The sequence below is a fragment of the Palaemon carinicauda genome, chromosome 1, assembly GCF_036898095.1.
Source record: "Palaemon carinicauda isolate YSFRI2023 chromosome 1, ASM3689809v2, whole genome shotgun sequence".
Lineage (NCBI taxonomy): Eukaryota > Metazoa > Arthropoda > Malacostraca > Decapoda > Palaemonidae > Palaemon > Palaemon carinicauda.
This window is the reverse complement of record NC_090725.1, coordinates 140,707,782-140,760,281: the sequence shown is the minus strand read 5'-3', so window position 1 is coordinate 140,760,281 and position 52,500 is coordinate 140,707,782. Positions and strand designations below refer to the sequence as shown.

The 52,500-nt window shown below is 34.8% G+C and overlaps 1 protein-coding gene across 1 annotated transcript; it reads right to left on the bottom strand.

Moving 5' to 3' along the window:
• Nucleotides 1-20,000: 20,000 nt before the first annotated feature.
• LOC137643290 (keratin, type I cytoskeletal 9-like) lies at nt 20,001-21,392 on the bottom strand. Its single transcript, XM_068376132.1, has one exon. It carries the CDS (start codon nt 20,971-20,973, stop codon nt 20,101-20,103), a length of 873 nt encoding a protein of 290 aa, XP_068232233.1. The 5' UTR covers nt 20,974-21,392; the 3' UTR covers nt 20,001-20,100.
• Between the last annotated feature and the right edge of the window lie 31,108 nt (nt 21,393-52,500).

Below are 52,500 nucleotides of genomic sequence, written 5' to 3'. Positions count from 1 at the left end.
CACTAGTATAAGGTAGGGTAATTTCATATATATTTTTATCTTATTAGATTAACGGCAATGCATCCCACCCAGTTCAATATAAGTTCAATAATATCGTGTTATGAAGATTTGGCTCCCGTGATTTCTTCTAGGAATAAGGGCACCTAATCGTGTTCTGCATCACTTAAAGCAATTGTGATGTCCTGCTTATAGGAATAGGTAGCCTATCTACCGCAATTCAGTGAGAAGTACATCGTTTGACATGTCTGCTTGGATGCAATTACTTGGATAGTATCCTTCCCCTGAAGGAGCACAGTGCAATATCTTCTCCATAAATCACGTTCAGTATAAAAGCACGTTTGTCAAGAGTTTGAACACGACAGATTGAATAAGGCGACGGTTAGTGTCATGAATAATATCTCAAGAAACAGAGATGAATAACACGATAGAATGTCTTATCAGAGGATTTATCGTCTAAGGTCACGCCAAAGAGGATTAAAGATAATCCTTATTAGGTGTGTAATTTCCCCTACGTAGTTTGAAACTTTGTTCTTTACCTTTTTTTCTCCTAAATAAATAAGAGGGTAATTTTTGACAAGAGCAATCTTTCAATTTTGTATACGATAACGTTTTTTTTCTGTTTTACTCACGGGAACTTTTTGAGATTTTTTCCCATAATTATTTCCAAAAATCTATAAAGAAATGTGTTAGATTAATCTAAAGCTATTGAAATGCAATACAGGGCTTTACTCTTCACCATAAAGCTCAAAAATAGTGAATGAGGATTTGTTATTTATACACAAAATAGTGTATGCGATCCGTTAAAAATTATGCTAAATAGTCAGATATATATGGACACACACACACACATATATATATGTATATATATATATATATATATATATATATATATATATATATATATATATATATATATATATATATATATATATATATATATATATATATATATAAAACCCTTCCCATCCCTCTCCCTTTCCCAACTACGGGCTGGTAATGACCGGACACACACACAAATACATACATATATATATATATATATATATATATATATATATATATATATATATATGTATATATATATATATATATATATATATATATATATATATATATATATATATATATATATATATATATATATATATATATATATATCCAGAAGTCAGCTGCATAATTCAGATTCAATAAAATAAGATTTGCATTCACGAGCCAAAGCTCATGTAAAGACTATAGCCTAATTCACGACTATGGAGATAACAATTTACATTAAGAACACACATAACTGGACTTACGTTTTGAGTTTCTAGCAGATTGTCTATCACAAAGAGCAACTTGAACCAACCGTCAACTCTGCCAAGAATAGCTTCCAGTTTCCAGGGTCCTTTGCTTATAAACCCTTTCTAGTCCTACTCACCTTGTATTATGTTTACTGTTTGTTTGCCAATATCTCCGAAAATTTTACTCCTTTGCTCAGAACGTGGCCTTGAATCAGTGTGTTTTGTTCGCCACTGGATTATCAGCAACTTCCATGGATTCTTTTAAGTATACTTGTTTATCAAGCAATTTTCCCCACCTGCTACACTCGTCATTTATCGTTTTGTTTATTGTAAGTAATAATGTCCTTCCAAATTTGGATAACCAGCTTTTGAGGAGGGATATCAAAAAATAAAAGTTGCTTTAAGAACCTATCTTCTCGCGTAGTTACCGCTGTAAATTTTAAGAAGTATACATTCATGAAATTTAAAGCAAATATTACCTTTTTCAAGTTACCCCAGATTTGTGTCTTATATGTTTAGTCGTTCTTATGCTCAAATATGTGAATACAATTTTTCATAATTAATTTTGATTGTATGGTTTCCTTATTGTTAAATGTAAAGCAATTCTGTAATGGTTTGTAGGTACTATAACCCTAAAACAATTAGGCATGTAGTATATTCTGAAGTAGTTTAATAATTTTTTGTCAAATTAAGAGTTTTTTAACATTAATAAGAGTTCCAGATGCATGTCTTAATTTGTTCTTGTTTCAGTATTTTAAGAGTAGTTATCATATTTAGATACTACCGCTAGAGAGTTATGGGGTCCTTTGACTGATCAGACAGTACTACTTAGGATCCTTCTCTCTGGTTACGGTTCTTTCCCTTTGCCTACACAGTTACCGAATAGTCTGGTCTATTCTTTACAAATTCTCCTCTGTCCTAATACACCTGACAACACTGAGATTGCCTAACAGTTCTTCTTCACCCAAGGGGTTAACTACTGCACTGTAATTGTTCAGTGGCTACTTTCCTCTTGGTAAGGGTAGAAGAGACTCTTCAGCTATGGTAAGCAGCTCCTCTAGAAGGACACTCCAAAATCAAACCATTGTTCTCTAGTCTTGGGTAGGGCCATAGCCTCTGTACCATGGTCTTCCATTGTCTTGAGTTAGAGTTCTCTTGCTTGAGGGTGGCTTTATGGTTAAATTCTGCTTGAAAAAAAAAGCCAACTTGACTAATTACATATTTCTTACCCTTATCCAAAGCTAAGGTTAATTTTCTAATGCAAAATATGTAGGCTTTGTTAGACTCCTATTTATCTTGACTTTCAATACTCTGGAACCCTGGAATGGTAGATTTTGTGTAGGAGGTAATGAAAGTAAAAATTCATATGATTACCTCAACTCTGAGTGGTATGGGAAATTCAGAATGCCTACAACAATAAATATGATTAATACAATATTAATGCAAGATTGAATGATTTGCTTGTCGTTCGATTAGCTATTAATTATGAGTAGTTTGCTGTAAGGATAAGGAAGTAAATACATGACAAATTCCTCTTCAGGTCAAAACACGAAGACATTCAGAAATTTGGTGTCCAGCATCCAAATCCATATAATGGTTAGCGGTCTTCTTGGACTTTAGCTTCGATTTTATGAGTAAAGCATCACTGAATGGGTAAGTGCTCTGGCTGACACTTCCAAGTATTAATGAAGTCATTGCCAAGCTATCAATTATCTTTAGTAAATAAATGTGCTCTTAGATCCTACTATAATGTCTTAATCAAACTGGAGATCGGAAAAATAGACTTATGATAACCTTGATATAATATCACCCTGGTCAAGGAAGTTTTAATGAGAAAGATTCCACACATATCACTAAATTTCATCATTGACATAAAACCCATTATAGCCGAGGGAAACTTGTTGGGCAGGAGTACACAACATCGCTTTGTCTATTTAGAAATGTAGCGACAGGTATTTAAAGTAGCTATTGGATGGATATGTCGACCCAGACCAATTAATATTAGGATTTTATTCATGTTAGTAAATTAACGGTATATTAAAAATTGATCTTCAGCTATTGGTTTTGGGAAAATTTGAGGCAAATGTTTAATTTTCCAAAAGAAAACTACATGAATATCGAGATCACAGTATAATTATGCTGCCTTTTTAAGATTCCCGTATATGTTAACCGTTTTAAGAGAGAGAAAAAAGTTATATAAATTTAGTTGGAATGTCAATCGGTTTATTTAATGACGTCATCGTTCTATAAACGTCAAAGCATACGCCAACTCCTCTGAAAGGCTCATGGAAATGAACTTTGAAGTATCTTCAGTTTATTTTATATTAGTAATGACTATTTGAAACTAATGACTCATAGATCGACTTCACATCCATATTTACTCACATCGAGACCCTGTGTTGGCCCATACTATCTGTCTGTAAATGGGGAAATAACTTGAAAGAATACAATTTTTAATCTTTTAAAGATTATATATGCTTAAGTGAGCGGATAGCGGATAAAATAATAAGAGACACTATTAGAATCAGATTTATGATCGTCTAATACACTTTAATGGAAGTCTTCACTTTCCATTTGTTATTTTAATTGGAAAAAACATGAGAATCCTACTTGAGGTGTGGAAACAAAAATTATGACAGAGAGAGAGAGAGAGAGAGAGAGAGAGAGAGAGAGAGAGAGAGAGAGAGAGAGAGATGCAATTTTTTCCTCAGCGATACAAAAGGTGGGCTCACACGTAACTATTTTTTTCAACAATTGCGGCAATTTCTTTAACAAAATCTCGTAGATTAGCAATGGATATAGACCTTGGAAATAAAAAAAAATTCCATCTTAGCATATTATTATCTGATGATAATGTGTGGTGTTTTGAAATTAGCAAAAGATGAAAAAAAAATATATGGAGTGGTCAGTTTGTCCGCAAACATTGCGAAGATAAATAGAGCTTCCAGATATCTAATTCTTTCGTCTATTGATAATGCCTTTTACATAATTAACAATTAAAAAATGTAGCCATCGAGTCAATGAAAATGTAAAAGTTTCTACCAGTACTTGATAAACGATAGTCTTACCTTTTGTTTGCTCCTAGGAACTTGCAGATTTTTCTCTTCCCAAGGATTTCCCAGAGTTCAGGATCAAATCCTTCTCCACCAGGTCTTCAAACAACATCTGCAATGTATTTGCACCTCTGCAAATAGGGTGCGACACCTCTTCCTCCTGCTCCCCCCTTTGCTAATAATAACAAATCCCAATTTTCTATGCAGTACATTCTAAGCATTTTGTCAAATCATTAATTTTCTTTTTCTACTGGGTATTTCATTTGGTCTTTGCTCTATTTCTTATATGAATAAAATATGGTTTATATCTACTGCGATATTTAACGTTTTACAGGTTGTTTGTCCATTCTTCTCCTTCTTCTTCTTCTTCTTCTTCTTCTTCTTCTTCTTCTTCTTCTTCTTCTTCATATTATTATTATTATTATTATTATTATTATTATTATTATTATTGATGTTGTTGTGGTTATCTAATCTACACCTATCTTCAAAAGAGACACGTTATGAAAAAATTCTTAGGCTATTATATTGTTTGCAAATAGTGATTTTGCTTTGTCATTAACTCAGGACACTGATGAGCTTCGAGTTACCACCCCTCCAATCTCTCTCTCTCTCTCTCTCTCTCTCTCTCTCTCTCTCTCTCTCTCTCTCTCTCTCTCTGGAAATTCAGGACAAATCTTTAACCTTCCATTCTGGTAAAAATCCCAACAAAAGAAGTTTCTGGAAAAGTGACAAGGGAGTTGTAGACGTTAGAGTCGAGGTCCCTGAATTCAGCATTGTAAGAAAATAAAAAAAAATCTTGCTTTCCTCATCTGACTGGAAGAACCCTCCAGCCAAATGTGTTCTGTGTTCTTTTGGTAAACTCCCGATATTAGGATTATTGCTTGAACACAATGCGACGCTATGCTGAGAGAGAAACTGAAAGTTAACCAAACTCTTCAACGATAACCTTAAATTCAAGGTTTCCAATGGGTTCTTTACTAAACAAATGCATTACAATATCAGTTAAAGACGAAAGTACACGCATGTGAAGTAATGGTATCATTACACAATAAGTTCCTTTAAAGAAGTGCAATGGCGCATTCATGAAATGTCTGCTCAATGAAATAGCGATTACGAGCGTGCTAGTTAACACAAATATTGACATCCCGAACAATGTCCCTCGCCTAGGAAAGGTGTAGCCTTGGGTCTTCCCAACCAACCAACGCTTTGAGAACTCCATTGTAAACAATATAAGTAGCCTTTTAGGTTGACGTCATAACGTTGGGTTGATGGAGGTTTGCAAGAAATTGATGCGCAAGTACGTACAAACTATAAGAGCATTCTATAACAAAGGGAGAAAATTTATGGGTTTATTTTTTAGTATTGGTCAAATTACACTTGTTAATGTCATCTTTAAGGTATAATTCCACTGAAAAATACTATCTATTAGAAAATGAATGGTCCGTTTCATTGGAACATTGGAAGGAGTAAAACATTTATTGCATATATATATATATATATATATATATATATATATATATATATATATATATATATATATATATATATATATATATATATATATACAACAACAAATGCAGCCGTTTGTAGTCCACTGCAGGACAAAGGCCTCAGACATGTCAATCTAGTCATGTCTGGGGTTTGGCCAGTTTTCGTCACCACGCTAGCCATTGTGGATTAGTCATCGTAGGAGATTTTCGTATGATCAATCGTTTATGGTCTTTCTATGCTAGTCCACGCCCGCAACTTCCTTTGTTCGTCGATCCATAATCTTCTCTTCCTTCCTCTGCTTCTTTTACAATCTCAAGGGCCCATTCTGTTATTCTTAATGTCCATCAATTGTCTGTCATTCTCATTATATGACCTGCCCATTCTATTTCTTTTTCTTTCAAGTTGTTAGAATATCCTCTACTTTAGTTTGCTCTCTTATCCAAGTTGCTCTTTTTTCTGTCTCTTGTGTTATTCCCAACATTATTCTTTTTATAGCTCTTTGAGTTGTAACTTACTTATGTTCTAAGGCTTTAGTAAGGCTCCAAGTTTCTGATGCAAAAGTTGATACTGGCAGAACCATCTGATTAAATACTGTTTTTTTTAGAGAAAGTGTCATTTTACATCTCATAATCTCATTTTGCTTATCAAAAGCTCTCAATCACATGGTTTTCCTTCTCTTAATTTTGGTCTCATGTCCTGGGGAAGCACTTGCTGTCTGTCCTAAGTATGTATATTCATTAACAATATTAAGAGGTTTGTCCATTACCCTTATTGGTTGTCTATCTGCATTTTCATTGAACATTATTTTAGTTTTACTCATATTCATTTTCAGTCCTACATTTCTACTTTCTTTATTTAAATCCTCTAACATCTCTTGAAATTCCTCCCATGATTTACTAAAGACAACTATGCAATCTGCCAATTTTTAATTAAGGTATTCTTCATTAATATTAATTTCTACATTTTCCTAACCTAAATTCTTAAAAGTTTCTTCTGAACTTTTTTAATGTAGCTTTAGGAGTGCTGTACTTCCTGTAGAGATATCTTCAAGTGTTCCAACATAAGATACTTCTATTCCTTGTTTTTTTAAAGACTTTCATTACTGCTGATGTTTTGACAATAAAAAGCTTTCTCATAGTTTATAAATGCCATACATAGTGATTTGTCATACTCTGTTGATTTATCCTTTAGCTTGCTAATTAGGCCTACATGGATATGGTCAGTTGTTCAATACCCACTTCTAAAGCCCGTCTGCTCTCTTAGTTGTTTAAAGTCCAACTGTTTTTCTATTCGGCCTAATATGAACTTTGTGAATATTTTGAATATTATGGAGAAAAATTATTACGGGTTGTAATTTTTAAGGTCTTTTGCGTCTCCCTTTTTGTGAACTGGTTTAATGATAAAGTTTTTCCAAGCTATCCGTATAGAGCATTCTTGCAGACATTTTGTGTAAAGTTTTTCCAAGCTATTAGTATAGAGCATTTATGCAAAAATTTTGTGTAAAGTTCAGTGAGTTTTACTACTATGAAATCTCCTCCATCTATTATTAAATCAATTGTTAGGCCATCATCCCCTGCTGCTTTGACTCTTTTCATGCCTATTAATGATTTCTTTTCTTCTCGTACGGTTAGGCTTGGTACTTGCTCAGGTGTCTCAGTATGTCCATTGGTGAAGTTATTTCTTATATAACTAATGTAAAGCATTGTATAGAAATCCTCTGCAATTTTTATCACGCCATCTCTATTGTGGATAATATTTCCATTTTCATTCCTTAAAGCAAACATCTTTTGGTGCCCTGTTCCACTCTTCTTTTTATCAATTTGATGCTTCCTCCTTTCTTTAGTGTTTCCTCAATTTTGGTCTGATTCTGTTTACGAGTATCTTTGGATTTTAGTTTATTGTTTTACTAATTCTATTTGATCTCTTTTGGATTTACCCTCATTTTCAACTTTTATTTATTAGGTTTTTTATCTTTTCTGATGGTTCTTATTGTTCTTGTTTAGAAACTCTTCCGCCTATCTCTTGTGCTGATTCTAATACAAATTTTGTTAAATTATTGTTCATTTCTTTTTTACTTGCTTCCATTTTATCATATAGCTGGGAGTACCTATTTTGTATTGCTGAACTAAACTCGTCTGATTTTTTTCTTATTACAGTAGTGTTTATTTTCTTATTGAAATTAATATTTCTCTCTCTTTCCTTAGATCTAAAAAAAATTGCATCTCACCATTCCATGATCACTTGACTTTAACTTACTCAACACTGTTACATCTTTAATTAAATTGACTCTTTCATCGAGAATAAAATCCATTTAATTTTGGCGTTTCTCCATTTGGGCTTTTCCATGTCCATTTTCTATGTGCCATTTATAAAAGAAAGTGTCCATGATTTTAAGATTGTTTATTCCAGCAAATTTGACAAGCATATTTCCTCTGTCATTCCTTGTGCCTAGTCCAAATCTACCTATTGCTGATTCTCCTTCATTCTTTTGACCTGCTTCAGCACTGAAATCACTAAAAACAAATGTAAATTCAGTCTTCTGTTTTTTCATAGATATCTCCAGATATTCATAAAAAGTTCTTTTTTCTCCTCTTTATGGGATATTAATGGTGCATACGTTTAATGATCTTCACTTTATACTTCTTATTTAGTTTGATAATTAATCCTGCAATTCTATCACTAGTACTATAAAATTCTTCCATGTTACCTGAAAGGTTTTTATCAATAAGAAAACACACTCCATTTATTTTTGTTCCTTTCATGTCCTCTGAAGCAAAGGATATGGTCCTCTTTTAATTCTATACAAGATTCCCAGTTCTTCTAATTTTACTCAATCATTTTATATCCCAATTTATTTCTTTCAGTTATTCTATTAACATAGCAAATTCTTCTTCCCTAGACAGGGTCCTGACATTGCCTGTTGCAAGGTTCAGTTTCCAAAGGTAGCCTGTTTTAGTCCAGAGATTCTTAGCACCCCCTGCAGTAGAATGTACTGTAGCTGCCTGCCACCTTGGGCAGTTGTTCACTGCAGCTAGGGACTGGGGGCTGAGACGGGGCTGTGATATACATGTTTTCATGTTTTCATCACTACGCTTGCGACTGCAGAATGGTGATGGTGGGAGATTTTCGTCTGATCGCTCACAGCAAATCAACCTAGTATGGGTGGCCTTGACTAGTATAGCTTTGCCGATCATTGCGATGCACAAACCCTGTGGAACCTCTACATACGATTATCTTTACACACGAATTTTCCAACATCCGAAGTAAAATTCGATCAAATTTGCGTCTCGACACCCGAAGTCTTGCTCCAACATACGACGTATATCATACGCGTACGTGTAGAATTTTCTCGAAGCTTCGATCGTAGTTTCTTGTTTACGCCAGTAAACGGCAGCACATCGGAGGGACGCCAGTTGAGCGTCGCCTTGATCAGTCCTCTCATCTCGTGCGCATCGTGTGGTTGTTCTCTATTCGCTCCGTTATTAACAGTGTTTTTTATCTTCCTTTTCTCACGTTTCATTTTTGATTTTACTTATAATCATGGATCCTAAAAAGCTTAGTTTCGGTTCAGGAAGTAGTAGTAGTGAGAAAAGGAAGAAGTCAATGCTTTCATTAGAACTAAAACAAGAAATAATAGAAAAGCATTAGCGAGGTGTGTGTTAGCGATCTGGCTAAACAATATGGCCGGAATATGTCTACAATCTCGACGGTCATAAAACAGAAGGCAGCCATTAAAGCAGTGAAACCTTCGAAGGGGATCACCATTATTTCTAAACGTCGTAGCCCTACTCTGGAAGAGATGGAACGCCTTTTGTTGATCTGGATAAAGGACAAGGAGATTGTTGGCGATACGATCTCTGAAATGATCATTTGTGAGAAGGCCAGCGCTATCTATTGTGACTTGAAGGCGGCGGGCTTTGGGGGTGACGCGGGGGAGAGTTTAGCCGATCCTACGACGGAGGAATTCAAGGCGTCTCGAGGTTGTTTCGAGAAATTTAGGAAACGGACCGGGATTCATTCAGTTGTTCGGCATGGAGAGGCTTCAAGTTCGGACACCAAGGCTGCTAAGGATTTTGTTAAAAAGTTCGAAAAGATCGTGGAGGAGGAAGGCTACGTAGAGCAGCAGGTTTTCAACTGTGATGAAAACAGTTTGTTTTGGAAAAAGATGCCTAGTCGAACATACATTACTGCTGAAGAGAAGAAAATGCCTGGACATAAGACTATGAAGGATCGGTTGACTCTTGCGCTTTGTGCCAACGCCAGCGGGGACTGCAAAATAAATCCGTTATTAGTTTACCATTCCGAAAACCCTAGGGTATTTAAAGCACATAGAATTAATAAAGACCTGCTAAAAGTTCTATGGCGTTCTAATTCTAAGGCTTGGGTCACTAGGCATATCTTTGTGGAATGGGTAAACGTAGTTTTCGGCACTGCTGTCAAGAAGTACCTTCAGGAGAGGAATTTGCCTTTGAAGTGCTTGCTTTGTTTGGATAATGCACCCCCTCACCCCCCAGGACTTGAAGATGATATCATCGACGAATACAAATTCATCAAAGTGTTTTTATCTTCCACTGAATACCACCCCTATCCTCCAGCCCATGGACCAGCAAGTCATCTCTAATTTTAAGATGCTCTACACCAAGCACTTATTTAAGCAGTGCTTTAATGTCACGCAAAGCACCAACTTAACTTTGCGTGAATTTTGGAGGAGCCACTTTAATATCGTGCACTGCTTAAAGATCATAGATCAGGCTTGGGAGGGAGTAACTTGTTGGACACTGAAATCCGCTTGGAAGAAACTTTGGCCTGATGCTGTTGCTCCCAGAGATTTCGAAGGTTTTGCCCCAGAGCCTGGACCTGTGCTTGCCGTCGAGGAAGACGTCGAAGAGATTGTATCCCTTGGCAAGTCCATGGGTCTGGAGGTTGATGAAGATGACATCACCGAACTCGTCAATGAGCATCATGAAGAGCTCACTACCGAGGAACTCAAGGAGCTGCAAGCCATGCAGCATGATGAGTTCCAAGTGCAGTTGAGTGAGTCGGAGGAGATCGAGGTGGTAGGTCACATCTTAGGTTCGGCTGAAATAAAACAGATGTTGGCATATCATTAACACGTGGTTGATTTCATCTATAAGCATCACCCACAGAAACTTAAGGTTTGCCGTGTAGTTGTGCAGTTCGACGATGTTTGTTTAACACACTTTAGAAAAATTCTCAAAAGCCGTACCAAGCAACTTTCTCTCGATAGTTTCTTTAGAAAATCTACGAAACGGTCTAGTGATCATGATGAAGAGGAAGAAAGTAAAGCAAAGAAAAGTAAGACCGAATCGAGTGAAAGTGATGCAAATTGAAAATAGAAAAAAAAAATGTAAAAAAAAATTAGAAAATATAAAAATGAAAAAAAAAAAAATAAGCTAAGTTAGGTTAAAGTTCACGTAGTGTAAGTTAGAGTAAGTTACGGTACGTTATCGCAGTCGCTGTCTCTACCTCCTCGCTGATCTTCCGTCTCCTCCTGTGTAGCAATTCCTACACCTGCGCTGGCCTGTTTCTAAGGTAAAGTGTTAATAAAAACCCCTTTTTTATTTATTATTTCTTTATTATTATTCTTTTTTAGATATTTCTGTATTATTCAATTGTATTAATGTTATGTGTAATTATGTGTAGCAATTTATTAAGGATTTATCATGGGTTTTTAGGCTGAGGAACGAATTAAACAAATTACAGTGTATTCTTTTGGGAATATTTGCTCCAACATACGATCGTTTTAACATACGAAGCTGCTCACGGAACGAATTAAGATCGTATGTAGAGGTATCACTGTATATATATATATATGTTGAACATGATAGATAATGAATGGATAATAAGAACAACAGAAAGGATCCTTAGATATTGTAAATGAAGCAGAGGAAAGAAGAGAAGACGATGATTTGACGAGCTAAGAAAATTTCGGGTAGACTGGATAGAAAGACCATAAACAAATGTAGGTGGTAGGTCATGTCTGAGGCCTTTGTCCTACAATGGGCTATCAATGGCTGATGTTGATGATGATGATATATAGCGTATATGTACTGTACAGTGTATATATATGTTCATGTATGTATACATTTATTTATAACTATATACAAATTTATGACTGACTTTATATATGCCTATATATATATATATATATATATATATATATATATATATATATATATATATATATATATATATATATTTATATATATATATAAATATATATATATATATTAATATATATATATATATATATATATATATATATATATATATATATATATATATATATATATGTGTGTGTGTGTGCGTGTTTTTTTATATGCAAATATAGGTGTATATGCATGCACACAAACACATACAAAACATTTATTACAATAGACATGCATATATATTATACATATGTGTCCTCTATATACTTACATATTATATATTGCATATATACTATATATATATGTATATATATATATATATATATATATATATATATATATATATATATATATATATATATATATGTATATATATATATATATATATATATATATATATATATATATATATATATATATATATATATATAGATATATGTATGCATACATGTTAAGTTATTGATAAGTTTGTCTTTAAGTATGATGAAACTTTTTATATTGTTTTTAATTTTTATTCTGTCTGGAGATATTGAGCAAAATCCGGGTCCAGCACGTCCTAGACTTTGCCAGTGTCGTCTTCTGTATTGCAATATTCGTGGACTCCATGACAGTCTTCAAGAATTTGCAGTTTCCTCTAGATATGAAATTCTATTCATGTTGAAAAAATTTGGTATCTCAAATGAGGCTCTCATCTGAGCTCTTTATTACAGGTTTTAAGAAACCAATAATTTTGAAACGAGTTTCCAACCCTGCTTCTCATAAATCCTGCTATGAATATCGATGTCATGAGATTCAGGTCATAAAAGTTTGTGGCAGGCCTAAAAACTTCTATTTGTGTTCGATGTACCGGAACTCAAACTTAAATGATTACCTTCGCCGAAGGTTATGATTTGATAGGCTTTTATTTATTTGTTTGTATGTCCGTGTGTTTGTGATTCACATAACTCAAAACTAATTGACCGAACCTCATGAAATATGGTGAGATAATTAGACATGATCCAAAGATAATTGGATTAGGTTTTGAGGGTGATTGGGCTAAAGGACCAGGTGAATGTCAAGGTAACGAAAAGGTGAAAAGCGTCTTTTTACTATATCATGGCCAATTTGTACTTGATTTGCATGAAACTAGTGCCAAAATGTGCACAATTCAATAGCCTATCTTATGATTTGAGACTGATTGGGTCAAAGGTCAAGGTAAAAAACGTCATTTTGCTATATAGTAGCAATTTTTAACGGATTTGCATGACACTGGTGCAAAAATGTGTATAATTCAATTGACTATCTTGTGATATACAACATAATCAAAGTCAAGGTCACAAAACGGTAAAAAATATCTTTGCTATATCGTAGGCAAATATCATGAAATTCTGTGGAATAACTGGCCATGATCCAAGGACAATTTGATTAGATTCTGGGAGTGATGAGGTCAATGGTCAAGGTCATAAAAGGTCAAAAACGTCCTATTGCTATATCGTGCTCAATTTTTATCTGATTTGCATGAAACTAGTGCTAAAATGTACATAATTCAATTGCTTATCTTGTTATGTGGTGGTGCGAAGGTATGCGCTCCACCGAGTGCCCGTTCTAGGTTTATCATCGATTATCTTCTTACCATTATGACTAAGATAGAAGAAGACGATAGAAATGCCTTTTGTTCCCGTTGGTGATTTCAATACTCACAGATTGGGAGTGGTTAAATTCGGTCTCTCTTAATGATCGCCTGACATAAGATCTTTGGACTTTGCCTCTGAATCAGACTGTGAGCATATTATAAGGAAAGTTACTTACAGGTCTGGTAACTGCTTGGTCCTAGCATACTGTGACCCCCATGGTATTATAACAAATGAGGTTGGTTTGCCAGTTGAGACGTCTGATCATACCTTAATTTCGCTAGTAATTAAAACTGAGCAGCCTATGCCTGATGTATCATACTCATGTAAGGTATATATAAAATTCTAATCAGATTGGAAGAGCATTTTCAGTAATCTCTTGAATTCGAATAAGTCATAATTGTATAAAAGTACTGAGCCAGTTATTCTCTTGAATGAGAATCTGGACATCATAATTGATAGGCACATCCCTTCTCGTATTCTAAAATACCGAGTGAAAGACAAACCTTAGTTCAATAATGATTGTGGTCATGGGGATTTGGAGAAGCAGGAGGCCTATCATCTTTGGAAGGGTAACTGGTCAGATTTGACTTTGAATAACTACACTCAGCTAAGAACTGTTTATGCTTCAACTGAAAAGAATACAATTTAACCATAATAGAAACCCTTTCTGTTACAACACAGGAACATAAGTGTTGGGCTCCCTTTAAATCTGCAATCTTTGGTATAGACTTAACAATTCCTCCTTTACTTAAACTAGGTGGCTGTTACTTACTGTCCAACGGAAAAAGCAACTCTTTTGGCTGATATGTTTGACTGTATGTAGAATAATGAGAAACTTTATTTTCCACACTCCTGTTTTCCTGGGGCTAAACTTACTAGTTTGAAGTTTTTTGCACCTTGATGATTATGGAGGTATAGACCCAAATGGTACATGTGCTTTGTTTTTTTTTTTATAAAGACTGTTGATTTCTTAGCTCCTAAGTTGTCTGTTATTTTCTGCAAGTTAGTAAGAAGAGGTTCTTTTAGTACTTGTTGGAGAATTGGTAATGTTACTCCATGAGGTATAAGTGTTGGTGGTAACTGATTGCCGCCCAGTTTCAATAACTCCAATATCATCTAAAGTTTTTAAATGTATTTTGGCAAAATGTTTAAATAGTTATGTTGAAGGTAATCGTTTGTTCCCTAGTTCGCAAGTTTCCAATGCTGTACAGAAATCCCTTGATTGTCGTCAGGAAGTTCATATGATTGGCCTTAAATTTAATGCTGCCTTTGACTGCGTTGATCTTGAGGCCCTTGTTTTCAAACTAAATTAGTTGGGAGTAGGTGGGTTTTTTCTTAGCATTTTTATTGAATTTTTGAGTAATTGGTTGCAAAGAGTTGTTGTTGATGGGTACCATAGTGAATATGGGAGTGTGATATCTGGTGTTCCTTAAGATAGTGTTCTTGGGCCATTACTTTTCATACTATATACACATGATATTTGGTTTGTCTTAGAAAACAAGCTCGTTGCAGATGCAGATGATGTTAATCTCCTTACATCAATTCCATCTCCTGAATGTAGATCTGGGCTTGCTGAGTCCCTTAATAAAGATCTAACTAAAATTGATGCTTGGTACAAATTATGAGGCATGAAGTTGACCCCTAACTAAATTCAAAATATGACTGTAAGTAGGTCGAGGTCAGTTACTTGTCAACATCTAGATCTCTGCATTAATAATGTTTACTTAAATCCCTACAACTCTCTTAACATTTTAGGTGTAATTCTTGATTGCAAATTGCAAATTTATTTTCAAGAAACACATTTGGTCTAATTCTTCTTTAAATGCACAAAATAATGGCATAATAAGAAAGTCTTCTAAGATTTTCGCTGATCAGTCTATTCTGTAGAGGCGTTTTAATTCTTTCATTCTACCTTGTTTCAAGTATTGTTCTCCTGTCTGGACTTCAGGTGCTGATTCTCATCTTAATAGACCCCAAGAACTATCGTTCAATTAGCTCGTTATGTACGTTACATAAGATTTTTCATAATTCCAACCATCCTTTGCATAAGGATTTACCCAGACTGTATCATTCTGTAGGCTGCGTAGTACTATGTATGCAGGTAATTCTAAGTCATGCTTCTCCATCATAAGGCTCAACACCACACAGTATTATAGAAGTTTTATTTCAGCTATGAAGAGATTGTGGAAGGATCATCCTAATCAGGTATTTGAATCGGTGAAACTTCAGAAGTTCAAATTTATAGCAAATGATCTTATGTTGAACAGGCTGACATAAGTCTCGCCTCATAGTTTATATATTAAAGATAAATTTTAATGTTGTTACTGATCTTAAGGTATTTTGTATTAATCGTTCAAAACTTCTCCTGCAGTTTATCTATTGCCTTATTTCCTTTTTTCACTTGGTTATTTATCCTTGTTGGAATCCTTAGGCTTATAGTTTCCTGCTTTTCCAACTAGTATTGTAGCCTAGCTGGTAATAATAATAATAATAATAATAATAATAATAATAATAATAATAATGATAATAATAATAATAATTCATACACACACATATATATACATATATATACACACATATATACATATATACATATATATATATATATATATATATATATATATATATATATATATATATATATATATATATGTATATATATGTGTGAGAATGTATATATTGTACATATATGTACATACATATAGTGAGAATAACAGATGGTAGATGGGCAAGAAATATATATATGCGTGTGCTTACAGTTGTATATATATGTATACTTTGTATATATATATATATATATATATATATATATATATATATATATATATATATATATATATATATATATATATATACAGTATCTGTATATATATATATATACAGTATATGTATATATATATATACACATATATACATATATATATATATATATATATATATATATATATATATATATATAATCAATATACATTGTATACATATTCTATATATACTTTTATATATATGTATATGAATATATATATATATATATATATATATATATATATATATGTATACATATATATATATATTTATATATATACATATATATATATATATATATATATATATATATATATATATATATATATATATGTGTGTGTGTGTGTGTGTGTGTGTGTGTGTACATATATGTATATATTGTACATATCGTGATAATAACAGATAGTAGATGGACAAGTGAAATAACAGAATGGGTCCTTAAATCTCTAGCAAACGCAGCTGGGGTAGGAAGAGATGATGATTGATTGACGAGCAAAATATAAATGTGGGTATAGACTGGTATAGAAATATCATAAACGGACGCGTGTGGAAGGAGATGTCTGCAAGGTGGTTTAATACCTGGAGATAACATTGGTCACTTTCCCTATACAAATCCTCGAAGCCACCGTCATAGCCTTACCCTTAAAAATTCTGACTTTATCATCTTTTCATCATAAGGAAATTATAATTCCATATTAACACAGATATATTTACAAAATATTCCATCAATACAACATACAGGGAAAAAAAAACAAATACACCTTCATTCAAGGAATGAAGACATGATAGAAATACTCAACTATGGTAGGGGAGGACAGAATCTTATCCTATCAAACAGCTACAAACAACAATTATCAGATTAATATAAGATGTCTAGATGTACTCATGAAAGGGAATTCAACTAGTGGCCGCTGAAATGATTCTTGTCAATTCCTGAGCCATTAAATCATAGGAGGAATGTATGATACCTCATTATATGGCTATTTCATAATTGCTACTGTAATTTTTTTTACATAATATAATGAGTGTTTAACAGCTGAAAGCAAAAAAATGAATTCTACTATATTATCCAAATATGATACTCATCTTAATATCACCACTCATTGCACGATGCACGGGCATTGTGTCCAAAGTGAATGAGGGAGATAAACGTATCAAGTAAATTATTAAATTAAATCGTTTACTTCTTGTTTTCGAGTACAATTTATATATTTGTACTAGCTGTCTTTATACTGAATATTAGAAAAATCAAAATTGAATTATTATAAAGGGTTCGTTTAATTATTCATGAGATGGTTTTCTCTCTTCAGGCTTTAAAATATATCAAAAGGTATAGGGTACATATTACATACAGATGATTTTTAACCTATGGATTCAAGGAGTCTTTGAGTGCATCCATATGCAGAACACGAACTAGGCATCCTTTAAGCGATAATATGAGAGCTAAGGTCCTTCCAAAACGATTATTCTAGTTGAACTGAGCTATCAGTGATATCTCCACTTTATTAAACATCGTGAGCTACCTTGCTTTGGTAGGTTACGCCGCAGCCAAGTGAGCTATTTGTCCCACACGCAGGCCGGCTTCACAAATTCGGGAATAGGGCACCTCCAGGTATTAAACCTTCTTGAGAAGTCTGAGGTCTTTGTCCTGAAGTGGACTAGCAACGGTTGATGATGATGCAAATAAATACACACACATGCCTACATGTACACGCATATATATATATATATATATATATATATATATATATATATATATATATATATATATATATATATATATATATTCATATATATATATACATATATATATATATATATATATATATATATATATATATATATATTCATATATATATATATATATATGTATATATATATATACATATATATATATATATATATATATATATATATATATATATATATATATATATATATATATATATATATATATATATATATATATATATATACAGTTTACAACGTTAGGAGTAATTCTAGGAAAGAATAAGATAAAAATTAATAGAATATTCATCCTTCATGTACCAAATCAAAGATGGGCTTCTAGTGCAAAAGATTTTTTTTTTTTTTTTTTCAGCTTAGGATGCCCATCAGCATCACGTCGTCCATCTTTGCACGCACCTTCACTATCGAAATAAGAAATAATTTTCCTTTGTCCCCATTTTTTCTCTTCCCTTTTATTGTTCAACCTCTTTTATTATGAGGATCATCTTTGGCTTAACGACAAACGCTTCATAAAACCTAGATATATGTCTTCCTTTCACTTCGTTTTCTTAATACTTGAGAATTTCAGTGTTGCACAGTCCTTAGTCTGTATAGATGATCTAGAGTTAATCAATCTCTTCAAGTTTAAGAAGATAAACCATCCGTTCGAGGTAGGGCCTCCAGTGCACCTCACAAGGCATCTTTGCAGCGTTTCTTATGTTCATAGCTGCAATCACTCTATATCCTTCTACTTCACTTTCATTTCCCCTTTCTTTCATGCATATTGCTGTCCATCCTCGTAATTCAAACTTCATAGTGTAACTGTAGAGTTGTTCCCAATTGCATTTGGGTGCCGAATGGCCTCACAGGCCCAAACACCGGGCTATGTAGCCCAACTTCATAGATCCAGAACAATTTAGAAAAAAAACAGTTTCTAATGTTTATTTTCATTTACTTTTCATTTGGCTTTTGTTTCTATAATTAACTCAGATGATATTTATTTGTGTTTAGTCTATCCATTTGTATTGTATTAGCAATAGCTCATAGATTCCAAGCAGTATTAACAGCACCCTCAAAGTATACTGAATCTCCATTAGTACTTTATGAGTACGACTGATTTTGCATATTGAGCTTTTTTAGTTCTCTTAACTTTAATGAAGAAATTATCACACGGCGTTTCTTTATTTCATGCAATTGACTCAGAATGTTTTACATCAGTTCAGCTATCATTATTTATATTCCTATCTCGGAAGTAACTTATTCTAGACGTAAATGTCAAGATTTTGTCACTACAGGTAATTTCAAAATATGTAGCTGAAGAATAAAGCATAATTCTCCATGGGCTATCAATATTATAGATTATACCTTTAAAACAGATTTCAATTTAGATATTAAAAGATATAATTACTTTAAAATTATCTTTATTTCTTATGAATTGATTTTAATTTGACATATTTTACATAATGCCTAAACTAATACACTGTTCATAGATTATTTGTCCACGGACCCAGATTCCTAAATTTTACAGTACTAGGATCATAAACACCGAAGTTATCTTTATCAATATATTTTACCATAATCTTAAAAACATATTACAGAATCTCATGATTAATATAATGGAATAAGGAAATATTGTTAAAGTTTATTTATAAATTATCTAATAAAACTACTAGGCCAATGAACATCAAATTCAGAACACATCATCAAAGATAAAATGGTGAATATCACTTGGAAATTCTATGAACTGGAAGACATCCTTTTCGTAGTTTATTTCAAGAAACTGATTATCGAGATATATTCAGATATTAGGAATATAAATACTCGACTTGGGAGTGATGACTGCTTCCATAGAAAATAAAAAAAAAAAAAAAAAAAAAACATTCCTTCAAGTTACTTTTTTGTTTACAAAAAACTATATTCAATGAAGTGATAGTCGAAAATCATGATTCGTTTTACAATCTGGTTAAGGAGGAATATTACTTCGTATATCTGTCTGATAAACTTGTGGATCTGCAGGACCTTGAAAAACGGGACTACCAGGATTGTAGCCACCACTTTCATAATCACCTCCGCTGCCTCTATTTTGATAAGCAGTCGACGCCCCTCGACATTCCCCTGGTTTGTTTGTGAGACACCCTATTAAACGGCCATTGCCAGGCCTCTTGAGTAGACCTCCTGAACTGAAACTAGAGCCTGTCCAAGAGCCGCCCCTAAATCTGGAGGCGTCAGCAAAGTCATCATAGCCTCTTGTTATGCTTCCTGCATTGTCAATCCAAGTGTCACTTGTAGTTCCAGTGCTTAACCCACCAAAATATCCTCCAGATCCACCTCTTGAATATTCGCCTGATCTGTCTGATGGATATCCACTTAATTCACCTGCTGAGGAAGTACTTCCTAAATATTCATCAGATGCGCTGTATGCTGATCCACTTGATTTGCCCGCCAAATTTCCAGTTGATCCATCCCCTATATAAACACCTGATTCCCCTGCTGAATATCCTGTCGAACCATCTATATGTCCACCCGATCCAATACCTGAAAATTTATCTGCAGAATATCCATTTGATTCACTTGATGAAAATCTGCTTGAACCATATTCTGAGTGTCCACCTGATGCTTCTCCTAAATATCCAGGTGATTCAGAATCTGAATATATCCTTAAATTACCTTCCAGAAATCCTCTTAAAGCACAGAGACCTCCTAAAATACTCCCTGGTTCACCACAAGGTCCACAGCCCAAATCTCTTGTTCCTGTAGTCAGGGGTAACTTAGGGCAGAAAAAACCGAAAAGGGTGCTTTGAATCTGATCGTTTTTGTCGGTCTCTCTGAGGGACATAGCAGTTGCTCGTGGGACCACAATTTCTTGGAGGTGCTACAATATCTTTTGGTACCTGGCAGTTGCTTGTAGGTCCACAAGTTGTAGACGGCACGGAATCATCTTTGGAATCCTGACAATTGGCAGAGGAATCACAATTATTGGGGGATCTTTTTCCCCGGTTGCTGTATGCATATGCTGTGCCGGGCTTTACCCCGCCATAGCCTCCATCAGCGTAAGCTGTACTAAATGAAGAACCTGTGCCATAACCGCTGCCTACTGCAGTAGCTCCTACTGCAGTAGATCTTACTGCAGTAGCTCCTACTCCCCCATATCCTCCTGCTCCAGCCCCTAAGCCTCCACCTCCACTGTAACCTCCTCCTAATCCACTTCCACCTCCCCCACCATATCCTCCTCCAGCGCCTCCTTGGCCACCAAATCTTCCGGCCCCTCCCAATCCTATTCCTCCTCCTCCACCATATCCACCCCCAGAACTTCCTCCACCATATCCACCCCCAGAACTTCCTCCACCACCAAACCCTCCTCCTCCGCTATAACCACCCCCAGAGCTTCCTCCACCCCCAAATCCTCCTCCTCCACCATATCCTCCTCCAGAACCTCCTCCTCCACCAAACCCTCCTCCACCACCGAAACCTCCTCCGGAACCACCTCCTCCGCCATACCCACCACCACCACCAAAACCTCCTCCACCCCCATAACCTCCTCCAAGCCCTCCCCCTCCGTACTGAGAAGGACCAGCATATGCTTCTACAAGGGCACCGGTGGCTAGTAAGAACAGGATGCACTCCTTCATGATTTACCTGTAATTAAGAGTCCGTTAGTTTTAAGAAAGATTTGGATTAAAGAAAATCGTTTTGGAACATTTTATTATGTGAGCAAAAGCTAAAAAGAAATATATTGACTGCTACAGAAGAGATCTATTTAAAGTTTCATAGCTTTTGACTGAAAAGAAACCTCATTAAAGTTAAATTTGAGTTAGATTGTTTATGCTGATATTTAATATTTCTTTTTCCTTACTTATTGTCCAAAGCTATTGAGGGATTGAAGAGTAACATCCTTATTCATAACCATAATGAGTATTCACACACAAAGAACATATGAATATTACTGTATATATATATATATATATATATATATATATATATATATATATATATATATATATATATATATATATGCATATATATATGTATATATATGCATATATATATATATATACATATATATACACAGTATATATGTATATATACAATATATACATATATATATATATATATATATATATATATATATATATATATATATATATATATATATATATACTGTATATATACATATATATATATTATATATAAACTATATATATATATATATATATATATATATATATATATATATATATATATATATATATATATATATATTACTTGTCGCCATGGATATAATCTTGAAGGGAAAGTAATCCTTTTTTTTTTTAAATTTTTGTTCTAAACTATCATTGAAGACAAGAAAAGATATAGAAAACTAGAAAAGTTCTAGCTTAAAATATTTGATAATAAAGTGATATAGCATTTGATTAATATGTGTATGGATATATGCATGTATATATGTATTTCATATAATATAAATATTATGTGAATATATATAAATATACATATATTATACATATATATATATATATATATATATATATATATATATATATATATGTATATATATATATGTATATGTATATATATATATATATATATATATATATATATATATATATATATATATATATATATATATATATATACATACATACAGTACATATATATTTTGTATATATCATGTGAATATATTCATGTATGGATAATCAATAAATACATCATTAAAATTGTCTAAAAAAATACGAAACATACTGGCCTAGGTTGGCTTCAACTTAAAAAAAATATCTGAAGACGACAATGAAATCTGGGAGATGTGGAAATCTAGATATCTTGTAGACCGGCTGATGAAAATTCAGATGCTCCCAGGTCAGCGTGCGAGTTACGTTTTTGGACTGCAAACCGGCGCCAAGGACAGACTGCCCTTGTTGGATATCTATATATACCAGCGTTTCAGGACCTCATTGTTGACGTTTCGGATGCCATGTTGCAGGTGGTGTTTAATCGTTCAATAGGGGATGAGGCGGCAAGTTTAGCAGGGTTTGACCTGTACGCTTTACTCGCAAATATGGTGTTCCTGTAAAGTCCATGTAATGTGACGTCAACGAATTCTCAGTAAAGTTGTTCCTTAAATCAAACCTGATAATGCAATGGGTTAAAATTAGTTAAAATTTGCATTGATCTAGTATGGGTACCTGAAGCACTTTTCATTTTCTCAAAGTTTATCTCACATCAACATACTTATGCGAATTTTTCTGCTATTGTATTGGGCATTCATACAGTTATCTTTTGCATTTAGATAGATAGAAAAAAAATTATTCCATTCACAGATTTTCACTCGATTTTTGTATTTAGCCTTATAATTCTTCCCTTTTTTTTAACCATACTTCAATTTTTTTCTGCCGGGAATTTTTATTAGCCTATACAACTTATGGTATTTTTCAGTTGATTTAGTGTTACATTTAGTTATATATAGTCCAAATATTTAACTTTTTAAATATGTTTTGACATCCGTCACATTACCGCCTGTATAAAAATCGTGTCTTGTAGATTTCCCTCTTGTTTTAATTTTTTTTTTCCTTTTATCCAGATATTTAAGTATCTGTAGGTTTATCATTTTGTTTATGAACAAAGGAATTTATCTGTATACATATATGTTTTTACTATTACATTATTACCTTGTTCAATTAGTGCATTTTAACCAAGTGTGCTCAGCTTGAACTAACACAAGAGATCCTATAATTGAATTAATCTATACGGCATTTGCCAATAACATAAGAACACTTCATTTCGAGGCTTCAATTGAAAAAGAATGCTCTGCACACATGAAAATGGTCCCCTTCTTGTATTTCTATTCTAAGTTCATCAATAACACATTTGTAAATAGATGATTAGTGGATAATCATAGCGTTTAAAGTAACTTGAGCATCTACTAATATTTACAGTTATTATTTTTGAGCTCCAGGAGATTTTTTCTTGCTTTGTTGGAAATATAACGAAGGATTGATTTGAGGAGAAAAACAGTTTTAAAACATTAGATTACCACCATTATGTCATTAGGGTTGTTACTGTTGTCAATAATCACGTACTTCCTAAGAAATGATGTTTTGCATGTAATTCTGATTAGTGAGCTGTTTACATTTCCACTTGCATCGTCTGGGTTTGTTTTGATCATTACATTATTCTTTAACGATTAAACTTTAATCTGTGTATTATTTTGTAATATAGATATAATGAAAATTACGACATTTTTTTCAGTGAAAATACGCACATTTACCTTTTGGCTAATCCCAAAAACTCAAGCAATCTACAAACAGGACCAATATTCCAGGAAAACCTCCTCCGAGCTGGGAAAACCTATTAAAGACACACAGGAAAGAGAGAGAGAGAGAGAGAGAGAGAGAGAGAGAGAGAGAGAGAGAGAGAGAGAGAGAGAGAGAGAGAGAGAGATGGAAATAGAAATAGAAATTTTGTTTTACTAAGTCCAAAAAAACCGCATAATGAAGCTATTAGGGCTGTCATGTAGTTCTGGGATATATGAACAAGAATTGTGAATTTCTACGTCTCCTCTACCTAAGCCAAAGTTGATGGCGCCACTAGGAATAGAACTCTGTTGACCAAGATGACTTGGCTCGATTTAACTCTTTCATGGCTATTTATTCATGGAAGGATGACGTAATGGAAACTCATGCCAGTAATATTTGGAAAGCTCTCAATTGATTGTGATGTCCTCGAGGAGATGCGTTTTAATCATCCACAAGGAAACTGAGTTTTTCAGGTTTATTCGACCGTTCTTGGGAAAATGAATGCCAGTAGTCCCTGGAAGGATGTCTGAAACCATAGAGAGAGAGAGAGAGAGAGAGAGAGAGAGAGAGAGAGAGAGAGAGAGAGAGAGAGAGAGAGAGAGAGAGAGAGAGAGAGAGGATGACACACACATATATATATATACATACACACACACATATATATATATATATATATATATATATATATATATACATACACACACATATATATACATATATATATATATATATATATATATATATATATATATATATATATATATATATATATATATATATATATATATATAGTATATATATATATATATATATATATATATATATATATATATATATATATATGTCTATATAGAGTGGTCCTAAAGTAGGTGGACAATATGTGAAATAGGTTTATTTATCGGTTATACTATTGCAAGTGTCTTTTAGTTCACAATAAAATCTAATGGTCAATGCAATAATTGTGTTGGCAAATATAATTGCATGTATACGTAATTTCAAAATAAATGTTATCATATACTGTTCGCCTACTTCTGAACCACTCTTATATTATGCATATAAATGCATACAAATATACACAATTATATATGTATATACATATTTGTATTCACATATGTGTATATACATTATAAGTATGTATGCATGTATGCATCTACGTATGTACGTAAGCATATGATATGTATATGTTAGTATATGTATATATGCATATGTACATACATACATACATACATATATATATATATATATATATATATATATATATATATATATATATATATATATGCAGTATATATATATATATATATATATATATATATATATATATATATATATATATGTGTGTGTGTTGTGCAAATATATGTATGAATAAATACTTTGCATATATATATATATATATATATATATATATATATATATATATATATATATATATATATAAGTATAAGATTATATATGTATACACACATATTTATATATATATATATATATATATATATATATATATATATATATATATATATATATATATATATGTTTACACATCCCTTCGTGAGTGGGGATACCATAACAGGGTGAAAGGGTTTGTGTATCACCATGATTAGCAAAGGTGTACTATTCAGGGCTACTCATAATAGGTTGGTTTGCTGTTAGTAAGCAGACTAAATTATAAGTATGTATGCATGTATGCATCTACGTATGTACGTAAGCATATGATATGTATATGTTAGTATATGTATATATGCATATGTACATACATACATACATACATATATATATATATATATATATATATATATATATATATATATATATATATATATATGCAGTATATATATATATATATATATATATATATATATATATATATATATATATATATATATATATATATATATATATATGTGTGTGTGTGTGTTGTGCAAATATATGTATGAATAAATACTTTGCATATATATATATATATATATATATATATATATATATATATATATATATATATATATATATATATATATATAAGTATAAGATTATATATGTATACACATATTTATATATATATATATATATATATATATATATATATATATATATATATAGGTGCATATAAGTTTACACATCCCTTCGTGAGTGGGGATACCATAACAGGGTGAAAGGGTTTGTGTATCACCATGATTAGCAAAGGTGTACTATTCAGGGCTACTCATAATAGGTTGGTTTGCTGTTAGTAAGCAGACTAAATTCTCCTACCATCACTAAACCGCAGTGGCCAGCGTGATAATGAAAATTGCCAAACTCCAGACATGACTACTGACATGTCTGTGGCTTTTGTACCACATTGTAATAAAAACAGCTACATTTGTTGTTTTTATAAGTATACATATGCATGTACATATAAAGTATTTATGTATATACAATATATGCATGTATATATGCAGCATGCAGCAACGAGAAAAGCACTTAGAAAAATCGCTTTATTCGTTGGTGTTTGTACAGATGGTATGGAAGAGTTAGTTGATTGACGTCTATGTGAGAAGAAACACAAATTAAGGTCGATGGAAGTTCAAGTTGAACTAAGGGTGAAAATATAGATGTAGCTGTATGAGGCATTAGAGTAAAAATGCTCTTTTACTAGTCAGACAGTTCACGGATTCTAATTATTTGATATTAGAATTGTTCCTAAAATGGGACATAATATGAGAGCGTGAATTTTATTTGAAGGTGGTAAGAACTCTTTAAACATCCAGGTAGACCTTGATCTCACAATAGAAGCACTGCAACTTTATTGGATTAACAACAATTACAATTTAAAGCCATGGTTAAAGGGTTTTGCTTCTTTATCTTGTATAAAATCTTAGTTCGACTTGATAAATTTTTTATTTTGACAATTGTAATGATGTCCACAATTGAAAGATGATAGTGGCATCCTTGTCAGAAGTAATATGCTCTAGGATGCCGAATTTTGCAAGCCATCAAGAAAATAAGGCAACGGTACATAAAGAAGATGTTACATCTTGTATGAGGATGGCATCAGGTCAGCATGTGGTGCGATTGATGACTGTGAGAAGATAACATTATCCTTGTGACATGGGTAAGGGGGTCAAACACGTCAACATGAGTGTAGGCAAAACAACAATGAGACTGATGGGAAGTGCCTACACCCAAATACGTGTGTTGATGCAAGTTTGAAATTTAACATGAAGTACAACAATAGCAATCTTCCGCAATGCCATGTCATTTCAACTTTGACTTCAGAGGCTTTACAGTTGATTGGTGTGAGGGGTGTGAGAGACCATGAACTAATTGAAAAACCTGTCGACGCACGGAAAAAACGTATCCATAGGTGTGACCTACCTGCACTGACGTTACAGAAGAAGGTAGCGTTAGAGTAATCGACGGCAAAGTTTTCAGTATGGAGAAATGTGCAGGATGTCGTACAGGTTTGGTACTAGGGGTCCTTCTATTGGGTTTCTGCTAAGACCTTGTTATCCATTCCCAGGTTCATTGGAGACAATGTGTTTCTGGGAAAGGGCGTTAGTGACGCAATTCAGTTTACCAGGGATATGTTGAAGGGTACAGGTGTATTCAGAAATAGCAGAGAGATTTCTGCATTGATGGGCGGACCAGGCATCGGACTATCAAGTGAAGACGTGCACAATTTACATGTGGTATGTGCAAATGACGAAAGGCGTGTCCTCTAAGAAATGGTGGAAGTGATGAACAGTCAAATACATACTAGTAGTTTGTAGTTGAAATTAAAGTAGCTGGATTTCTCCTTAGAAAGTTATCTACTGAAGAAGGCGAATGGGCGCAGCAATCCGTTGATAATTTATGGAGAGAAGTAGAGGTGCAAATGGCACTGGAAAGGTGAGAGCAGTAGCGGTGGACAGGACTTTCTTTTTGTTGAAGGGTGCTGCCTCCTGAAGAGGGCCCCATTTCAGGTATTTTGGCTTTCCTTTGTAAGAGTTGTAGTTGGGTGTGGGGGGGGGGGGGGCAAGAGTAATGGTGATATTCGACAACTACTGCAGTGCTTTAGCGGTTGAGGCAGTGGGGAACTTCTATATTGCTGATATATTCTTAGGGAAGGGGTAAAAGTGCTCAGGAGTGATGCAGTTACTAAAGAATGGCACTTCCTTGGCACCAAAGGTACAGTTGTTATACCTGATTACAAGGCTGTTTTGCTATAGGTGGTTGAGGACTAAATTTAGGTGACATACACCGTAAATAAAAACAGCAACTTTAAATAGAAATTCTACGTAAAGATATAGTTCTCAGTCGTATTTGAGTGAAATACAGTTGACCGTAATTTTTATTCTATTTTGTTATTATCTTCTACGGGTTGTTGACCATGATATCACTCCTTAATGTCAATATATCTGTTTTTAAAACGGTAAATGCCTGTCAATATTTATTCCAGGATTTTTACCGTCTTTTACGGAAAATCTTTAACAGTGTAGGTGGTTCTCTAAGGAGGGAGATAATAATAGTATATCATCTATGTAACATACACAGCAGGGGAGGTCCGTTAGGATACCATGCATGAATCGTTGAAATGTAGCTCCTGCATTATGAATGATTGGAAGTATATGGGCTAAAGAAGGTGGTGATGATGGTCTTCGGGAGGTTGAGAGTTAAAAATACAGGTAGTGATGTTAGTGAGGCTGAGGATGGGGTAATGGTCTGGTCCCATCACTATGTCAAGATGCCTGTAATTTCCACAAGGTCTTAGTGATCAAGCCTTTATCAGGCGATGTGCAAGGGCAATAACCATAGACTTGAGGGCTTTTAACAAAGCCATTTCTTCCATTTCGGGAACTGTGCTTTTAGCAGCTTCCAAACGGCCTGGGGCCAAACATCTGAATCTTCAAAACACTGGGTATCGTGTCCTCTTGATATGGGGAAAGATACATTGCTTGGTAGGAATCATGGCTGTCCATTGTAGTTCTGGGCGGAAGACATCGGGGTATAAAGTGAGGAGATGGGTATAGGCATCTCTGGGCACGCTGATGTGGAAGGCGAGGTTGTAGGGGGCAGTTGATGAAGATGTGGACAAGTAAGAGCTGGTATTGACTGAGCGTTGATGTGTGATGTCAACCAGGTGGAAATGGGAAAGTAAATCTTTACTGATGGGAAGCAGTCTAACATCGACAATGATGAAATTCCACTGGTGCTTGGTGCCCACAAACTACAGTATCAGCGTATCGTAACAATGGGTGGAGATACCAGATCTGTTGGCGGCCTGAATCATGCCAAAAAGAAGGAATTGGTTAATGGGGAGGTCACCTCCACACACACACACACACAAAAAAAAAAAAAAAAAAAAAAAAAAAACAGAAAAAAAAGAAAGGAAAAAAAAAAAGGCATACTTAGACGTTTGTTATCATTGATATCTGGTAGTGCATATCTTGGCCCACAATGTGGAGTAATAGTAGGATAACTGAGGGTGAGGGGCATCATTCAGTGGTCGTTGATGGCGTTGATTGGGGCACTGGCCTGGGGTGGCATATGTGGTGTTGGGCAGCTTTATCACTGCCCAGACATATCATGAGATGGGTGTTGATGTCCTACAGCATTCACCTCTGCTTTAGTTGGTGTTGCATGGTTATCTCCTCAGTCAGGAGTAGTGTTGTTGGAGTTCTTAACAGTGGGGAAGTGGCTGTCTATAAAGGTGTCAACTCTGGCCATCTGGTCTTTCATGGGCAACTTGTCATCAGTAAGGATGTTTCCCACCAGTTCCCGCAGGCGTTGTACCCAAAAGGCATGAAATATGTTCACTTCACGAGGAGAACCGTCTGCAGCAGGCTCAAGGCGAACAATACTGATCATTAGTTTGAGGGCCATCAACGCCTTTTAATCACTCAACATCTCCGCGTCTGAAAATCAAGTAACTGTTAGTCTTAACCTAAAGATTACCGAATTGGCCTAACACCTTGACAATCTCCACATTACTCGATCTCATTCCTTCCTGTCATCTCATCCCATGGAGGTTAGATTCACCTAATTATATCTAAACCTGTTTCAGGATGCCTGAAAACTTTAAATCAATCAATCATCTCTCTCTCTCTCTCTCTCTCTCTCTCTCTCTCTCTCTCTCTCTCTCTTTCCACTTATCATTTCTCTTTTCTAATTCCGCCTTCCATTTCTTGCCTCCCGTATTAATAAGACAGATTGGTTTTCATGGGGCCTATGTTGTCTCTGATTCATGAATTAGAGTTATTTAGATGTAGGTGAACTTTCAAATTAGTCAATAATAACGACGAAAAAGTCTGTCAATTACGATATCACACGTGGAACTTTCTGATCATTTACATGATATTGACGAATGACCTAACTTTGTAAAGATTCGTATTTTTCTTATTGATGCCTGACAGCTTTTATAATCCATACATGATTTATTCTGCTAAATTTGGATAACACCGTATTATAGAATTCATAATTTAGTTGAAAACTATCACGTGAAAATTTCTATTTTAAACGTCATTCATTTTGTGTTGCCAAGTGCAAAATAACAAAATCAAATATAATTTCATGTTACCTATCAAAGGTTGAGAAAAATGGTTTCGTTCAACTGAAACTACATGCAAAGTTTGATGTCATAGGTATTTACTGTAGTAAAAACCTTTCTGAACATCACCAGGTGGTTAGCTTACACGCTCAAATTGTGATATCACTTTTTTTTTTGACCATGCCTGTTATTTAAACAAGCAGTTATAAATATGGTTAAAATCTATTGGTAGAAGAAGCTTGACAAAGACTTTGTACGTCATTTCTTGGTAAATGATCACTATTTTTGTATTTCTCTGCAGAGCATGTCTCTCTCTCTGAGCAATGTGACCAAGGTCAAAATACGCAATTTTTCAGAAACTGCAATGGATTTCATAAAGAAACTCTTTCAATTTTGAACAATTATTTTTATATAATCGTTTAATTTTTGGAAAAGCCTATTTTTAAATATTAAACACAAATAAAAAAAAACCTGGAGCATTCCTTTAGGCGTAAAAGTCACATGCCTACAGGCTTGTTACCCTACAAATCAGCCAATTCTTAATTTCTTTCGAATTTTTACTTCCTTGTTTTTCTTTATTCAAAGATTCTTTTCTTCCAAAGGTCTTTCATTCCATCATTAGAGTACTAATTTCGTCATAAAATCTTCTCTCTACCATTCTCAAATCAGCCAATTCTTCAAATTTCTTTTGAATTTATGATTCATGGGTTTTGATTAGTGGATTCTGTGGCAAGCTGCGACTACTAGGTCTTAGCAAAAAGACGGGATGGGCATTGACTGATTTATTAACGCTACATCATCACAAGCTTATATACAAAATGGTCTAGGATAATAATGACATAAGAACTTTACCAATGTGAAACATGCAATGGTAAGCTTAAACAAGTTTTTCTAATATCAGAGAGAGAGAGAGAGAGAGAGAGAGAGAGAGAGAGAGAGAGAGAGAGAGAGAGAGAGAGAGAGAGAGAGAGGCAATTGCATTACAATGTATTATCATGTATGGAATAGACGTGCATTACAATTCCTTTATTCCAACAGATCTTTTACCCCACCATTAGAGATAATTAGGACATTAATTTCCTTATTCAATTATCCCACAACCTTTTTCAAAGCAGCAAATCGACGTTTTTCTTTTGAAATTCGGCTTCCCGGTTTTTTATCAGAAAATTCATTTTTTACAATATATCTAATATTCCATCATTATCCATTACTAGAGTGCAAATTTTGTCATTCAATTCTTTCTTTTTCTTTGCATTACTTTCCTCCTTTCATATGTCTTATCCATTCTCGTCACATGGCCATACCATTTTAGTGTTCTTTCCTGGGCCTGCTTTGATAGTTCTACGCCTTTGGTAGATCTTCTTATTCTTTCAATTTTTATTCTGTTCATTTTTATAACTCTGCATATGCATCTAAGCACATTCATCTATACTGCAAGCAATTTTTTCTCTTGCACTCTTAACAAGTCATGATTCTGTTCTATATATCAATGTTGATCTCACTAGTCTCTTATACCTTCTTCCTTTAACCTTTACATTGCCGCTATAGTCGCACAAGACTCCTTACCAGTTTCTCCAATTTTTTTTTTTCTATCCAGCCTGCACTTACGTGTTATTATTTGAATTAAGATACCTACATTTTTCTACTCAGCTCAACTTTATTCCTTCCATACTAATCTTGGAGCCTTGATCTTAATCAAAACTTAGGTATTGTCTCGTTTCTACTGATCTTTAATAATCATTTCTTCTCGTATCTTGCTTTATTAATCTAGTGGTGACTCCACAATATCTCTGTTGCTGCTATATAATACAATGTCATAAGAAAACAACGTGTACTTATTCCCTGAGATAGAACATCCATAATCAGGTTGAAAGACACGGACTTAACGTTGATCCCTGATATAGACCAACTCCTACAGGTAAACATTCACTTAACCATTCCAGGCATCTGGATTTATATGGTGTATAATAGAAAGAGATATCCTTCAATAATCCAGCAAACATTTGTCCAACCAGTCCAAATAATCCAACAATAACAAGGTTGCATAAATTTATCATGTTATTCATAATTTATAACACAAATTACCATCTTCATTAGAGTCTTCAAGAAGAAGAACAAGTAGAAGACTTTGAGAATGAAGTCTAGAAAGACCAATCAATAGGAGTCACATTTCGCACAGACTCTGTCCAGTCTCTCTTCATGTGCTTGTGTGCTCATAGGCTCAGGGGCGGATAGTGCAGTGCTTAGAGCCAACCATCCTGGGAAGGTGTCTCGGTACGTCGTGGGTGCTGAAAATTATCCCCCACCAGGAAGAAATATTGACACGCTCTGCTCCTTCTACCTGTATGTAGTCTTGTATGGTACCAAGCACGTACATCATTGGTTGCAATGAAGGGCACCTCACACTTCACTCCCTCCTGGGAATTGGTACATCCCAAAACACCGAAGAAGTATGCAGACTTAGTCTTCTGAAGAACGAAGGCAGAGACCTTGGCACACCAGCCAGCTAACCAGTGCACCACTGGAGTCTGCAGAAGGACATGGAGGTACAATGGAGAAAGGCGAGCTGCATACCCCCTCCTTCAGTTGCTTCAAGTCAGGGGATGCCTATCAAGCCAATGGATAGTGACATGGAGCAAAGACCTCTCCCCACTTTCACATGTTTAACGTTCCAGTCCTATGTTCTGAAATCGCAGAAGTCTCTGTCCCTAGTGGCAGAGGTAAAGCGATGGGGAAGAAAAATGACCTCAAAGTAATTCAAAACTGTTCTCCAGGCCTTTACTCTCGGACTTTCTCCCTGAAGGCTTTTAGACCAGTCCATTGACATCTCCCTAGACACCATTCAAGATGGAAACTGTAAATACCTTATAGTCTTCTATCAGGAAAGAAGACTTCATGCTTTCTGTGGACCTGAAGGATGCGTACTTCTTGATACCCATCCATCGGTCTTACAGAAAGTACCTCTGGTTCGTCCTTATGGGGATTAATATACCAAATCAAAGCCCTGTTCTTTGGACTGTCTCGAGCCTAGAATGTTCGTGCTTATTTCTTCTTGTACCCACTCGAATGGGATTCACCTCTTGAGGTATCGCGACAACTAACTGATCCAGAGGGTAGTTGTTTCAGGATTCAGGACAGACGGCATTCCTTTTGCTACTATCTGAGAATCGGGATCAATGGAGAAAGTTCAGTGCAATGCCCAAGCATTTGATAAAGAACTAGAGTATGCTAATAGATACATTGAACGCTCATATCAGCAGACTTGGGGAGGCTGTGCAGCCGTTCCTGGATGATGGAGAGTTTCTGGCTTGGGAGATGCAAAGTCTTTTGTAACATATTTCATAGTTGGAGAAGTTTCCACCAGCGATCACTCCAGTGGTGTCTGAAACGTCACTGATCAGAAATCAGTGATTTCCCTTACCAACTGTTTCCAGTGGAACAAGGCGTATAGAACGATTTGGCTTGGTAGATGAACGACGAGAACCTCACCTCATCTCACCTCCTTTTCGACTTCCCACCTCCAGAGATGCTCCTGTTCATAGAATACGAAAAGAAAGTCCGACAACTGCACTTATATAATGTCTATTTATATTGAGTAAAACTTCATATAAACCTTATACAGTGCACTAGATAAACCCTAATCAAAAATGCTGATTAACTCTTGTTGCTGTCGCAGAGAAATGAACTTGATTTATCTTGCAAACTAGTGAGGTAAGTCAGATCCACATCAAAAACTGGCCATACTCTAAAATTTGTAATCTCTATAAATGCATTGATTAAGAGGCTAAGCTAATGAGAATATCTGAATTACTCAAAAGAAATAACATTGACTATAAGATTTTTTATCAACAGCCAGGTACTAATCTCAAGGAAGAGTATTGAACGGAACAGGCTATTGCAACTTGTCTACTTGAATGAAACAATGAAGCATATTCTCTCTCTCTCTCTCTCCCTTAACCATGCTCTTTTCCTTTCTCCCGGTTTTATTGCATGCCCATTTCTCTCTCACAGATTTAGAACATGCCCATTCTCTCTCTCTCTCTCTCTCCCTTAACCATGCCTTTTTCCTTTCTTCCGGTTTTATCGCAATGCCCATTTCTCTCTTTGTGGGAAATAATTCCGGGAAAGGCCTCCCCTTTTCTGCTTTCCGGACCCAAGCCTGAAGGATAGAGTGCCAACACTCTCACACTTGACAAACTAGAGAATCGCAACGAAGACGGTTTACTTTCTCTACACACGTTTAAGTCCAAAGATTATTCTATACCGGGGACTGTCGGCACCGATATCACCTTGATGTTCAGACGCTACTCCAGGGCACAGAATAGTAAATTCCAATCAAGTGTGGTTGGATTGAATCAGTTACGTTAACGACAGTTTCACAAAGAGTTAGGGGGAGCAGTACTTTAAAAGTCAAAACGTCCTAAGGACCACCAGGAGGTAATACCGTAGAACATTACAATAAAGGATTGACACCGATAGCTTTAGACTGACGTAAACATAAACTTACCCTTAAGTCATATCTCACCTCATGAGATAACTCATTTAGTCATTTCAAAATGTTAAGGTCAAGTTAAAAACAGTTAATAATTTTAACCTAAAAATGGCGTTTATTTCCATAAAGTAACACAGGAATTTTCACCTAACTGACACAGGAAAAAAACAGCAAAACTACCTAATTGAAATTTGAATAAAGACCGCATGGGCATATGAAAAATTAAAAAATGCCATAAAAAATGGTCAAATCAATTAAATCGTAAATCAATAATCAAATGACTAATCAAACCAATGAAAGTAAAAAAGGGTGACTGAAATAATACCAAAAGTTCTACTCACTACTTTGAGCACATTCCTCTCGGGCAAAAAATTTCAAACTTGATATAGAGGAACGGGAACACAACTTATAATAACGGACACGCCACGAATGATTAAACCAGACAGTTTGAACATGACTTCCTAGCTAAATGTGCACATCGTCAAATAAAGGCTAGAAAAAATAGGGGGGGACAGTTCCTTGGCCAAGGTTGAGCACCATTAATTAGTACTCACGCTCTTGAGGGTTGATTGTAGGACTGTAGTGGGAAGCATCTTGTGAATTGTTAAGAACACGGTGCATCTTTAGTTCTGCACTGGCGTGTTTTGTCTTCGTCAGCCTATCTTCTAAATAATGGCTCAAAGCAAGGCATACTGTTGGTTACTAACTGGTTTGACCAACAGGTAGTTGAAGCGACGCCTAAGTTGAAGCGGGCGTCCACGTTGAAGGGGGCTATGCCTACGTCCATCTTCCACACTTCCGTTTTTTAAGTGGGCCGCTTGCACGCTCCTGCCTGCCGCCCCTGAGCTGGTTCAAGCCGGTCGAGTTCTTCTTCTTCAAATTTCCATGAGTACGTGGTTCGCTGTAGGGTGCTTTTTATAAATACAAGGATCATTCTTGAAACTCCATGGGAAAGTGATTATAAAGAAATCCTACTGTCTGGCTTATAAAAAATAATATATATACAAAAAAATTAAGTGGCATTTAGTGATGTTCAATAACACAGGAAACAATCCTAGCTAAATAGACTTATAAATAGGTACCGTGATGTAAATAGCAATAAGCTAAGATCAACGAGTTACTTAAATTAAAGAGTTACTTAAATACAAACCAATTGTGGTTAAACATCCAAAGCTTCAAGAGCATTTGGAACAGAACGCAACCAAGCGCTGTTTTTAAAAATTGTCGACGGTCGGTTTGGCATCGTCAAGCAATGTATTGTGAGCTCAGGAAATGAGATAAAATCATCTACAGAGGAATGAGGTGATGATAAGGAAAGCATTACAGGGGAATGATGGACATGTTAGCAGCAATGAATATTTAAGGGTATAATAATGAAGGTTACAAAGGAAACAAAAGAAAAACGAGATGCGTAAAACCCAGTAAATAACAAACAAAAAATTAAAAATGGAATAACTGGGATGACTAAAATAAAGCGTGGAAAGAATTTCCACACTCTTACAGATTTAGAACATGACCATTCTCTCTCTCTCTCTCTCTCTCTCTCCTCTCTCTCTCTCTCTCTCTCTCTCTCTCTCTCTCTCTCTCTCTCTCCCTTAACCATGCCCCTTTCCTCTCTCCCGGTTTTATTGCATGCCCATTTCTCTCTCACAGATTTAGAATATGCCCATTCTCTCTCTCTCTCTCTCTCTCTCTCTCTCTCTCCTCTCTCTCTCTCTCTCTCTCTCTCTCTCTCTCTCTCTCTCTCTCTCTCTGATGGTTTTAACGGACACACACACGCACATACACTCTGTGTGAGTTTCATATCTCTCTCTCTCTCTCTCTCTCTCTCTCTCTCTCTCTCTCTCTCCTCTCTCTCTCTCTCTCTCCTCTCTCTCTCTCTCTCTCTCTCTCTCTCTCTCTTCCAAGGTTTCACATGCTTTCCTGCCAAGATTTTTCACGTTCTTCCTATCATTGTTTCACATTCTCCCTCTTCTCTCCACGTTTCTCTCATTGTTACATACTCTCTCTCCCTCTCTCATTGTTAGAAATTCTTCCCTTCTCTCTTTCCCGATTTGTTTTCTCTGAATAAAAAAGATCTCTGAAGTTAAATTTTCTAGAACATAGTTATTAGTTACATGCCTTAGAGGGATTAAGGTCTATTGTATTGAATGGTGTAGTAAATGCACATGAAAGTAAGGATGAAAATTTTAGCTTAATATTTGTCTCAGTTCATGTACCCTACTCCCATAAGATCATATAGAATATTTCATTAACTATATTGAAATAAAATTTATTCATTGTAATGGCTGAAGCTCCTGTAGGACTAAAATGCTTCATATTCAAAGCAGTGTACACAGATGATTACCATTAAAATCAGATTAACTCTATATTGTTTCTTACATTTAATTTTCAATACATTTTTATTTTGAATCTTTAACTAACTTTGTAAGTTTGAAAATAAATCATTAAAAAGGTCAACGATTTCGAAACTAGTAGAAATATAAGTTTAATTTTGCTCCAAGTAGTTTTACTTAATCCATGAGAAGTGTGCATAAAAACTCCACTCAAAGGAATTATTGTAATCCCTAGCATCCTGTATAAGAAGTAAACAATAAAATTCTTTTACTGTAGTCAGGGCTATTAGAATTTTGTCATAGAAAACGTACAATGTTTTTGGTAATGACAGAAAATCGTAAGAAACTAGAAAAGAGTACTTAATGATAAAAAGATACATGAGCAACCCTGGATGAATGATGAAATAAGAAAAGGAGTAAAGGACTGGAATGAACTAAACAGAAAAAAAATACAGGTGTTAAAAAGCATTGGCGGATAGATAAGATACAAGAGAGAGAAGTGTAAGAATTGATAAAGAAGGAAAGTAAGATATATTTGATAAAAAAGTAGCAAGAAATAGAAAGAGAGGAATAAAAAAAGAGAAAACATAGGCAGAATTAGGAATAGGCAGATAATCCATACTAAGCTAAATAATAAACAAAAGAAGTATCAGTTAAATACTGGAAAACCATCTATTGCAAGTATGAAAATAAAATAGACTTAGTTTGGAATGAAGAATAACGGATAGAATATGAAAATTAAATAGTGCACTTGGGAGATAGTATAAAAAACATGAATATAATAACCCATAAATATCAAGAGAACACTATGATGTTACAATGGGAATAAAACGATTAAAAAAACCAATGGCAAACCCAACAGCCACAATAGAAAAAGTAAAGAATTACCTGGGAAAACTAAAAAAAAAAAAAAAAAAAAAAAGCTGAAGGACTGGATGGCCTTAAATCCGAGCTCTACAAGGGACCAGAAAAAACAAAACAAAACATGAGTTGAAACCTTACCAAAAAGAGTTGTATATTAAAAGATAATACTTGGAAAGAGACCAAGAACAAGAAACACTGAAAAGAAAAGAAGACCAATGACAGCAGACCTTAAACCCATAGCTCTATTAATATTTCACATAAGATATTCGTGATTATGAAGAAAGAGGAAGTAGAAAATCACGTAAGAATGAAAAAAAGAAGTTAAAAAATTCCAAGCAAGATTTACAGGAGGAGGTAAAACAGAAAACAACAACTGTATACTACAGTATTGTGTAGAAGAGAGTTATAGAAATAAGAAACACCCTATGATAACTGCTACAGTGGCGGCTCGTGGCTAAAATTTGTGGGGGTGCTTCTCCAGATAATTTGTAGCCTTTGTTTTAACATTGTGTAAAAAGAAAGAAACTGGTATAAAAAAAATTTACTCAGAAACTTGATAGAATCCTAAAAGAACAAAATATTTTTTTTTTTTTACTTACTATAACCTACTGTAAATTGTTACTGTTCAAGCTTGGTCGATTTATTTAAAAATGGATTCCATTCTTCTTGTCTTAATTTCTTGAAACGACCAATAATGTTCTCTTTGATCTCTGCATGACAACTGATGAAAATTTCTACAATTGAAAGCGCTGAAGTGCATTTAGTCTTCCCGAATTCATAGTGTTTCTAAGGAAAGGTTTTTGTTTCCAGTGTTGAAAAGAAGCGTTCTGCCTCTGATGTAATTCATGATAATTGAAAAGAGAACAGAAAAAATAAGAATCAAATAGGTAATTGGAAGTAGGATGATAATCATGAAACTACATTTTATATATATATATATATATATATATATATATATATATTATATATATATATATATATATATATATATATACGTATATATATATATACATATATATATTTATATATATATACATATATATATATATATATATATATATATATATATATATATATATATATATATATATATAAATTAAATATTATATATATGTATACACACACACACACCACACACACACACACACATATATATATATATATATATATATATATATATATATATATATATATATATATATATATATATATATACTGTATATAGATGTGTGAAAATCCTCTACATGTATGGGAATAGTAATTAGTAGCTTCTCAAAGGATGAGTAGACTTTTCTCGGTAACAAAATTGCATTCAAATAATATACATTTGGTCCCTGAAAAGGGTAGCCTACCTAATATCTACTTGCTTAAAGATACTTATGAATACTTACAAATACTAATGGAGCTTAACAAACTTATAATTCTGAAGAGGTTCACTTCCTAAATCTCGACCTTAAATATAGAGTTAGCATGAATGACGATATAAGAAGGACACTGCTGTAAGAAATACTGAAAGAAACAGTTTTGTTATAGTCATTAAAGGATATTTTTCTATTGTCCATTAAAGGTACCACATAAGAAATAAAACTGAGAATGGACTGACGAATGAAATATGAAACAAAAGAATCTATGATTGAAAAGGACCTGAAAAATATTCTCCCCTAAACGTGTAGAATACGAAAAATTATTTAAGAATATCGCTGATGCTTAATCATGGTAGTAGTAAAGAAATAAGACGATAATTGGAGGTCTCTCTCTCTCTCTCTCTCTCCTCTCTCTCTCTCTCTCTCTCTCTCTCTCTCTCTCTCTCTCTCTTTGTCTGTATGTCTGTCTGTCTGTCTGTCTCTCTCATAGCCCGGATATAAGCTCTGGGTAATCTGTGTGTGTGCATGTTCAACCCTAAACACAAACATCATAACTTTAAAAACAGAAACAAAGGTGAATCTAAGGGAAAGTGCGAGGATATTATCTATTCCTAAATAATCAGTTATAGTGATCTTGTTAACGGGTAGATATTATGCAGATAAATACCACGATTACCTAGATTTACCACAGCTACCTAAATCCGACGTTTTAGTTTTGATTTCGGAAGATAATACATAAATTGCCTGGTTTTTACCTTGATTTTATTTACAGCAATTCATATCAAATAACGGATAAACTTCGATCATTCATTATAGTGGTACTTTTCATTTTAAATATAATACTCAATTAAGATATGTCCTAAAAAAAGAAAAGCTGAAATGAGATCTCGTACAGTAGATTCTTTCAGAAGAGAATTCTAGCATAAGGAAAATTAATAAATGATATATGGGGAATTTTTATTGTGCCTGTTTAACATAGACATTAAAATGATACAGATTGACCTTTGAACTCATACATGCCTCCGTGAGATATATTAAGCTTTCTATGATTCACAAATTTGAAATTATAAAAAAATGGATATAAAACAATAACATATGATGGATGAAAAATATAGAAAATACAAGTAATAACAAACAAATATTATGAGAAATGCAGATCAATGACAAAGTTGAAAATCATATAACAAATGAAATATATATATATACAAAAAAAATAAAATCATGTAAATTAACAATAGTATTAACGAGTTGAGCTGTAACTGACATTAGAATATGTCTTTAGCGTTTAAGAAAATCATTGTTGTTTTTCCTTTCAAGAAAATATTTTGGATACACCGTCCTCGTTAGTAACAGTTGCAACAAGTGTCGAAAATAACAATAACAATGAAAAGAGAAAGCGAAGTGGCAGAAGACTGGGAAGCTGATAAGGACGTGTACGTGTGTGTGTGTGTGTGGGGGGGGGGGGGGGGGTAAGGGGGGTTTTGGGGGGGATCCTCAGGAGAGGCCATGAATCATGTATCACTTCAGTTACTTTTTTCCTTCTATTGATTAATTATACAGAGGTTAAACTCTACAATAATTTCATAAAATTTACATTTCTATCCTAAAGTTTCCGGTAATCAAGCTCATAACTTGTAAATGCAAACGTTACAAATGCAAAAGTTATATATCAAAGTAATTATCTGAAAAATAGGTTTTACAATTGTTTCCTTATTATCTTATCAGAATTCATCTATTATTAAAGACTCGACTCTATAAATTCAATAATTTTTCTTTCATTGTCAACTTCGACAAATTAGTTTTTTCCTCGTACACTTCTTCCCTTAGTTCTCTGTCAAAGGCATAAAGTATTTTATAATGAGTTTTGAGACTATTTTTCTTTGCTGCCCACTTTCCTCCAGCTATCTCTCACATTCTGGAATCATCAACCACGATTATAATTTTAATTGTTAATGATAAGTTTTTGTTTAGTATAATAAAGCCTCTCTCTCTCTCTCTCTCTCTCTCTCTCTCTCTCTCTCTCTCTCTTTCTCTCTCTCTCTCTCTCTCTCTCTCTCTCTCTCTCTCTCTCTCTCTCTCTCTCTCTCTCTCTTTATATATACAGATACTTATATATATATATATATATATATATATATATATATATATATATATATATATATTATATATATATATACATATACATATCTATCTATCTATCTATCTATCTGTGTATATATATATATATATATATATATATATATATATATATATATATATACTGTATATATATATATATATATATACATATATATATATATATATGTGTGTGTGTATATATATAAATTTACATATTGCTTTGGTCTAAGATTTCCTTACTAATTCCCTTATAACGGGAATACTACCAAGAACTACAGAATGTAATAGATGAGATCCGAGGAGATATGAAAATTTTGATTGGTGACCTCAAGTAAAGGTATGTAAATTACATAAGACTTTCATCATTCATTTAATGTATTTTTCATTCAAGTCAGTATATGTAAATTTACTTTATTTTTAAGAATTACCTTTTCTTATTTCACTTGTTTTGCTACGAAGTCTTATGTAAACTCGTTTAGGTATGCTGTATGGCCCATACGAGGTATGAAAATTCTCGAAATAGATTTACTCTTTTTTTCATTGTTTTGAGGAGGAGGTGGGCGGAGTTAGCAGAGAGAGGGTTACCTCGCAAGCAAGGTTTGTTCCCCTGTTCAATTTTCTACGTTGGCAACCTTATGCCCTTGCCCCCCACGCCACTAGAATGATCTATTTAGAATCATCTAGAAGTTTTAAATTAATATATATATACGCCACCAGAAATGCATAAGCAGCAGAAGAGGTCCAGCCTATCCCTTTGAAAAAGCCAAGTTCGCCCTCTCTCCTCTCAAGTGCTTCAAGTATGCGCCCTCTCAAACGTGAATAATGATTTCTATCCAGCATATATCATGTGTAATGTGTTCAAACGTTGACGAATCCATTGAATGATATTTCAAGTGTATTGCGTTAATGTAAGTACTAGTTTAACATAGATTTTTGTAACTGGCCCTGTGAATTTAGGCTAAACAGGGAAGTGTATTTATTTTGGCTTAACTGTTCAGTTACCGCGTGTGATCCAAAAAGACATAAGGTTAACAGTTTCATTTGTGTAAATTTCATTTAGTGTTTAATTATTAGAGTATTAAAGTGTTAACTTTTTCATTTATTATCAAAATTTACTCATTTTTATAGATTAATTTCCGATGAAACAAGTGATTATATAATTCTCATAAAATAATATTTTCTTGTCTTATTCTCAGGTTTTGTTCAGATTTAATATTCTGAGTAATTTAATTTTGGTGGTAATTCGTTTTGTAACTTTTTATAGAATATATTTATTTTTATAAAGTGTGTATTTTTTCGATCACCCACATTTCTTAACAGTGTTTGATCGTAATCCCTGACTAGATCCGAAGTAAGAGGTTGTTATTGAATAGTTCTTATAAAATAATCAACCAGTTTTGTTTTGAATGTACGTAAGAGGCCTTTGGATATTCATTGTTTTTTATATATTGCTGTCTGGGAGCTGCATAATTTTCTCAGAGTTCGTGTATTAATTTTAGAGTATAACAGATTTATGTAAAAATAAACAGATCAGTTTGGAGCTCGTAAGTTTCCAGCCATAATATATATATATATATATATATATATATATATATATATATATATATATATATATATATATATATATATTTATATATATATATATATATATATATATATATATATATATATATATCTATATATATATATATATATATATATATATATATATATATATATATATATATATATATAATATAAGTTTTAAAGAAAAAAATCATGTCACATTACTCATGAAGGGTGTTGAATAGCTAAATGTTGTGAGGTCTCATTCGTGAATTTCAGTGCTTCCCTTTTCCCTCCTCGTCCTTGGAAGTGTGACATCCAGAAGATACCATGATGATAGACTGCCTGATTTGTACAGAGTGTTCTTTGTACAGCACTGCAGTTGTTGTTGTTAGAGCTCAACATAGTTACCATAATGCACATATGCTGGCCTTCTCTACTATGTCCAGCACATGCTAGGAGGAGTCTATCTGGGGATGTTGAACAAATTACACCATCTCTTCCGTTTCAACATCTAAACTGGCACAGTATACACTGTTTTTAGTTAGTAGTCTCCTAACCTTGACAAGAAGCTTGTTCAACAGATTGTGGTTAGTCGCTCATGATAAAAAAAAAAAAAAAAAAAAGCCACCACCAACTTGCATGAAGGTACACTAAACTATTCAACGTACATCATACATGTCTACTACTGTACAATAATCATACTGCTAAATAAAAATGTCCTGGCTGGTCTTTAGTATGGCATAATGACTGATTTGTATTATGAAATTAATACGTATTTGGAAGATATGCTGTAACAAAGGTCTCAACACATCTGCGACTATGAACATTAGATTCTTTGGCTTTGAACATGGTAGATTATCTGTCAGAATAAAAACTATAGGGTATTAAGAAGCTTTTTTTAATGACGAAAGATTTCTCAAGGCAGCAATTTTGAAAATTTAAGATTGTGGCCATATGGGACTCTTGGCAAAAGGAAATATCGTTTTTATGATTGCTTGTACTATAATGCTTCCGAAAATGTATAGTTGTAAAACAATTGACAAAAAATCCGACGAAAGTTAAATTTCATACATAGTGAACCTAACTAGGTGTTTTGCCCCGATAAAAGATTTCTCTTATACTGATTGAACTACAGTGACTGCCTATTAAAGCTAGAATAATTTATAAGATATGTGTTTATTAAGTTGTCAGAACTGGATGTCCCAAACATTTAAGAAAATTGCCACACATCGCGCAGCCAGTAAATCGTATCGACATGAGAAAGTTATGGATGATTTCAAGTTATTGGAGCCAATATGGTTCTCGATTGTGGTGTCTAGAGCTTTCAAACATTTGGCTCCAAGATTGTATAACAAACTCTCTCTTGACAGCATAAGGGAGGGTGATATAAAGGCTTTAAAGAGAAAAAATAATTGGCAACTGACGCAGATTACTCTTTATGATTCTCTAAATACTTAAGAACGTAAACTATAAACCAATCTTGTAAATCCAACAGGATATGTGGGTTTTCCGTGAATGACAGAACATAGAAATCAGACAGGACGAGAAAAACAGCTCTTAAAGTTAGTACAATAGTATCCTACGTTCTTCACCATATTCAGAATCAAAATAGACAATTCTATGACCTTACGTCATACCATTGGTAAATTATAATTGCTGGTACTTGATATGCTATTTTTTTTGTACTGTTCTAACGATGACAAGTATACGATATTTTCTTCAAGTTTGTCCCAATGACTCCTTGGAAGAAGAAGCTTTTATTCATCTATTTACTCTTTTTGTTTTGAATCTTTCGTTGAATCTATTATCCTAATGGAATTGTGGATTTTATTTGGTTGATATAACTGAATTTAACAAATCAAAGTCACAGCAACAATGTTCATCAACGTATCCGATAGCCGAGTGATGTTGGTTTTAAAAAATCCCATTGTTTTGAAAAGTACTGTTGCATAAATATCACTAATGCTAGATAAAATCCTAGTGCCAATTTTTACTGGAAATAAAGTTCTCCTTTCTTTTATGACCGAAATATGTAACTTTATTAATATACAATAATATCTCGGGGACTGTATTTTCTGATGCTCGTTCCTCCACCTCTTTCAAGATGAAGAAACACTCTTACTTTTTATTATTATTATTGTTATTGTTATTATTATTATTATTTATTATTATTATTATCATTATTATTATTAGCTAAGGTACAACCCTGGTTTGAAAAGCAGGTTGTTATAAGCCCAGGCCACCAACAAAGAAAAATAGCTCAGTAAGGAAAGGAAATAGATAAACTACATGAGAAGTAATAGATAATTAGAATAATTATATTTTAAGAACAGTAGCTGCATTAAAATAGACCTTTAATATATAAACTAAAAATACTTCAAAAACAAGAGGAAGAGAAATAAGACAGAATAGTGTGCCCGATTGTATCCTCAAGCAAGAGAACTTTACCCCAAGATAGTGGAAGACCATATTACAGAGGCTATGGCATAACACAAGAATAGAGAACAATGGTTTGATTTTGGAGTGTCCTTCTCCTTGAAGAGCTGCTTACTATGGCCTAAGAGTCTCTTCTACAATTACCAAGTAGAAAGTAGCCACTGAACATCAGTGCAGCAGCAAAGAAGATTTTTTGGTAATCTCAGTGTTGTCAGCTGTATGAGGACAGAGAAGGATGTGGAAAGAACATGCCAGCCTATTCGGTGTATGTGTAGGCAAAGGAAAGAGGAGCTGTAACCAGAGAAAAGGATCCAATGTAGTACAGTCTGGTCAGTCAAAACACCCATTGGCAGTATCTCAACGGATGGCTGGTGACCTGGCCTACCTACTACCTAAGAATTCTATTTGGCTTGGCGTTGTTTTATCTGCAATTTTCACTTCTATGAGCTATCATCTTTCATACTACGAACACGAGTAGTCTTTAATCACTAATACCATCACAATGGCCTGGATATGTTGGTTATTTATCTGATTTTAGGTACAGTTTTGGAGGATGATTTATATTGGCTATGAAACCGATTTCATTTAAACTGAAGGTTTCTTTGTACTACAACATCAAGATAAACTCATCCAGTATCATAATATATGACAAAAAGAGTGAACAAAAAGGCAATAATTTTTTTGTGTACAGTATATGCTATGTATCGTGTGTGAGAATCTATCTATACGTTCATCTTTACAAATGTGTATAAATCTGCTATAAAAAGTGGCATGGACATTCATTTATATTATTAGTTATAAGTCAATGACCGAATGATGTCTACCATTTGCAATGGATTCTTTCTTTAATTATCAATTATTTTGCTTTGCAAAACTTCGTAGACATTTGAAACATAACACCATATTTACTTTCGGTCGGACCAGTTTCCTCCTGGTATACCTTATTCCTTTTCTGCATACTAACACAAATTAATCCACTAAGAGACTTACGTGTATGCTTTTTTCAATTCGTTTCCATAAAGGACCGAAGTGAGTGAGCTGCAATCCTTTTCTATCTTGAAGAACATATCACTTGAGAAAATGTCCAGGACAAATCTAAAGAGACACATATTGGGAGGTATTCATAAAAATGAAGGATATCCTTGTAAGCATAAGGTAGAAGTACAAGGTAATTCTCTGAAGCAAAAGGTAGAATTATAAGCAAATCTTTCTTTCCATAATCATAATGATTACCTTTTACTTGCGAGGATATCCTCCAAGCAGAAGTAAAAGGTTGACTCGTGTTTCGGGAGCGCTTAGTTACATGTTGGAACTTGAAAGATTTCATTTGTGCTGTCAAGATAAGAAGGAGTTTAGTATTTATAATACGTATTTAATGCCCTGTTTTTACTTGTATTTAATTAAGTTTACGCATCAGAAAGAACACAGACGCCGCCGCGCCTTCCCCAAAGCCTCGCTGGCAACATCTATCCCCCACCCCTTGCATTAGAAGTTCTTTGACCTCTTTGTAGCTCCCCACCCCTTGCATTAGAAGTTCTTTGACCTCTTTTTAGCTCCCCACCCCTTGCATTAGAAGTTCTTTGACCTCTTTTTAGCCCCCCACCCCTTGCATTTGAAGTTCTTTGACCTCTTTTTAGCTCCCCCACCCATTGCATTAGAAGTTCTTTGACCTTTTTTTTTGCCCCCCACCCCTTGCATTAGAAGTTCTTTGACCTCTTTTTAGCCCCCACCCCTTGCATTAGAAGTTCTTTGACCTCTTTTTAGCCCCCCCCCCTTACATTAGAAGTTCTTTGACCTCTTTTTAGCTCCCCCACCCCTTGCATTAGAAGTTCTTTGACCTCTTTTTAGCCCCCCACCCCTTGCATTAGAATTTCTTTGACCTCTTTTTAGCACCCCACCCATTGCATTAGAAGTTCTTTGACCTCTTTTTAGCTCACCCACCCCTTCCTTGCATTAGAAGTTTTTTTTACCTCCTTTTAGCTCCCACACCCCTTACATTAGAAGTTCTTTGACCTCTTTTTAGCTCCCACACCCCTTGCATTAGAAGTTCTTTGACCTCTTTTTAGCTCCCACACCCCTCGCATTAGAAGTTCTTTGACCTCTTTTTAGCTTCCCCACCCCTTGCATTAGAAGTTCTTTGACCTCTTTTTAGCTCCTACATTCCTTGCACTAGAAGTTCTTTGACCTCTTTTTAGCTCCCATACCCCTTGCATTAGAAGTTCTTTGACCTCTTTTTAGCTCCCACACTCCTTGCACTAGAAGTTCTTTGACCTCTTTTTAGCTCCCACACCCCTTGCATTAGAAGTTCTTTGACCTCTTTTTAGCTCCCCACCCCTTGCATTAGAAGTTCTTAGACATCTTTTTAGCTCCCACACCCCTTGCATTAGAAGTTCTTTGACCTCTTTTTAGCTCCCACACCCTTTGCATTAGAAGTTCTTTGACCTCTTTTTAGCCCTCACACCCCTTGCATTAGAAGTTCTTTGACCTTTTTTAGCTCGCCCACCCCTTGCATTAAAGGTTCTTTGACCTCTTTTTAGCTCCACCACCCCTTGCATTAGAAGTTCTTTGACCTCTTTTTAGCTCCCCCACCCCTTGCATTAGAAGTTCTTTGCTTTGACCTCTTTTTAGCTCCCCCACCCCTTGCATTAGAAGTTCTTTGACCTCGTTTTAGCTCCCACACCCCTTGCATTAGAAGTTCTTTGACCTTTTTTTAGCTCGCCCACCCCTTGCATTAGAGGTTCTTTGACCTCTTTTTAGCTCCCATACCCCTTGCATTAGAAGTTCTTTGACCTCTTTTTAGCTACCCCACAACTTGCATTAGAAGTTCTTTGACCCCTTTTTAGCTCCCCCACCCCTTGCATTAGATGTTCTTTGACCTCTTTTTAGCTCCCACACCCCTTGCATTAGAAGTTCTTTGACCTCTTTTTAGCTCCCCCACCCCTTGCATTAGAAGTTCTTTGACCTCTTTTTAGCTCCCCCACCCCTTGCATTAGAAGTACTTTGACCACTTTTTAGCTCCCCCACCCCTTGCATTAGAAGTTCTTTAACGTCTTTTTAGCTCCCCCACCCCTTGCATTAGAAGTTCTTTGACCTCTTTTTAGCTTCCCCACCCCTTGCATTAGAAGTTCTTTGACCTTCGTTTTAGCTCGCCACCCCTTGTATTAGAAGTTATTTGACCTTTTTTTGGCTCCCACACCCCTTGCATTAGAAGTTCTTTGACCTCTTTTTAGCTCCCACACCCCTTGCATTAAAAGTTCTTTGACCTCTTTTTAACTACCCCACCCCTTGCATTAGAAGTTCTTTGACCTCTTTTTAGCTCCCACACCCCTTGCATTAGAAGTTCTTTGACCTCTTTTTAGCTCCCCCACCCCTTGCATTAGAAGTTCTTTGACCTCTTTTTAGCTCCCACACTCCTTGCACTTGAAGTTCTTTGACCTCTTTTTAGCTCCCACACCCCTTGCATTAGAAGTTCTTTGACCTCTTTTTAGCTCCCACACCCCTTGCATTAGAAGTTATTTGACCTCTTTTTAGCCCTCACACCCTTTGCATTAGAAGTTCTTTGACCTTTTTTAGCTCGCCCACCCCTTGCATTAGAGACTCTTTGACCTCTTTTTAGCTCCCCCACCCCTTGCATTAGAAGTTCTTTGACCCCTTTTTAGCTCCCCCATCCCTTGCATTAGAAGTTCTTTAACCTCTTTTTAGCTCCCCACCCCTTGCATTAGAAGTTCTTTGACCTCTTTTTAGCTCCCCCCCCTTGCATTAGAAGTTCTTTAACCTCTTTTTAGCTCCCACACCCCTTGCATTAGAAGTTCTTTGACCTTCTTTTTAGCTCGCTATCCCTTGTATTAGAAGTTTTTTTACCTCTTTTTAGCTCCCACACCCCTTGCATTAGATGTTCTTTGACCTCTTTTTAGCTCCCACACCCCTTGCATTAGAAGTTCTTTGACCTCTTTTTAGCTACCCCACCCCTTGCATTAGAAGTTCTTTGACCTCTTTTTAGCTCCCCCACCCCTTGCATTAGAAGTTCTTTGACCTCTTTTTAGCTCCCCCACCCCTTGCATTAGAAGTTCTTTGACCTCTTTTTATCTCCCCCACACGTTGCATTAGAAGTTCTTTGACCTCTTTTTAGCTCCCACACCCCTTGCATTAGAAGTTCTTTGACCTTCTTTTTAGCTCGCTATCCCTTGTATTAGAAGTTTTTTTACCTCTTTTTAGCTCCCACACCCCTTGCATTAGATGTTCTTTGACCTCTTTTTAGCTCCCACACCCCTTGCATTAGAAGTTCTTTGACCTCTTTTTAGCTACCCCACCCCTTGCATTAGAAGTTCTTTGACCTCTTTTTAGCTCCCCCACCCCTTGCATTAGAAGTCCTTTGACCTCTTTTTAGCTCCCACACCCCTTGCATTAGAAGTTCTTTGACCTCTTTTTAGCTCCCCCACCCCTTGCATTAGAAGTTCTTTGACCTCTTTTTAGCTCCCACACCCCTTGCATTAGAAGTTTTTTGACCTCTTTTTAGCTCCCCCACCCCTTGCATTAGAAGTTTTTTTACCTCTTTTTAACTCCCCCACCCCTTGCATTAGAAATTCTTTGTCCTCTTTTTAGCTCCCACACCCCTTGCATTAGAAGTTCTTTGACTTCTTTTTAGCTCCCACACCCCTTGCATTAGAAGTTATTTGACCTCTTTTTAGCTCCCCCACCCCTTGCATTAGAAGTTCTTTGACCTCTTTTTAGCTCGCCCACCCCTTGCATTAGAAGTTCTTTGACCTCTTTTTAGCTCCCCCACCCCTTGTATTAGAAGTTCTTTGGCCTCTTTTTAGATCCCCCACCCCTTGTATTAGAAGTTCTTTGACCTCTTTTTAGCTCCCACACCCCTTGCATTAGAAGTTCTTTGACCTCTTTCTAGCTCCCCCACCCCTTGTATTAGAAGTTCTTTGACCTCTTTTTAGCTCCCACGCCCCTTGCATTAGAAGTTCTTTGACCTCTTTTTAGCTCCCACACCCCTTGTATTAGAAGTTCTTTGACCTTTTTTTAGCTCCCCCACCCCTTGCATTAGAAGTTCTTTGACCTCTTTTTAGCTCCCCCACCCCTTGCATAAGAAGTTCTTTGACCTCTTTTTAGCTCCCCCACCCCTTGCATTAGAAGTTCTTTGACCTCTTTTTAGCTCCCCCCCTTGCATTAGAAGTTCTTTGACCTCTTTTTAGCTCCCCCACCCCTTGCATTAGTAGTTCTTTGATCTCTTTTTAGCTCCCACACTCTTTGCACTAGAAGTTCTTTGACCTCTTTTTAGCTCCCACACCCCTTGCATTAGAAGATCTTTGACCTCTTTTTAGCTCCCACACCCCTTGCATTAGAAGTTCTTTGACCTCTTTTTAGCTCCCACACCCCTTGCATTAGAAGTTCTTTGACCTCTTTTTAGCTTCTTCACCCCATTGCATTAGAAGTTCTTTGACCTCTTTTTAGCTCCCACACCCCTTGCATTAGAAGTTCATTGACCTCTTTTTAGCTTCCCCACCCCTTGCATTAAAAGTTCTTTGACCTCTTTTTAGCCCTCACACTCCTTGCACTAGAAGTTCTTTGACCTCTTTTTAGCTCCCACACTCCTTGCACTAGAAGTTCTTTGACCTCTTTTTAGCACCCACACCTCTTGCATTGGAAGTTCTTTGACCTCTTTTTAGCTCCCCCACCCCTTGCATTAGAAGTTCTTTGACCTCTTTTTAGATCCCACACCCCTTGCATTAGAAGTTCTTTGACCTCTTTTTAGCTCGCCCACCCCTTGCATTAGAAGTTCTTTGTCCTCTTTTTAGCTCCCACACCCCTTGCATTAGAAGTTCTTTGACCTTTTTTTAGCCCCCCCCACCCCTTGCATTAGAAGTTCTTTGACCCCTTTTTAGCTCCCCCACCCCTTGCATTAGAAGTTCTTTGACCTCTTTTTAGCTCCCACACCCCTTGCATTAGAATTTCTTTGACCTCTTTTTAGCTTCCACACCCCTTGCATTAGAAGTTCTTTGACCTCTTTTTAGCTCCCCCACCCCTTGTAGAAGTTCTTTGACCTCTTTTTAGCTCCTCCCCCCCTTGCATTAGAAGTTCTTTGACCTTCTTTTTAGCTCGCCCACCCCTTGCATTAGAAGTTCTTCGACCTCTTTTTAGCTCCTACACCCCTTAAATTAGAAGTTCTTTGACCTCTTTTTAGCTCCCTCACCCTTTGCATTAGAAGTTCTTTGACCTCTTTTTAGCACCCCCACCCCTCGCATTAGAAGTTCTTTGACCTCTTTTTAGCTCCCCCACCCGTTGCATTAGAAGTTCTTTGACCTCTTTTTAGCTCCCACACCCGTTGCATTAGAAGTTATTTGACCTCTTTTTAGCTCCCACATCCTTTGCATTAGAAGTTCTTTGACTTCTTTTTAGCTCCCACA

Excerpts from the sequence above, each read along its gene's own strand:
- LOC137643290 (XM_068376132.1), bottom strand. The coding sequence starts at position 20,973 with ATGTCCCTCAGAGAGACCGACAAAAACGATCAGATTCAAAGCACCCTT.